General features: G+C 37.3%; 2 protein-coding genes across 2 annotated transcripts; both read right to left on the bottom strand.

Moving 5' to 3' along the window:
- Positions 1 to 19,934: 19,934 nt before the first annotated feature.
- On the bottom strand, positions 19,935 to 22,865 carry LOC134538660 (uncharacterized). The gene is made up of 2 exons (XM_063380084.1): positions 20,462 to 22,865; positions 19,935 to 20,376 (listed from the first exon to the last, which is right to left on the bottom strand). The coding sequence occupies exon 1, from the start codon at positions 22,863 to 22,865 to the stop codon at positions 21,033 to 21,035; it is 1,833 nt and encodes a 610-aa protein (XP_063236154.1). The 3' UTR covers positions 19,935 to 20,376; positions 20,462 to 21,032.
- Positions 22,866 to 30,547: 7,682 nt separating this feature from the next.
- Positions 30,548 to 67,668, bottom strand: LOC134538665 (putative ankyrin repeat protein RF_0381). The gene is made up of 8 exons (XM_063380088.1): positions 67,564 to 67,668; positions 54,462 to 54,549; positions 51,778 to 51,846; positions 50,666 to 50,734; positions 38,874 to 38,912; positions 38,226 to 38,288; positions 36,260 to 36,289; positions 30,548 to 31,571 (listed from the first exon to the last, which is right to left on the bottom strand). Exons 2-8 carry the CDS (start codon positions 54,537 to 54,539, stop codon positions 30,990 to 30,992), a joined length of 930 nt encoding a protein of 309 aa, XP_063236158.1. The 5' UTR covers positions 54,540 to 54,549; positions 67,564 to 67,668; the 3' UTR covers positions 30,548 to 30,989.
- Between the last annotated feature and the right edge of the window lie 4,421 nt (positions 67,669 to 72,089).

The following is a 72,089-nucleotide window of genomic DNA, read 5'->3' as shown; positions in this document are numbered from 1 at the left end:
TCCCCATAGAATCCGCCACGTATCACCAAACCTCGTAAATCTTCCAAGTAGTAACATCTCGGATGGTAATTATGTGTTTTAACAACACGGAATATTTATGTTAACCATTTATAAATACATAGAAAATATTCAATTTTAGCTCTAAGTTATATTACGCCTAGTTTATTTGCATCAAAATAAACCGTTTCCAGGAGTGAGTTATCTTTTACATTAACAGGCACCATGCCAGTTTTTCTGTATTTTCTGTAACATGTAAATCCACATAATATAACTCCCTTTTGCTGCGAACTCCCTTCACATGACTTCCTTTAGAGCATGAATAAATCATTCATCCACCCATCCTTTATCTCGGTGAACATATAGTTTAATTATTTATTTCGAACAAGGCTACAATACCTCTTGGCTACAAAGCTACAAGGTACAAGGTTCCAATCGGCTACGTGTCTACAATACTACCAGGCTACAAGACCACGAGGCTACAAGAATACATCAAACACATAGAAAAAAATCTGGGTATAAAAATACCAACTCAGCAAATTTAAAGCTTACTGTAGAGCCGAAACATCCCTGAAATATGTATTTTATGCTTCCTACAAGACCAAGGGGTTTTGAACCATTAAATATTCAGCCCTGGCTACAGACTTGACAACAAACATTCAATGAAACGGACACACATTTGGGTAAAACATTCAACTCAGTAGGATACTATATCTAGGATACATTAGTTAAAATACTAAAGGAAACGATAGAATCCAGCTCAAGCCGGCTACAATGCCTCCATCCACATTTGGCTCCAAATGATTTCAGTTACAATGTAGCACGTACCCGCCACAATCGCCAGAAATACGTTATTATGACTCTCCATTTTGTTAGTCATTTATTACGAATTTTACATCTTTAAGTTAGAAGTTGTACTACGAGAACCCAACCTCAGCTAGAAATTAGATTACAATAAATAAAACAAACTTTTTTATCCAAAGTATAATTTGGTTTTTCACTTTTATACACATGCAAACAAAACAAGTTGTTATTGTATGTAGCATACATTTCTTATTTAACGAAGTATAGAGCATAATTGTTTGGTATTGGGTAAATTTTCTTCATTTTGCGAGGCAAGTAGAAGTCTTAACCTATCTACCAATATGTTAGAATATTTCCATGTGGCATAATAAATATCTTCGGCTTCTAACATCTTACGTAAATTTTCATTACTGATACTTTTAAGACCTCTAAAGTTCCGTTTTTAATACCAGCCTTAAAGTCATTAAAATTGTAATCGCCCCACCGACCATCATAAGCCTAATCTGAATAATTTAGTTTAATAAGTCGTTTCCATCATTTTGGTCTCAACACTTTATCACAGTATTCGATCTTGTGAGCTTCAAGTTCTTAATCATAGTCTTAGTTCTTGTAAGCTTCAGGTGAATAATCACAGTCTTCGACATTTTCAGCCTTAGGCTGTTCTAAAGTGCTCTCAATTTCATGGAGGCGACTAGAACTTGGTGTAAAATTTTTTTAATTACCCATGAAAATGCTACTTTCTTCGTTAACTTTTAATTCCAAATAATTAACAAGACCTGGGATAGTACTATTAGAATCATCATCTTCACATTTCTCGTGATCATTATAGTCGTATAATATTTCACTTCCTTGCTTTTATAGACACACATTTCTTAACATAAATCAGCCTTGTTTAACCAGACCTCAAGGGGGGAGAGAATCATGTTACAAACGAGTGTTTCTCGGCTGTATTTAGCATATTTAACGAATGAGTAATGGATATTTTTATTCAAGTACCACCTGATTAAAATGCGGAAATTTCTTATTCGGTGTCAGGAATTGACAATACAAACGGATATCTCACAATATATTCCAAGACCAATACAAAAAATAAAACTCAATAAAAGATATATGACTCAAGAAAATCTGGAAGCACATTCCATTAAATTAATTTATTAACTCAGAACCATTCCTCTAAAAGAATACAGACGTGTCTATTACTAATGTGAACACACATTTAAACACTAATACTCATATTTCAAACACAATTCATCATATTTCAAACACATCTCAGCATATTTCAATCAATTATCCACACAATTCACAAAAAATGCATATTTCAAGACCAAGAACAGAAGTTTGAAAGATGTTCTTTTCTCTTCTAGAGCGACTCATGATGTTACAATCATCTGGTTTTCGTCGAAGCTAAAGATGTTTATGCAGGCACGAGGATTCTGTTTCTCTAACAGAGGTATCTGGCGAAGTGGATTGGGAAACTCGTTGTTAGTGAAGTTGAACTTCCCCTCCAAGTCATTGTAGCACTGACTAACATGACCAGATGCTCACCCGCATTTAACTTGACCAGAATTGCACACTATAACATATGTTCTCATCTAAGTATTTACAGATTGACCACCGCATATTTTTCTTTGATGCAGGTAGGTATTTCGATGTAGGAGCTAGCTCGAAGTGGATCAAGCTTGTAAATGTGTAGTTGTAGTCGCCAGACAAAGACCATCCGGACCCCTTTAATAATTAGTACTCTTCCTCTTTACATATCTTAAATATGTATTCAGTAATGACATCCTCCACTTCACGAACTGCAAAGAGTGGAACATTCATGGTTTTGAAGGCCCTCTTGTCTTCACACGTACCCATTGGCTTTTCCCAATTGCACTCAAGCACGATGTTATACTTGAGTGGACCATCCTCTTCAATTTCCTCTAGAAGTTGGCTTATTAGTTTAACCTTGATAGAGTCCAAGTATGTTCGTGTGTCCTTGACAGAACTGGTATTATTTTCTACCACACAAGTCTTCAAGTTACCCCAGATTCCCACTTCTGCAATGATGAAGTCGTGGATGTTGGCCAAAACCCGCCTCTGTCACCAGCAATGTTCGGCTGGTGCTTGGCTTAGGTATGACTACAGGCTTAAGCGCGGCCATTCTCTGCTTCTTAGTTGATAGTGGATCAGGACCCTTGCACACTTTGGTATGTGCTTTCAACTTACCAGCCCTGGCGAACACTTTAGCATAGATCCCACACAAATACATTTTATGGCTAGGTTTGAGACCGCAAGCCGTCTTCTCATGATGTGTGACATGGCTGGAGTTTTCGAAGGTTTTGAAGCAGAAGCTACACCAGGTGACTGAAGTAGTGAGGGCAGCACCAGTACATGTTGTAAGATATTACCGCAATTTATCACTGCGAGCAACCATCTTTCCACACAGATGACACTGCTTGAGGTCATGCTGCTGGTTGTCAGCACACTGACGTTCATAACGGTAGCAGTTATTAGCTGCCGTATAGGTAGCAGGGCAGAAACGTCATTTCTGCATGGTTGATGTCATCACAACAATCGGTAGTCTGTGCTCAATGCACGGAACACACGAAGGAAGCCCGACGTACGGAGAACTATAACAGAAGTCTTAAGAAAACAATGTAGCTACCCATTACATGAAAATGTTTGCATACATAACTTCAAACCTACAAACTACAGCTTCAACAAACCAACCTCAGTTAGCAATACCTTACCCCGAAAAAATCTAAAAATCACTAAAATGTTAAAGTACTGTAACTGACAAGTTACACAGAAGTAGTCAAAAAATATTCAAAGTCCTGGTAACTGGTAACTTTTACAAATTTTTAAGTACAGAGAAGCATTTAGCTGAAAAATATTCAAAGTCCACACAACCCCCTCTCCACACAAATGTTTAAGTACAGTGAAGCATTACCTGAAAATATTCAAAGCCCTATATAGTTACATTTTCAAACAAAATATTAAGTACACAGCAGCATTTAGCTCGAAAATATTCAAAGTCCACACAACTCCCTCTCCACACAAATGTTTAAGTACAGAGAAGCATTAAACTGAAAAAATATTCAAAAGCCCGCACAGCCACCTATTCACACAATAGTTTTAAGTACACAGAAGAAGCTAGCAGAAAACATTTTTCAAAGTTCTGATAGCTAACAAAATTATTTAAAAGATCATATAGATAGCTATCTAAAAAAAGGGAAAAAAATGAATACACAGCCTCAAATCCACTCATTTACACGAAATCCAAAAAATTAACCCACAAACTACAACTAATCATACTACCCCTCAATATAACAAAGAAGCCCCTTGCTTGAAACCAACCAAACATAAAAATTGTTACAATTTTAGCACAAAACGTAGCTCATGTGCAGGTTTTCATAACTCCTGAGTTTCGGTAGGTATGTGATGTGTGCAGGGGTATGGGGTAAAAACATGTAGCAACCATGCAACAAGTATGATTAACCTCTATAGCTTGGACCAAGTACAACCGCTTTTGGCTTTGCCAATTAGAGATGAGGTCGCTAGGTACTTTCACAATCATGACTCATCTCTCAAAAATGTCTGAGAGCCTGAGCTATCCACAACAGTCTCAAGCAATTCACGGCATCGTGGACCAATGAGTCCGTCAGCACACAACCAGTATCTACACACACAGTTAAAATTCTACATGTCAATACTTGACATGGTAAATGTTATAGTTGTGAAAGGAAATAGTTAGAAACATTGAAATCCAATACTTTTTTTGGATTCAGAACGCACGCATACATGTGTGAAACTAAGCATGGGACTTGAGCGAAAACACTAGTTGCTCACGAAACATTTTGTGTAAATAACTTCATACCTACAAACCCACATTAAATCCATAATTCATAGTGATAAATTATCAAACCAACCCACAACACCATCAAATTAATCCGCACATTAGCATATTGCAGCTACCCCCACCACCCTTTGAATTCAATCTAACATAAAAATCACTCAAATACTACCAATGTAAAAATTACAAGTCGAAAAATTATGCATGAGTTTAAGTATGGAGGTGATCTCTTCCATATCAGTATAGGCACCTACACAAAAAGAAACAATTAAATGTATCACCCCGGCCACCAAATCATTTAGACCATCCCAAGACACATATAATATCTCTTATGCTGCCATTATTCTGAAAATCACAAGATTCTTTGTTTTTAACACCAGCTACATAGTCATTATCCTCATCATCTTCTCTGATATCATCGACACAGTCATCATCATGATCAACATACTCATCCAGATTACTGTCATATTTCGTAATCTTAGGCGTCGAAGCTTCTTCTTTGTATTGAAACATTCTTTATAAGTGTCCATCAATTCTCCAAGTTTGAAGGCTCCGGAGAAATGGGCTGAAACATATTCTCACTATTCACAATAATGATACTTCCACCATCTTCGGTCTTCCTTAAACCTTCAACATCCTTAATTTCAAGTTCTTTGTCGAGATCAGAAGAGCTACGAACATTCATCCCAAGAAATAACATTCATCAGTGAGCATAACTTTACAAGTCTTACTATGTCTTTTTAAGCTCTCTTAGAACAAAATACCAGTCACACCGATCAAAACTTAACATTTTATATAGTTGGTTTTTGACATCATTCCTTCTCAGTGTAAAACCCCTGTCACAATAACAACACCAGTGACCTTTTCATGACGTTAATAGCACCGATCCAGAATCCATATTAGTTTCTACGACAAATGTCAGAAGCAACCTGAAAGTTAAACGCAAACACAAAACTTAAATAGAACATTAAAATAAACTATCAGCAAGAGTTAATTCCGAATTTTAAATAATACATGGTTAAGTAGGCCGCTTGTCACCAACATATTTTGCAACATGCCGATTTAAAGTAACTAATTATTTATTTCTAATGAAGTAAACCTTATACAAAGTACATAATATTAGTTAAGTAAACATAAATGTTACCCAAATATGACTACAAATGTAGTAATTCGGCAGCAAATGTAACCAATTTTCTCCATCTGTCTACAAATGTAACCCTGTAGCCTATGTATTCCGATCTTCAACCCACTTCGTTTCAGAGTATGATGGGTGCATTCATACTGTTTATAAAGCTATGTTATTATGTAGCATGCAGGATGTATACTTGGTGTTCGCAAGAGAAGTAAGGATTCGATAGGTCTCAAGGGAAAGAAAATCAAATTTGTGTTGTCCTCGTAACAAGCTACCTTTTGCTTATATGTAACAAAATAGAGAATTTTAATCAAGTATCATCGTTATTTTCATTTGTTTAAACTAACTGAAATTCTCAGCACATAACCAGTCACATGTAGAAATAATCTGACTATGGTGGATTATTACCACAGAATTCGCTGAAAAATGCTATGTGAGAATCAATTTTATTTCTAAATAAGGTCACATTCGCCAGTTCTAAGAGTGAACATTATGGAGGATGTATACTTGGCGTTCGCAAGAGAAGTAAGGATTCGATAGGTATCAAGAGAAAATCATCAAATTCTTGTCAGGTAAAAAAGCATAAGCACACGAAAAAAAATTCTGACACAGTAAAGTTGAAGCAAACTTAGAAATCCATCGAAATTTCACGTGAAAAAATAGGAGTACTCAGATAAAACCATCAGGGAGAAGATGTCGTTTATAAACATCATATATTATCAATTTTTTTAAAAAAGTTCAAATTTAATCTTGCTTAAGCAAAGAGTTCTGGCACAAGTCAGCTTGTGAACCCTTCGCTTAAGCAACATGAGAGTTCTAGCACAAGTCAACTTGTGAACTCTTTGCTTAAGCAATATGAGAGTTCTAGCACAAGTCAACTTGTGAACTCTTTGCTTAAGCAACATGAGAGTTCTGACACAAGTCAGCTTGTGAACTCTTTGCTTAAGCAGGATTAAATTTGAACTTTTTTAAAAAAATTGATAATATATGATGTTTATAAACGACATCTTCTCCCTGATGGTTTTCTCTGAGTGCTCCTATTTTTTCACGTGAAATTTTGATGGATTTCTAAGTTTGCTTCAACTTCATTGTGTCAGAATTTTTTTTTTCGTGTGCTTATGCTTTTTTACCTGACAAGAATTTGATGATTTTCTCTTGATACCTATCGAATCCTTACTTCTCTTGCGAACACCAAGTATACATCCTCCATAATGTTCACTCTTAGAACTGGCGAATGTGACCTTATTTAGAAATAAAATTGATTCTCACATAGCATTTTTCAGCGAATTCTGTGGTAATAATCCACCATAGTCAGATTATTTCTACATGTGACTGGTTATGTGCTGAGAATTTCAGTTAGTTTAAACAAATGAAAATAACGATGACACTTGATTAAAATTCTCTATTTTGTTACATATAAGCAAAATGTAGCTTGTTACGAGGACAACACAAATTTGATTTTCTTTCCCTTGAGACCTATCGAATCCTTACTTCTCTTGCGAACACCAAGTATACATCCTGCATGCTACATAATAACATAGCTTTATAAACAGTATGAATGCACCCATCATACTCTGAAACGAAGTGGGTTGAAGATCGGAATACATAGGCTACAGGGTTACATTTGTAGACAGATGGAGAAAATTGGTTACATTTGCTGCCGAATTACTACATTTGTAGTCATATGTGGGTAACATTTATGTTTATTTAACTAATATTATGTACTTTGTATAAGGTTTACTTCATTAGAAATAAATAATTAGTTACTTTAAATCGGCATGTTGCAAAATATGTTGGTGACAAGTGGCCTACTTAACCATGTATTATTTAAAATTCGGAATTAACTCTTGCTGATAGTTTATTTTAATGTTCTATTTAAGTTTTGTGTTTGCGTTTAACTTTCAGGTTGCTTCTGACATTTGTCGTAGAAACTAATATGGATTCTGGATCGGTGCTATTAACGTCATGAAAAGGTCACTGGTGTTGTTATTGTGACAGGGGTTTTACACTGAGAAGGAATGATGTCAAAAACCAACTATATAAAATGTTAAGTTTTGATCGGTGTGACAGGTATTTTTTTCTAAGAGAGCTTAAAAAGACATTGTAAGACTTGTAAAGTTATGCTCACTGATGAATGTTATTCCTTGGGATGAATGTTCGTAGCTCTTCTGATCTCGACAAAGAACTTGAAATTAAGGATGTTGAAGGTTTAAGGAAGACCGAAGATGGTGGAAGTATCATTATTGTGAATAGTGATAATATGTTTCAGCCCATTTCTCCGGAGCCTTCGAACTTGGAGAAATGATGGACACTTATAAAGAATGTTTCAATACAAAGAAGAAGCTTTGACGCCTAAGATTACGAAATATGACAGTAATCTGGATGAGTATGTTGATCATGATGATGACTGTGTCGATGATATCAGAGAAGATGATGAGGATAATGACTATGTAGCTGGTGTTAAATACAAAGAATCTTGTGATTTTCAGAATAATGGCAGCATAAGAGATATTATATGTGTCTTGGGATGGTCTTAATGATTTGGTGGCCGGGTGATACATTTAATTGTTTCTTTTTGTGTAGGAGCCTATACTGATATGGATGAGATCACCTCCATACTTGAACTCATGCATAATTTTTCGACTTGTAATTTTTACATTGGTGGTATTTGAGTGATTTTTATGTTAGATTGAATTCAAAGGGTGGTGGGGTAGCTGCAATATGCTAATGTGCGGATTAATTTGATGGTGTTGTGGGTTGGTTTGATAATTTATCACTATGAATTATGGATTTAATGTGGATTTGTAGGTATGAAGTTATTTACACAAAATGTTTCGTGAGCAACTAGTGTTTTCGCTCAAGTCCCATGCTTAGTTTCACACATGTATGTGTGTGTTCGGAATCCAAAAAAAGTATTGGATTTCAATGTTTCTAACTATTTCCTTTCACAACTATAACATTTACCATGTCAAGTATTGACATGTAGAATTTTAACTGTGTGTGTAGATAATGGTTGTGTGCTGACGGACTCATGGGTCCACGATGCCGTGAATTGCTTGAGACTGTTGTGGATAGCTCAGGCTCTCAGACATTTTTGAGAGATGAGTCATGATTGTGAAAGTACCTAGCGACCTCATCTCTAATTGGCAAAGCCAAATGTGGTTGTACTTGGTCCAAGCTATAGAGGTTAATCATACTTGTTGCATGGTTGCTACATGTTTTTACCCCATACCCCTGCACACATCACATACCTACCGAAACTCAGGAGTTATGAAAACCTGCACATGAGCTACGTTTTGTGCTAAAATTGTAACAATTTTTATGTTTGGTTGGTTTCAAGCAAGGGGCTTCTTTGTTATATTGAGGGGTAGTATGATAAGTTGTAGTTAGTGGGTTAATTTTTTGGATTTCGTGTAAATGAGTGGATTTGAGGCTGTGTATTCATTTTTTTCCCTTTTTTTAGATAGCTATCTATATGATCTTTTAAATAATTTTGTTAGCTATCAGAACTTTGAAAAATGTTTTCTGCTAGCTTCTTCTGTGTACTTAAAACTATTGTGTGAATAGGTGGCTGTGCGGGCTTTTGAATATTTTTTCAGTTTAATGCTTCTCTGTACTTAAACATTTGTGTGGAGAGGGAGTTGTGTGGACTTTGAATATTTTCGAGCTAAATGCTGCTGTGTACTTAATATTTTGTTTGAAAATGTAACTATATAGGGCTTTGAATATTTTCAGGTAATGCTTCACTGTACTTAAACATTTGTGTGGAGAGGGGGTTGTGTGGACTTTGAATATTTTTCAGCTAAATGCTTCTCTGTACTTAAAAATTTGTAAAAGTTACCAGTTACCAGGACTTTGAATATTTTTTGACTACTTCTGTGTAACTTGTCAGTTACAGTACTTTAACATTTTAGTGATTTTTAGATTTTTTCGGGGTAAGGTATTGCTAACTTAAGGATTGGTTTGTTGAAGCTGTAGTTTGTAGGTTTGAAGTTATGTATGCAAACATTTTCATGTAATGGGTAGCTACATTGTTTTCTTAAGACTTCTGTTATAGTTCTCCGTACGTCGGGCTTCCTTCGTGTGTTCCGTGCATTGAGCACAGACTACCGATTGTTGTGATGACATCAACCATGCAGAAATGACGTTTCTGCCCTGCTACCTATACGGCAGCTAATAACTGCTACCGTTATGAACGTCAGTGTGCTGACAACCAGCAGCATGACCTCAAGCAGTGTCATCTGTGTGGAAAGATGGTTGCTCGCAGTGATAAATTGCGGTAATATCTTACAACATGTACTGGTGCTGCCCTCACTACTTCAGTCACCTGGTGTAGCTTCTGCTTCAAAACCTTCGAAAACTCCAGCCATGTCACACATCATGAGAAGACGGCTTGCGGTCTCAAACCTAGCCATAAAATGTATTTGTGTGGGAACTATGCTAAAGTGTTCGCCAGGGCTGGTAAGTTGAAAGCACATACCAAAGTGTGCAAGGGTCCTGATCCACTATCAACTAAGAAGCAGAGAATGGCCGCGCTTAAGCCTGTAGTCATACCTAAGCCAAGCACCAGCCGAACATTGCTGGTGACAGAGGCGGGTTTTGGCCAACATCCACGACTTCATCATTGCAGAAGTGGGAATCTGGGGTAACTTGAAGACTTGTGTGGTAGAAAATAATACCAGTTCTGTCAAGGACACACGAACATAATTGGACTCTATCAAGGTTAAACTAATAAGCCAACTTCTAGAGGAAATTGAAGAGGATGGTCCACTCAAGTATTACATCGTGCTTGAGTGCAATTGGGAAAAGCCAATGGGTACGTGTGAAGACAAGAGGGCCTTCAAAACCATGAATGTTCCACTCTTTGCAGTTCGTGAAGTGGAGGATGTCATTACTGAATACATATTTAAGATATGTAAGGAGGAAGAATACTAATAATAAAGGGGTCCGGAGTGGTCTTTGTCTGGCGACTACAACTACACATTAACAAGCTTGATCCACTTCGAGCTAGCTCCTGCATCGAAATACCTACCTGCATCAAAGAAAAATATGCGGTGGTCAATCTGTAAATACTTAGTTTAGAACATATGTTATAGTGTGCAATTCTGGTCAAGTTAAATGCGGGTGAGCATCTGGTCATGTTAGTCAGTGCTACAATGACTTGGAGGGGAAGTTCAACTTCACTAACAACAAGTTTCCCAATCCACTTCGCCAGATACCTCTGTTAGAGAAACAGAATCCTCGTGCCTGCATAAACATCTTTAGCTTCGACGAAAACCAGATGATTGTAACATCATGAGTCGCTCTAGAAGAGAAAAGAACATCTTTCAAACTTCTGTTCTTGGTCTTGAAATATGCATTTTTTGTGAATTGTGTGGATAATTGTTTGAAATATGCTGAGATGTGTTTGAAATATGAGTATTAGTGTTTAAATGTGTGTTCACATTAGTAATAGACACGTCTGTATTCTTTTAGAGGAATGGTTCTGAGTTAATAAATTAATTTAATGGAATGTGCTTCCAGATTTTCTTGAGTTATATATCTTTTATTGAGTTTTATTTTTTGTATTGGTCTTGGAATATATTGTGATATATCTGTTTGTATTGTCAATTCCTGACACCGAATAAGAAATTTCCGCATTTTAATCAGGTGGTACTTGAATAAAAATATCCATTACTCATTCGTTAAATATGCTAAATACAGCCGAGAAACACTCGTTTGTAACATGATTCTCTCCCCCCTTGAGGTTTGGTTAAACAAGGCTGATTAATGTTAAGAATTTTGTGTCTATAAAAGCAAGGAAGGGAAATATTATACGACTATAATGATCACGAGAAATGTGAAGATGATGATTCTAATAGTACTATCCCAGGTCTTGTTAATTATTTGGAATTAAAAGTTAACGAAGAAAGTAGCATTTTCATGGGTAATTAAAAAAATTTTACACCAAGTTCTAGTCGCCTCCATGAAATTGAGAGCACTTTAGAACAGCCTAAGGCTGAAAATGTCGAAGACTGTGATTATTCACCTGAAGCTTACAAGAACTAAGACTATGATTAAGAACTTGAAGCTCACAAGATCGAATACTGTGATAAAGTGTTGAGACCAAAATGATGGAAACGACTTATTAAACTAAATTATTCAGATTAGGCTTATGATGGTCGGTGGGGCGATTACAATTTTAATGACTTTAAGGCTGGTATTAAAAACGGAACTTTAGAGGTCTTAAAAGTATCAGTAATGAAAATTTACGTAAGATGTTAGAAGCCGAAGATATTTATTATGCCACATGGAAATATTCTAACATATTGGTAGATAGGTTAAGACTTCTACTTGCCTCGCAAAATGAAGAAAATTTACCCAATACCAAACAATTATGCTCTATACTTCGTGAAATAAGAAATGTATGCTACATACAATAACAACTTGTTTTGTCTGCATGTGTATAAAAGTGAAAAACCAAATTATACTTTGGATAAAAAAGTTTGTTTTATTTATTGTAATCTAATTTCTAGCTGAGGTTGGGTTCTCGTAGTACAACTTCTAACTTAAAGATGTAAAATTCGTAATAAATGACTAACAAAATGGAGAGTCATAATAACGCATTTCTGGTAATTGTGGCGGGTACGTGCTACATTGTAACTGAAATCATTTGGAGCCAAATGTGGATGGAGGCATTGTAGCCGGCTTGAGCTGGATTCTATCGTTTCCTTTAGTATTTTAACTAATGTATCCTAGATATAGTATCCTACTGAGTTGAATGTTTTACCCAAATGTGTGTCCGTTTCATTGAATGTTTGTTGTCAAGTCTGTAGCCAGGGCTGAATATTTAATGGTTCAAAACCCCTTGGTCTTGTAGGAAGCATAAAATACATATTTCAGGGATGTTTCGGCTCTACAGTAAGCTTTAAATTTGCTGAGTTGGTATTTTTATACCCAGATTTTTTTCTATGTGTTTGATGTATTCTTGTAGCCTCGTGGTCTTGTAGCCTGGTAGTATTGTAGACACGTAGCCGATTGGAACCTTGTACCTTGTAGCTTTGTAGCCAAGAGGTATTGTAGCCTTGTTCGAAATAAATAATTAAACTATATGTTCACCGAGATAAAGGATGGGTGGATGAATGATTTATTCATGCTCTAAAGGAAGTCATGTGAAGGGAGTTCGCAGCAAAAGGGAGTTATATTATGTGGATTTACATGTTACAGAAAATACAGAAAAACTGGCATGGTGCCTGTTAATGTAAAAGATAACTCACTCCTGGAAACGGTTTATTTTGATGCAAATAAACTAGGCGTAATATAACTTAGAGCTAAAATTGAATATTTTCTATGTATTTATAAATGGTTAACATAAATATTCCGTGTTGTTAAAACACATAATTACCATCCGAGATGTTACTACTTGGAAGATTTACGAGGTTTGGTGATACGTGGCGGATTCTATGGGGAACAAATTCAGCCTACCAAGTACCCAAGCGATTATTAAGTAGAAAAATTGATGGATTAGAAAGATGATGCCTTGTTTGTGAAGTGGCTAGGATTCGATAAATGTGAAAATCAGTTGGATAAAATCTACTGATGCCATATAAATTATAATGTTTTGAAATGTTGTAAATTTTTATATTAATAAATGCAAGTCTAAAATAAATAAAAAATGTATTTATTTATGTACTGTTTGAAACTTTTCACTAGTTACCAGAGGTCGGGGTGTTCGTCGAAGGTGCTTAAAATGGTATTAGGAGGCTGGGGACGCGTGGCGACAGGCCTAAATGACGCAGCTATTCGGGGTGTGGATGGTTCAGGGTAAGGGGGGAGGGGGTAGGTCTGCTGACGTCAAAGGCCGTGCGTCAGTGACGTGTGTGCTTGGCACGCACGAACAGGACTGCAATAGAAAGGGTAGAGGGGTGGGGACAGTTGAACAATTGCAGCCTTAGGATGTATCATTCGTAGTTATCAACAGAGCTAGTAAGATGTGTCAGGCCACCTATGAGAAGATTGTTGAGGATGAGTTCTATGCGTGCTGTCAGGAGGCTAGCGGCCAGGAAGAAGTTCTTGCGATGGATGAAGACGAAGAGTCCAGGGAAGACATCTCAGATGTACCTGTGAACACCTCCACTCTGACTGTGGAGGATATTGCTGCTGTGAAGGGGGAATATTAGGCGCTTATTCCTCAATTATCGACATTGGAGCTGTGTGGTGCTTGTATAGTTGTGTGGGCAAAGTATTTGATGCTAGCATGGAAAGTACTGCGGAGCAGGGTGTTGTGAAGAGGGTCGGTAACACCTTCTGTTAACAAGGGGGAGAAGATGGTGCGAAGGATTGTGTGTTTTTTTATTAAATAGTGTTAAATATTTTTTTTATATTTTATTTACTACGATTTCTTGCCACGACTTAAAAAAATACTATTTTCATTTGATATGAAGTGCAACTCGTAGTGGCAGTAGGTAATGGCTTTGCTCGTAGCGACAGTAGGTAATAGCTGAGGTGAGTCGCAGCAATGAAATAATAACATATATGTTAGTTAAAACCTGTAAATGATTATGCCTTTAAGAATAAATGGTTGTCACAACAACAAAATGACTGAGGATTTTATGGTCTATAAGGATCATAACAACATTGGTACGGGATAGAAAGTCGGCCTTACATACACTAAGGTGCTTTAGGATGGTGATGACATCATCGGATGAAATCAATATGGCGGAATCCAGGATGGCTGCCTCCAGCAGACGATAATGGTTTAGATTATTGTTTTTATAATAAATTTATTTTAAAGATGGTGGTGTTACGAAAAATTGTGACAGGGATGAGTGGGGTGTTCGATGATGTAATCGTAATGTAGAAGAGTGGGGCGCTCGATGATGTAAACATAATGTATAGGAGTGTGGTGCTAGATATTTGTAGCATTTAATTAAAATTAAATTATTAATTTTTATTTTTTTTTAAATTAAAATCGGATAATAAATAAGGATTTTCAAGATGGCGAACATGACGTCATAATAAGGTGGAATGTTCTAGAAAACAAAATGGTCGTCGGGGTCAAAGGTTAAAGTCAAATCCAAGATGGCGGCCGGAAGTGATGTAACCCAAGATGGCGGCCGGAAGTGACGTAATCCAAGATGGCCGCCGGAAGTGACGTAATACAAGATGGCGGCCGGAAGTGACGTAATCCAAGATGGCCGCCGGAAGTGACGTAATCCAAGATGGCCGCCGGAAGTGATGTAATCCAAGATGGCCGCCGGAAGTGACGTAATCCAAGATGGCCGCCGTGGCTCCCCGGCTCCCCAGCCGTGAGCCGGTGTGCCAGGACCTACTATACTTACCTACTTATGGAGTAGGACGAGGAAGTACTCGCCTTATGTCCACAGGCTTATGGAGGACTGCTTACAAACAATAAACTCTAGAAATAACTATCATGTTCGAACCACCCTAGGATTGGGAGCCAGTTATGCTAACACGAAGACCACCATAGCCACCTGGAATGTAAATATTTAGAAATTGGAGACTGACATCATTTGGGTGGGTTTCAGCGTTAAACTTAAATTCATTTGGCCTACAATACTAATCCCAACAAATAATTAACCTAAAACATCCAAACTACAACTGGGCAAATTACATTCGCAAACTTCATGAGTATACTTCTGTAATATAAACTTTGACAGATTTTTACATTACACCTTTCCATACTTCACCTACACATTACAGAACAAAGCGTATATTTGAATTGGCTTACAGATTTTCTAAGAAGAATTACTGTTGACACACGAATGTATGATGCAGACTCTCACAACGCTCAAAATATGTCATTCATAATGAATTATAGGTCGATTTAAGTTTTCGTTGGAATAAATATGTTGTAATATAACACAGAAAAAAAAAACATTAATACGTTTTAAAAATTGAAATATTTATTTAAGCTATTCATAAGTGGAATAACTCATTTGAATACATATTATTAAAACCTTAAAATGTGTAGTTGAAATTAAACCATTAAAAAATTTAATGAAATGAGTGAAATTTCAACTTTTATTTTTCCATCGTCTTTAGGATTGATGGATTGGTTGACAGTCCGAGTAGCAAAGCCATTTAGTAGTTGTGACCAAATTTTAATTAAATATTATCATTAGTATTCTAAATAGGAGAGGGCAGGAGCCTTCAAGTGTTGTGAAATAGATGAAGTCAGGAAAGTCTGCTTCTAACTACGAGCTAAATTCGAAGTATAAGGGAACATGTTGCTGTAAAAATCAATCTGTGTCAGCAAATGTAATTGCACAATATTTAAGCTTATTTAAATGATTTAAGAATTGTGTTAAAAATTCGAAGGGAACGTGAACTATGAAAACTTGGACCATAGCTGAAGATGTGTGGTAGTTATGAGTATATGAATATTCAAGCTTAAGAGACAAAGCCAGGTTGATCATGACATAAAGAGGAATAAAATGCATCGTCGCAGTAATCTTGCTGCAGTTACTGAAATGTTTGAAAGAATGATTCGTAACGAAGGCACATAATATCTCACTGGACAAATGATGGGAAATCCCTGTGGCAGAAATCAATACGCGAAAAGGTCCAAGGAACAAGCAACGAGATGGACTGAGAGATACTTCTGTATTTGTATTCCTGAAGGACGCCAAAATGCTCTCAACCCGTCTCCAAGATGGAGGATAGATCCCTACGTGTGATGAATCATTTTACATGATCGTGACCGCTGCGAGTCGGGAGAAAATGTCCTCGCCAAGGAAAGGATCTGCTGGGATTCGGAAGCTGGGAAGAAGGCGAGGCTATTCGAGATGATGACAGGAGTTGTGAATGTTGCATGACAGCCCATGCTGCATCACAGCAAGGAGTCAGGAAAACCTTGTTACCAGAACATCCTACTTCGAGAGTTTAGGTATCTCTACGAGTGTGCACTCGTATCCCACAAGTACATAGAAGGATGTTTCTTTCATGAATGCCAAAAGTTAAATAAACATACTTAATTTGCATTTCTATACAAGAAATGATCTGATCATTCTATGTTGCTGATTTGGGGATGATACAAAATAATTTACTTAAAAAAAAGTGAGTTAATCTTTCAGTACTCGCCAGTAACCTCGGTAACGAGATAATTAATGTGTTATAATGTTGCAAATAAACTTATAATACAAAAATCGGACACGAAATTTAACATAAAATTATTTAAAAATAAGGCTAAGCGTGATAAATGTACGAAAAGTATTTATTTTAAGGAAATATGTAAAAATGTTTCCTTCTTTTAAAACTTAACTATATTTCTGTTTAACAACATGTCAATAACCTAACCTAACCTAACCGAATAAAACCAAGCCCAACCCAATCCAGGTTAGGTTAGGATAATTTTTATTTAATTCCTACAATTTTTCTCAAAGTCTGTGCATTTGATGCTCTTCGGGTAGTTTCAGAACAGTTACGATGCTGTTCGTGCGCACGGTGTGGGCATTGTGGGTTAAAATATCAAAATAAAATATGATGCTTTTATGCACTTCGGCTAGTTTCGGAACAAATATGGTGCAGTTCGTCCGCATGGAGCAAGCACGTGCGTAGTTAGTATTGGTTTTATTCTGGTAATTAATTTCCTGTGACAACCTACTCAAACATACCACCACGGTCAGGGGAAAAAAATATAGTTAAAAATTGTGAAATGATAGAGACCACAGAAGTTTTCATGCAAACAATTGACAAGTAAGTAATAAACACATGCAAATTAATGTGAGAGTTGAAAAGAAAAAAAGAGAAAATTTACTTGCAACAAAAATATAATATTAGGAAGGATATGTTACCTTGTAAATCTTGGTAATGCATTTACACAAAATAACATCGTTGGTAACAACACACGAGCTAAAACACTTCAACATACAATAATTAACTTATATATAATAAATTAATCGACTTATACGAAAATAATAAACACCACTCTTTAATACCTGGAAATAAAATAGGGAGGGGGGGGGGGGGATATATACTATCGAATCACGCGATTCCGCCATCTTTTCGATATTTCTGAGACTTCCGCGCAGACGCAGCACCGTGGTTACGCATTTCCGTTCAATTGACTTCCGTTCCATTCACGAAATCATTCCTACCAAATGCCGTATACAGAGAGTTAAAATGTTTACACATAAAACAAATTTCTCCATTTTTAACCTAAACATATTGTTGACATCATATTGTTAAAGTTGACACATTTAAAAGCAAAGGGGCGTGCATAAGATGGCTGCATGACCTTGACAGCCTTGACAAAATTATACTGTATTATAGTTGTGTTAGCCTCCACAATATCATTCATTGGCATATAGAAGCGAAGGGACTACATGAAATAAGGTCCTTAGCCACGAAAAAAAGTATTCGTTTGAAAGTCACCAACCTTATCAGTAACTGAGTCCCAGACCTTATGATTGTATATTTAATTAAATTATAACTTGAAATTTATTGTGTGAAATAAAAATGCCACACTCAAATTTTGCTATATTTAATGTTGGATTCTGATTTATTTAATATTACATCTAGTCTTTCTCTGGTCCTCGTTCAACCATATTTCGGAAATTCCCATTTTGTTAAATCTTAAGCGACACCTGCACTCAATTCAACAGGGAGAGAATCATTTAATAAGGCACTTATCCATGTCTGTTGCTGCTTCCTATACTTTAAGTGTTATTATCATTACAATAATTTTTCACATCTGCGAATTCCACGTAATACATATATGTTAAAATAGGGAGACATGTAAAATCCAGAAACCACACGTATATTTGATGTCTTTTTTGATTAACACGTGTCCAATATTAAGAAATAAAATTATGTCAAAATTATTTGATGATATCTCCCTCTATTTACTTCTAAATATCTAGATTCCATGACATCATTTTTTCAGCAGTTGTTTTGTTTTTCTCGTCTTATGTTTGTGGAAACTCACTACTTTTACATTTATACGTTGTTAGGTTATTTTACCTTAAAATTAAAACTGTGTTATTAATTCGAAGGGAACAAAATTGTATATAAATAAAGCTTTTATTCTATAATTATCACTTATTTGGCTTTGTTTACAATAACTATGAGGATGTTTTCTTGATATGCTTTTCATGCAATTTTTATTATACAATTTACATGATTATAAATAATATAAATATGCTCATCACTGACTCACTGACTGGCTCACTGATTGTCTTACTGACTGACTCTGTAACGCTGCGCTGTATGAATTCTGTTTTCATTCGTTTACAGTAGAGCATTTTCATTGCTCTTTGCTAACCTATTACCCCTAGCATTGCTGCCGAGTCCGTGGCGTAAAGATAATATGCGTGGGAGCATAGAGTCATATTTTGACGAGGCAGATTGTTTCAGAATTTTTCATTGATAAAGTAGCGAGCCGTGGCTTAGTTTACCACGTATTGGCTGCGTATATCTGTTTAATATAATTCAAGTTGTTGGCCTCCACTTGCAAACATGAATCACTGTTGTGTCAATTTTCCAGCGCTAATGCTAGAGTTGAATTATCGCAAATAGATGTTAAGGCACTTTTGAATAATAGTATGCTAATGTTGTTGCGAACTCTAATTGAGCACCTTCATAAGAATCGCACTGCCAATATGGTTTTCATCCTAGTGTATGTTGTATCAACTCCTAAGCAAGGAAGAATATTGAATGACCAGAGACAATTTATTAACAAGCATTGTTATTTTTCAAAAGGAATTCAATTAAGGCACTTTTTTGTAAAATATTTTTTTATCATTTCATATATAAATATATAAGAAATAATTTTCATTTAAACAATATTTAAGAATTTGAAATTTTGCTAATATTTCGTGTATATAAAATTAAAGTGTTTGTTATATTCATCATTTTTCAACGGGCGCGGTATGCGCCTTACAACTAACTAGTCTATCATAATCAGTAGTGTAACAACTTGGCTTTTTGGAAAACGTACACAATTCTGCCGCCCTCTTCACCTCAACCTGACCAAATACCAAGGAGGTACAGAGGCCAGCAGTGAAAGCATGGGGAACGGGCTCAATGGTGCCTTGTTAGGCGTGTAGAAAATCATGAGAACCTTGAGCCGACTGGGTAGGCCATATTACAGGATAAAATAGTTAAATATATATAATAGTCAAAATTAATACAAACAGTGGTTTTAGTTAAATGAATACAGCAATATCGTTTCTCTGTTCCTTATATTTTCTTTTCTTTAAATTCTTTTACTTTAAATAATAACAATAACAAGTTTAATATCAGTTGATGAGTATACAGTCATACTTATAGTAAAAATGAATGTTAAGATAAGGGGCCCCTTTAGATATTTAAGTTAAGCACATTGATTTTGATGTTAAGAATTACATAGGTTAAAAATTACATAGGTTAAGTAAAAATAAAATTAATTATTAGTCCAAAACAATGCCGAAAATGTTAGGTTAAAATTTTATCTTTTGGTATGTGGTGGCTCATGGTTGCTCTTCTGCATGCAGAAAGTAACAAAGAAGATCTTTCCTGATTAGACGAGCTGCATCAGGCACTGAGGAGCACCATGACTCAGGTGACGAAGAAGTTGTGTGTCACGAAGGAATCGCGCCCATGGCCACCCACGCCTTCCGCACACACACTGTACATAAATGTTTTACAAAATAAGATAATTGAACAAAATATCATTTCCACATATTCTTGAAGGAATATGCGATTTTACTCACCACTTGCGGTGTACGGAGAATTAATTAAGACATTGATGTCAAGAGATTAAGAAACGGCCGAAGCTAAGGAACAGTTACATCATGGCCGACATGCTTCAAAAAGAAAGACGTATTATTTTGTGCAACTGAAGAAGACCATAGAGTTGAGACATGAAAGACTGCACATGTAAAACAAATAGAGTTACACTATAGTGCGATTTCCCAAATCAACATTCATTATGGACAGAAGTAAAATTATTTTGTTGTAAAACTAATATAACAATTTTTAACACAGAAACTTGTGCTTTTATAAATATAAATTATGCTGAAATTGTTGGTTACAAGATGATTTACAAATTCAAAAAAAAAAATTTATGGCTCCCAGTTTGCTATACAAAAAAAATAAAAACAATAACTATAAAATAGATAAAGTGAGCATGCGCATTACTACAAATGTGCAATGGCACACACTCCTCCCCTCAAAGGGCAACAGCCGGTGAGTGGCAACAGTTAATAAGTCCCAAAACTAAAATAACATCCCAATTACAACAATACCCACATAAACACTTAGCTATATATATCAAAAAAATTACTATTCCACATTAGACGACGAGGCTAAGGGAAACAACATTGTCCCGGAAGGGATAGGAGGTGAAGGATTTGGGGGGGTGGTCGAGATGGAGCGCAACTTCAAGAACAGGATAACGCTCAAAATGAGGATACAAATTAAGACCAGGGAGGATATGGATATGGCAGCAAGGTTAAAGTGAGAGTAGGACTCAACGTGTTGTTGCTTCGGACGAAAGAGATTAACTACATCGTGAAAAGGAGCACCGTTAGGACGGGACTTTAACATACCATTAATATCCTTAATAAGAGAAGCATTGATGGTTAAATTAGGAAGTGATGCAAAGGACGGCTTGCTGAGGTTAAAATTAAATTTTGGTATGTGAATAGAAGGTAAAGTTAGATTGAAATGTAAAGTAAAAATTACTGACCCGAAAGTTTTGAAAAATGGGCTTACAATGTCACAATGGGAAACATTATTTATATATCCACTACCAATTAAAGAAATAGTTAAAGGTGGAAATGACTCCGCAGTTGATCGACACAGTAAGGTAACATCCAATGAATGATTACTAGCGAATAACCAAAGTGTATTGGTTTTTTGAAGGAAAGGTAAATCCAGTGAAACAAAGCTTTTATCACAAATATCATAAGTGGGTTTACCAAGAAAAAGGTTAAACTCACAATTACTGACATGAGCATCAAAAAACGGAAAGGTCGGGGAACATAAGGTTACACCGTATTTTTTACAACCCGAGAGAGAAGAAGAAAACACAGGAGCAAATATTTTTCTGTCTGGACTAACCAACAAAGTGTCGTGCACGTTGAGTAAAAGATAATGTTTGAACTCAGAAGAGAAAAATGGGAAGGCGAAAATGTTATAAGCCTCAAAACTGCTATTCTGGTTTGCTAGAGGCACGTTAACAATGACATTTAATGAACCATTATAGACGATGGCTTGGACTTTACTCAAACCATAAAATATGTAGAGATTATCATGCGAAATTGTAGCCAACATATGCAAGGGTAGGGCAATATACTGTTGAATTTTAAACAAAAGATCAATAAACACCGTGGGTATTAGAAGAGTGGAACTTAGTTGTCCATGAACACTGTTTTCAATAGCTTGTCTTAGATCGGAAATTTCCAGCCGAGCACTAGATAATGTCTCACTAACCCTAAACAAAAGGGTATTTAGATCAATTCTCCAACTTATTAATGTGATTTTGTCCCAGACTTCATGGATGGAGCTGTTTAATGCTTTGTAAAATTCATTATGGCTATTTAGATAATGTAACGCCAAATTTTTAATGAGAATAGTGTTGTTTATGACTCTGTCTTCTAAATTCTTGACCACAATCATATGATGTAACATACTGTTAGAAATGTCATCTTGATTCTCGTTAACCACTTTCAGTCTTTTCTCTAAGACAGTCAAATCATCACTATCTAGGGTACCGAAAACTGTCTTCAATATAGAACCACCAAAATTAAACCAACCACGTTTTTGCCTTCTAGGGCGATGGGGCAGAAGTGAAGTTAAAGCCATAGTCTCAGTTTTGTATGCAATAAAGTTTTCTTGTAGTTGTTTGACCACAAACGCAAAATTCTGATTCCAAGCTTCGTCATCGTGATGACCACTATTCAGTGAAATAACTTTGTTCAGAAAAACATCCACTTGTTTACTTTCATTTTCAAGTTGAACTAAATTGAAGTCAAGCACAATGGAATAAACATTGTCCGAAAAGATGAGCGAATCTTGTTTTTCGAAGAGAATACCAGAATTCAAATGATTTACCGTAACTCTTCCAAGAGCGAAGGAGTAGGCACAAACAAGGAGGCACAAGACCCCGAACATGGCACACGACCACAAGGAAATACAGGAGACGGGAGATTCACAGCGACACTAAAACAAGAACACAGGAAAACACCTTTGGATAGTGAAATATAAAATAAAACAACATTTTAAGATTTCTAATTATTAATAATACCCAACATTATTCAGATATTACCCACACATCATGTGATCTAAACTAGAGCATACCCCATAAAAACATACCCTAAACAAAGATAAAATAATAGATGTTATTAAAACTTAAATTACTACCATGGTTTTTTTGTTTATGTAATATGCATAAAGAATAGGCCTATTCTGAAAAAAGTTAAATAAATTCTGAATCCTCAAGACTAGGATCAGTGGGTGATCAAGCCACGATCAAACTAAGTCAAGGATCGGACAAAAGTAAACACCTGCAGTGAAGACCAAACGAAAGGACCTGCAGTTCCCAACATTGGACAATTCAAACTGGAGGTGGAGAGTGATACCTTTTTAAGTGTGAAATGTGAGCTCTGGTCACATAAGAACCCGTGTCAGGATCAGCTAGGGCAGCTGTCACTGGGGTTAAAAAGCGTTGGATGTGATAAGGGCCTGACCAGCGAAAAGACGGTTTCGCCATCCTCTTATCCACTGCTTTACTGGTAGGATGTGACTTGCATAAGACGAGGTCACCTCGTCGAAAAGGATTTTTGACTCGATTCTTATCATATTTAATACGACTTCTTTCATGTGAGTGCTTAAGGTTTTTAAGGGCAGCTGCCCAAATTACTTTAATGTTTTTAGAATCCTTAGGTAACAGGTCATCCAAGGACCAAAGATTAGACAAGGGATTGTTCGGAGCATAGGTGAACATCAAATTGAAAGGCGAAGATTTATGTGACTCATGACGTGAATAATTAAAAGCCATCTGAAGCCAACGCAGATTTTTGTCCCAACTAACTTGATCTTTCGCATGGAAGGCAATTAAGGCCGAACGGAGGTTACGATTGAACCTTTCCGCATGCGAAGGTGGAGGATAGTATGGTGACAACGTGATATGACGTATACCATGTGTGAAGCACATAATTTTGAATAATTTGGAAGTAAATTGTGATCCATTATCCGAAACTATTGATGAAGGAACCCCAAAACTTTGGAATATGTAGGTTTGAAGGGCCCGAATCGTGGATGGCGCATCAGCTTTTCTTAAAGGAATCAACCAAACAAATTTGGAAAATGCATCCACACAAACTAATAAGATACTATTTCCATCTTTACTCCTTGGAAAAGGGCCTACGAAATCAACAAATAATTTTTGCATAGGTTTGTCGGATATTTCAGAAGACAAAAAACCTAAATGGGTATTCTGAGCAGGTTTACTAAGTGCACAAAGATGACATTGTTTGACTCTATCAGCCACCTCAACATACATGCCTTTCCAAACAAAATGCCTTTTAATAGCCTCAATAGTTTTATATATACCGAGATGAGCACCAATAGGCGAGAAATGAAAATATTCGAATACCAGGGGTTTCAATATTTTGGGAAGAACAATACGTTTCTGATTGTTTCGAGTTTTGGAAAACAAGATACCTTTGGACAGAAAATATGGTTTTTGTTGGATACCTGAACTCAAATTTTGGACAATTTTCTGCAATTCCTCATCTTCCTCCTGATGAGCCTGAATAGTTTTGAAGGCTAAAGGGAAATCAGTGACCAAAACATTACAAGTGGCTTCCTCCTTACTAGGCTGTGAACAATCAAACATACATGAAAGCGTATCAGCAATTACATTCTGTGTTCCTCTTATATGCTGAACCTTGAATTTTAGAGATGAGATTTTCATGACCCAACGACCGATTTTGCCTAATTGTCGTGGGTGCGCCAAGAGCCATGATAGAGCTTGATTATCCGTTTCCAAAAGGAATTCTGTATGTTCTAAGTAAGGCCTGAACTTATCTATACCAAAAACAACAGCGAGACATTCCAATTCATAAATAGATGCTACCTTCTCTTGATTGGTCAGAGTCCGGGATGCAAAAGCTATCGGATGGCGGGCACCATCAAACTCTTGTGCTAAAACCGCCCCTATTGCTGAACCTGAAGCATCAGTTTGCAAAATGAAAGGTCTCGAAAAATCTGCCATACGGAGTACTGGTGGACTCATTATATCATTCCTTAGTGTTTCAAAAGCTTTTTGTTGTTTTTCTCCCCATTCAAATTTCACATTCTTTTTACGGAGTTGATTCAAAGGAACGGCTTTCTCGGCCAAATTAGGAATAAATTTTCCAAAAAACTGGACCATACCGATAAATCTAGCTATACCTTTAACATCGCGGGGTGGAGGAAACTCTCTAATGGATTTTGTACGTTCTGGATCGATGGAAATACCTTGAGAAGAAATTTTATGACCAAGGAATTAAATCTCTGGGACAGCAATTTTAATCTTTTGTGGGTTAACGGTTAAGCCTGCTTTCTCAAGACGAGAGAAAACTTCTCTCAAGTGTTGAAGATGTTCCTCAAAATTCTCAGAATATATAACAAGATAATCCAAATAATTGTATACAAATTTAAATTTAATGTCATGAAAAATTTGATCCAATAATCGTGTGAGGACTTGAGCTCCAGTAGCAAGCCCAAAAGGAACTCGCGTAAACTGGTATAAATTCCAGGGTACACAAAAACTAGTGATGTGCTTAGATTCTTTTTTGAGAGGGATTTGATGATATGCTGAATTTAAATCAATGGTGGTAAAGTACTTAGCTCTAGCAAACCAATGAAAAGCTGAATGTAGATCGGGCAAAGGAACTGATTCAATCTCAATCTTTTGATTTACACGACGGAAATCGATCACCATTCGTTGCTTACCATTAGATTTAGGAACTAGAAATGCAGGACTCGCATACTGAGAGGTAGACTGCTCAATAACGCCTTTATCCAAAAGTTGCTGTACTTCGTTTCGCAAAAGATTCATCTGAATGGGTGCCAATCTGTAAGGTTGATTTTTAACATAGCTGCTATCTTTTAGCTTAATCTCATATTCCAAGAGGTTGGTAAGACCTAATTCGGAGGTTAGAACTTTAGAAAATGATTCACATAGTTTTCTGATAGCAATACGCTGTTCATCAGACAGATGGCTCAAAGTATCACTTTCAATTTTACTAGAGTTGTGTACATTGATTTCAGCAAGGTTATCAAGGTGCTGGTTACTGTCAGCAAACCGAATTTTGAGTTTAGGTAGGAACTTAAAGAAAATACACTTTTTTTGCACATCAAGTATAAGTCCGGTTTTCATCATAAAGTCTGCTCCGAGAATACAATCCAAACCTATATTTTTACATACCAAGCAAGGGAAAACCCAAGTGAAATTTGCTATTTTTAATTTAATAGTGGCGCAACAATCTATGGTTAAAATATCATTAGAAGCAGAATAGCACTTGAAATCGCCTTTTACAATTGATTTTATGCCCTTAGCTTCCTTTAATTTGGTGAACAACTCATAGGAAATGATAGAACGTGTAGAACCCGAATCAACTAAAGCAGGAGTATCAAAGGAACCAAACGATACCACAATACGAGGTACTGGCACGGAATTTATTCCCACAATATTAGGGGAGTTAACCTTACAAACTTGATCTGGAAAGTGTTTTCGTACTCCAAAATATGTTTGAAAACAAAGAGCTGAGTTAATCTGCTGAAGAACGTGAGCATTATACTGTGAATTAGGCTTCCGATCTTGCTTGCAGGGTAAGTCGCTCACCTTACATCCCTGCTTCTGGCGTTTTTTTGTTGCAGAACCTTGCAGTCTCTGATGACATGGTTATTTCTTTTGCAATAATTACAAAATTGACCTTGTGCTTGATTGTCTGGCTTAGTTTTTGTTTGGTTGTAAACACTACTCTTCCTAAAGTTAGGATTAACCTGTGTGGTATTACATGAACTGTGAAAACCATAGTTTTGAGTCTTAAATGTGGGGTGGGCAAACTGTAGGTTACGGTGATGATCCGCAAACCTAACATTTTGCGAATGGATACACATTCTGTCGAGCTCGGAAAATGTGGAGGGTTTGCTGAGAAAGACTAACCGAGATCTCTCATCAGGGGAAAGCCCCTCTAGGATGGTGTTAACAATCTCTTGTTCAGTTACACCAAGTCGCAAAATGGCAGCGGCCTCCTTAACCTCATTTACATACACAGAAAGTGGTTCATCAGGTTTCTGTAACCGATTGAAATTATTTAATTGCAATTGTGTAAGCAACCTGAAGGGAATAAAAAAACTAAGGATATTCTCATGGTAGGCATCGAAGGAAAGGTTCTGGGCAATTGCCTGCTGAGTCCTTTCGGCTAAAGGCCCAAAAGTGAAAGGATAAATAGTTTCCAAGATCTGCGACTCATGGATGGTGTTACTTTGTCGCAATTTAACAATAATCTTAAGGAAATTTAAAAATTTAGGTATGTGCAACCCATCAGTGGCCGGGAAGTCTTTCAACATTGTTTCGAGAGGATGAGTAAGTTTACCAAACACACTTGGCAGCGCAAAATTTCTAGTGAGAGTAGGATTATGTGTCGAGCTTGCTGATGTACTAAATACAACATGAGGGTTCCGACTCGTGGACTGAGTGGATGTGGTATAGGCTGGGTTAGTTAGGTTAGGAATGGACATAGGGCTACAAACGTTGCCGACAGGATCAAAGTCTACCTTGGACGGACCAGGAACTGACGAAATAAGTGGATTCGGGACAGTGGAAGTGGGCAATGTCACCCTGCTCAACTGTTCACAAATATTTGTCAAGGATGTGATAGGTGTTACATCACGCACTAACGAGAACTGAGATTCAGCGTTACCAACAGTCTCAACTAAATTCTGAATCTCCTCCATCATATTTTCAAGTGAGGCAACTTGTAACTCAGACAGTTTAGATGTGTGAACATCAAGCAAACACTTAATGCGTGTACTCAAGTGATTCAAACGATTTCTGACACGAGGGAGCGTTACGGCAAAATTCTCATCATCTAAGTTTGTAACCAACTCCTGTAAAACTAGTATCTTACTCGTGCAGGTTATATACTCCTCATTAGGGTTCACTGTTATCAAAAGTTCATGATTAACTGGAGTGCTGTTCTGAAGAGCCAAACGCAATGTTTTACGCAAATGTGCCACTGTGGCGTTTTCACATGAAATGCCACGCAATTGACACTCAAAGATCAATTCATCCTTTATGAGGAACTCAGGGATGATTGAAGAGGACATAATGAAAATAACAAATAACAAAACTACCACAATAAAAACAACAGCAAATAACTATTGCCACAACCAAGCCATGCACATCTGAGGGTGGACACATGCAAGACAAACATCTACACACGTGAACACGACCAACAAAACACCAGAACCACCAGCTCTGCTACCAAGCTCTGCCGCCCTCTTCACCTCAACCTGACCAAATACCAAGGAGGTACAGAGGCCAGCAGTGAAAGCATGGGGAACGGGCTCAATGGTGCCTTGTTAGGCGTGTAGAAAATCATGAGAACCTTGAGCCGACTGGGTAGGCCATATTACAGGATAAAATAGTTAAATATATATAATAGTCAAAATTAATACAAACAGTGGTTTTAGTTAAATGAATACAGCAATATCGTTTCTCTGTTCCTTATATTTTCTTTTCTTTAAATTCTTTTACTTTAAATAATAACAATAACAAGTTTAATATCAGTTGATGAGTATACAGTCATACTTATAGTAAAAATGAATGTTAAGATAAGGGGCCCCTTTAGATATTTAAGTTAAGCACATTGATTTTGATGTTAAGAATTACATAGGTTAAAAATTACATAGGTTAAGTAAAAATAAAATTAATTATTAGTCCAAAACAATGCCGAAAATGTTAGGTTAAAATTTTATCTTTTGGTATGTGGTGGCTCATGGTTGCTCTTCTGCATGCAGAAAGTAACAAAGAAGATCTTTCCTGATTAGACGAGCTGCATCAGGCACTGAGGAGCACCATGACTCAGGTGACGAAGAAGTTGTGTGTCACGAAGGAATCGCGCCCATGGCCACCCACGCCTTCCGCACACACACTGTACATAAATGTTTTACAAAATAAGATAATTGAACAAAATATCATTTCCACATATTCTTGAAGGAATATGCGATTTTACTCACCACTTGCGGTGTACGGAGAATTAATTAAGACATTGATGTCAAGAGATTAAGAAACGGCCGAAGCTAAGGAACAGTTACATCATGGCCGACATGCTTCAAAAAGAAAGACGTATTATTTTGTGCAACTGAAGAAGACCATAGAGTTGAGACATGAAAGACTGCACATGTAAAACAAATAGAGTTACACTATAGTGCGATTTCCCAAATCAACATTCATTATGGACAGAAGTAAAATTATTTTGTTGTAAAACTAATATAACAATTTTTAACACAGAAACTTGTGCTTTTATAAATATAAATTATGCTGAAATTGTTGGTTACAAGATGATTTACAAATTCAAGAATAAAAAAATTATGGCTCCCAGTTTGCTATACAAAAAAAAAATAAAAACAATAACTATAAAATAGATAAAGTGAGCATGCACATTACTACAAATGTGCAATTGCACACAATGAACAAATTTACTATCCTATTTCTTATATTGTCTTGTTATCCAATAAAGTGTATCAGCCATTCATTTAAAATAATTTTTATTAAATAGCTCAATAATGGTTCAAATTTGGAGTAAACGCTATCCTATATTTCCAAATGTAGAGAGAACTGTTTCCTGTGGCAGGGATCCAGAGGAAGTTGTAATTTCCCAGATTGGCATGTGCCATTTTACATACTCTTCCTCTGCTGCATTAATTACCGCATTTGCTCTTGTTCATCAGCGTTCCAAGCGAAAGTAATTGCTGCCTACTAATTAGCCTGCCTCCCGCATAGCTGCGCCGTGAACGAGCTGCCAGCGATCGCACAGTGGGACATCCACGCGGGAGTTGGCACAAAGGACGAGATGAAAGGCTGGGCTCTCCTGACATTCTTCACAGAGAGACAGAGAGAGATCAAGGTTCGCTCGCTGCTTCGGAAAGAGACCACACGAGACCACAAACGCCAGGAAACAAAGCGTGCAAACACACATATTGTACACATCAAAGAACAATTTGAATTATTTATTGGATGAATTACTTAGCTTCTACCGTGTCCCAGTGACAGATTTAAGTGGGCATCGCTGGACCACAGGCAATCCCCTCATTGGGCTGGCTCCATTAAAATACTTAACAAATTTCTCTTGTTGAAGACTGTCAAATGTTGACATCAACATTTTTCAAATATTGCCATGAAGGGGATATAGATTTTTTTTAAAACCACTTTAGTAATGAACAAATTTCTCCCTGACCAAAACATCTATATTAGCCTATTTTTTCTAATAATCATGTTATCCATTTTAATTGTTCTGATTATTGAAGTTTTATGATAGAATATTTAGGAATAATACTAGTTAATGCATGAAACATTGTATTTTAATTTTTAATAACATTCAATGCACCTTACGCATACAACTCTTTATTATGTCTGATGTTGTAGTGTCACGAAACAACTACACTGCTACAGCAGCAAGGCAACAGTTTAGCAACTAAATGAAACAATCAAAAAGTATCTATTAATTATTCAATCCAAAGTGAGGGCAGGTTATAAAAACTGGGAATGCATCTGTAGCTATCTACTAAAACCAGTTCTCTGAGATAAGGTGCCTTTATTTCAGTCAAAATACATGTTTGTTTCGGGATTCGTCATGAGGATATTAAACATTTATTTCCGAACAAAACATTTGCAACTCATTCCTTACAGAAATTAACTAAAGACATTGAGAGAATTCAGAGTATGATTGTACCCAGAATTTCAAACGGGACCATTTCTTCGAGCTTTCTTGTTTGGTGGTTGGTGGTTATGAGCGGAGAAAATAGGTTTTATAAGAATTCAGAAAGACCATCTTCACGTACGCTTTATTTCAAGAAGTATAATAAGGTATTTTCAACTTTGTGGAGTGATGTATTTACACATTAAAAACTCAAATCGTGTCGGTACTGAAAGAAGATCGTCCCAAGAGCACCAAGTTGGGAGACTATTAGATGTAACCACCGAGGATGGCTAAGCTGGCTACTGATACTCTCACCAGTGTGCTAAGGAGTCAGGAAGTCACTGACGGCCTTGTGGCCGGCGTCAAGCGCCTCGAAGTACGCCGTGAGGCCCTTGGTGTTGACCGCCTCCTTGTCGGCCTTGTTGGCGACCAGGACTCTGACCGAGTCCAGGCTGCCCCACCTGGCGGCGAAGTGGAGCGACGTCCAGCCGTTGCTGTCCGTGGCGTGGACGTCCGCTCCGTGGGCCAGCAGCCAGGAGACCATGCCGGGCTGGTGGCTGGCTGCGGCCCTCAGCAGCGGCGTCACCCCCCAGTCGGCGCGCGCGTCCACGAGGGCTCCCCGCGACAACAGCAGCTCCGCCGCCTTCACGTCCCCGCTCGAGGCCACCGCGTGCAGCATGGTGGAGTTGTTGGGCCCCCAGGGCAGGTTCGCGTCCAGCCCCAGGTCCAGCAGCTTCTCCAGCAGCTCCAGGTGGCCCTCGAGCACTATCTCCATGAGCGCGTCCTTGCCGTCGGGCCACGTGTTGGCCCGCGCCTGCCGCAGGGCGGGGTCTCCCGGCTTCAGCGTCGACTCCAGTACCTTCTGCAGCTTCGGCCAGTCGCGGTCCATCGCGAACTGCTTCGTCTTTGGACACGGACAAAGCTTGTATGGAGTTACTACTAGAGGAGCGCTTAATAGGAGAAGGCTTAGTGGGAGATAAGGCGCAAGGGGCTTATAAAGGGATGGCTTAATGGAGGTCGTCTTAGTGGAGGAGGGCATAGCAGGAGAGGTCTTTTTGGAGTTGGTTTTTTTTTGGTAGTCAATAGAAACACAGGGATTATTGAAAAAAAGTAGCAGAATAATGGAGGAGGTAAGATTATTGGAATAGAGGATAGTGTTAAGGAGCATAATATGGTAATGCTTTATGTGGCAGAACTTAGCGGAGAGGGCGTTTGGCCTAACTAACCAGAGTATATGTTCATCCTGTGGGTGCTATGCTACAAACAGTTGCAAAGGGACTTCAATGTGAAGCCCAAAGCAGCCCAAAGCAGGGTCTTCGCCTTTGTCATTCAGGAATACGTGTGGTTGGCAAATAAAATTAAGATTAATCTAAATGCACTTTTTTTATGAAAAACAAAACAAAAACATATGTACAAGACCTGAAATGGTAATTTTTTAATAATTTAATATTATCATTTTTACTGTAAATTTCCAAAAAAAATTAATACTTTTGAAAATCCTTCTGCATTTGCATTGCGCATCTTTCAGATGACATCGTGGATCTTCGGTCATCGCTTCTCCTTCGTCTCTTTTCCCCGCCCCCTACCTTACCCAACTCCCCCAATCCGACATACGTTGTTTCCCCTCGATTCCTTCCCTTAACACCCTTCCTCTGAGATTTGTGCAAGCGCGCTTTTGTAATTTACTGCTGTAAAACCCAAAGGCCGTAACTGCCTCGGTTGGCATTTGGGTGTATTCAACCAGGTCCTAACACGCCGGCGAATGTCCAGCGAGGCTTCGGGTGAGCCATGGCAAAGTGATTTGGGTAGTGTTTGTTGTTGGTGTGTAGTGGCCGCACCTTAGCTATTTTCTTCCAAATATAGTTTTCGGCCGCCACTGTCAAAGTTTGGTTCTGTTTAACTGGCGAGTTTGTATGCGCGGTGTTGTCTGGATCGCCGCGATGTTCCTCGAAGCTCATCCTGGAGGCATTCAAGAAACTATGAATATTACGTACGAATGCTATTCCTTATCGCACTCTTCATCCACTTTGAAAATCTTTGTCTAGCTTTTGTGGCTGTCGCAAATCTTTAGTAAACCTTGCAAATCCCCGTCTAATTGCGACACTTCACGTCGAGTGCTCGGGCGCACTGTGTACTATTTTTAATATTTACGCCCTTAAATTGTTAACTTTTACGCTTTGCGCTCTACTTAATCACGTTTAATTGTTTTCCTTGTAATCTCTAAGTTAATGTTCGATATGTATAGTTACAATAAATTGCCCTTTGAAAGTTTTGCCGTTAGTGAGTGTGCTATGTTTTTAAGTCGCTTTTGTATAGCCGCTGTATTTATCTCGCTGCCTTATGGTCTCGCGGGACAATTCACCCTATCATGCTGTATTTTGAGCTCACTCTTGCTTGCTTCAGTCCCACTGGCCTTGTGATATTTTAGAGCGCTAAAATTAACAAGTATTATGTACATTAAATTTATTTACGTCTTTTATGTTGGCTTATAGTGTTGTTTGCCGCCTTGCAATATTGTGATTTTATATACATAGTTTGGAATAAATCTCTATTGTTGTCTATGGAATAATATTTTTTTCAGAATAAAATAGATTTTCAACATTATATCCTACTCCTCAAGCGTCTCGGTACCAGAACCTATTTTTCATTCCACTCTTTAATTTAGTGCGCTATACTCGTTAGACTTGAACTAACTGTATTGGCAGCGAATGCGCATCTTTAATCTTCACATTTATAGATGTTGTAACTTTTTTATTTGAATTAGGTTGTCAGAAAACCTTAACACGTGGTGATAAATTTAAAATTTGTTATTTCGTTATAACATTTATAAAATAATTTATATCATAAAGAAAATTTATGAACTATGAAATATAAATGAATGATACATCTTTATATATATATTTCTTGTGTGCGTGTGTATGTCACTGAACTCCTCCTAGACGGCTGGACCGATTTTGATGAAATTTCTTGTGTGAGTTCACGGGGATTCGAGGATGGTTTAGATTCACAATTGGATATTTTATCTCGATTCTGAGTTAAGAAAAAACTAAAAAATGTAATGTGTGTCATAGATATACAAACCGTTAGTGTCATTCCTCTATGTCTGCCGAGCAATAGCTTTCAAGCCATTACGTTACGTTTTGCTATTGTAAGGAACTAAGTAGAGAGTAAGATAAAAAAAGCTCTTGACAGTTTGTAGTGTCGCCATATTTGTTTCAATTTTCAATACCGTTATTGTATATTACAATTTAAATTGCAGAAAAAAATCATGTTTCATAGACACATAAATAGTGAGTGTGTCATTTCTCTATGTCCACGAGGTCTCGCCGTGTCATTTTCTCCTTGGGGCGAACCCGTCCGCTTAGTTAAATAAACAGGTTTTATCGTTGAATGATTTCATGATATATTTCATGAAAATCTGCTCTCATAAAAAAGTTAGTTTTATAGACATTCAATAGGTGTCTCTCTCTCTGAAGATCAATCTATGAATCGTTACAAATTTATTTGCTTTATTTTTTGAGTTTGATTTGATACAATATGATTTCACTAAAAATCAATTTCTACCCCTTCCTATTTTCATTTCCACATTACGAAGTTTCACTTCTTCCACGCGGAGGGACTCCACGCAATATTTTTGCATGCAATTAAAAACTATTTTTTAATGATGCCAAAGAAGTATAACTTCACATGCGCGTACACGCACCCATTTTTAAAATTTAATTTCTTCTATATATATTTTTCCTCCCTACCTAGGGCACTCATAATTCTTTTAAATTTCACGTGTATGTTTTCAATGTCATTCGAGTTGTACAATTTTTTTTGTCAAATTGGTCATTATTTATACTTTGTTTCATTTTGGAAACATACGTATTTTAGGTATTATGACAAATAAAAAAATTAGTTACACTAACATTCTTAGGTTTTTATTGTGTGGATAGTTTCAAGTTTAATATTATGTAGGTACATAAATGCTTAAACTTATAAATTTCTTTGAAATTTATTCATAGGTAGGTAGGGCCTACTAATATTTTCTATTTGTCAATATCGTTATTTTTTTTTACATTACCTACTTATTTGCAAGGAGTTTGGTTTAGTGTTTATAATTTATCTGCTGAGCGTCAAGAGTCTTAGGGCTGCTGAGACCGAAGACCAGAAATATTTATCAATTATGTAATATATTGTTGAAAAATTTGAATTTAACTATTTCAGGAAAGTTGATTTTTTTATTAATTAGAATAGTTACGTGTAATTGCCATCTTCCTTTATTTCATATTAAACATTATGTTTGGTTGAGTGTGAGATAATTTTATTTATTTATGTTTTAATTTTATTTAATTTCTTATATATATATTCTTACCTACCTACTTCTATTAAATTACAGGCGGATGTTAACATTGTCATTCCAGTTGTATAATTTTTTTGTCAAATTAGCTGTTATTTATACTTTTTGTTTCATTTTGGACTATGTTTTTTTTTTATACTTAATTCAAAGATTTGTGGTGTGTACAGGGAGTGATGTCTCTATTAAATTCTATACTCCTTTGGATAAGCGGAATATTGCCACCACAGTTTTACATATAAAGAAATCCTACAAATGTTTTAAACATTATGACAAATAAATATAGTTTCACAAACATCCTTAGTTTTTTTTTGGTGTGTATAGTTTGAAGTTTAATATTATGTACCTATGTACGTAAATTCTTAAACATAGAGTTATTTATTAATTTATTTAGATAATTATTAATAGGTAGGTAATAAGCTTTCTATTTGTCAATATTGTTATTATGGTAGATAGGAGTACAGTAAATGCCTACATTCTTATATTACTTTATATCTCTTTCGATTTGGAGTGTTTCCGAGCCATTCGGGGTCCTCAACGTCAACTCCCCCCCCCAGGTGGTTAAAGCCCCAAAATTTCGAAAGTTTAAAAAATTTGAAAAATCTATCTCTTTCGATTTTAAGTGTTTTCGAGCCATTCAGGGTCCTCGAACCCCCCGCCCCCCTCTGGGAACAAAGCCCCAAAATTTCGACAATTTCAGGAATTTCAAATATCTATTCTTTCGAGATGGAGTGTTCCAAACCATTCGAGGTCCTGAACATCCACTTTCCGCAAAAGTGAAAGCCCCAAAATTTCGAAATATAAGAATATATATAAATTGGATGTTGGCACGTATGTCGTCGATAAACTCTTACACCGTTTGACCGATCGCCATGAAAGTTGGCACATCGAAGTGTTTTTATCATGGAGAAGGTTTTTATGCTAACAATTTTTTTGTAACTCGCCGCTAGATGGCGCTGTAGCGCATCAACTTCTAAACCTTTCAACCGATCGCCATGGGTAAACAGAAAACCATAGGTCACAGATACACAAACAGTAATTATGTGTCATTTCTTAATGTCCACCACATTGGACATATCGCTATCCATTTTGCTGTAACTCGCGGACAATATATCACCCGGTGTTCAGCCCGGGCAAAGCCGGGTACTGCAGCTAATATATATATATATATTACTTGACGTCTCCTTGATATTAACCCTATAAAACCAAGATATTCGTGAAACTACATAATTTTGTGTATCAAATATACTTACCGATTTCTTAAGCTCGATTTCTTGGGAATTCTGTAAAACAGAACAAAACATAGCTCTTTACTAAAGAAATAAAATTCCTGCGTCTATAGACTTCAACCACTATTTAATTTGTTGGGCAGTGCACTATTGATGCACAGTTTCGTAGAGGAACAAGTACATATCTCCTCACCTCTGCGGTCAGCGCGCAGTCTTTCAGACGAGGCGATACGCCTTCAAGCATGGATGGTCCTACCAGTGCTTTCGCAAGTGGGAAATGTAGCGGACGTTGCCATTGACCAAGGGGCTTACTCTGGGTACTCCTGTTTTCCCTGAGCACACTTTACAATACTTCAGCTACAACCCTTGTTTCACCTCACGTGAAAGGGCGAAGGGCGTATACGGGCCTCGCCTTGAAAGTCACATACATTAAGTGTAAGTTACCCTCACTCTGATGGTGCATTGCCGATTATTATACCCATAAAGTTTGACTTTTTAAGTAATTAAGAAGCAGTACTACTCATGCAAACTACGCAGTTATGTAACATAGCAAGTCAAAAAATAAATATTTAAGTTATTATTCCTCCTGTAGTATGAAATTTTGCTGGTGGTAAGACACTGTACTCGCCTTACAGAGGACCAAATTGCGAAAAATGATTTGACTATCCTAATAAGCATAGATTCCCAATACCACTCCAGTCAAAACCTTCGATGGTTGCCAACTGTTGACCGTGGCAGATTCTTTCTTCCTATATCCATGGGCTGTATTTCAGTGGGTTACCGTGTTTAATGACTCCTGCTGATGAGACATTTAGCTCAAAACAAACGTGCTGAAAGCAGTCAGTAATAAGTAATCACAAAGAAAAATTTCAACATTTAATAAAGTGACCCTGGCAAAAAATATCCTGGGAATACGTCCAAAGAAATACTTAAGTGCCCGGCGTTTCGGCTTTGCCATATTACAACCATTCTCTTCGAACACTTCAGTATTTCTTAAGTCGTAATCCTATTCCAAAAAACAAATAAATACAAATCCAAGAAGTTGGCTAAAACCTTGAGCATGAAAGTCTACGATCAATGACCGAAGTGTTTTGAATCATGGAGCACAATCTAGCAATCGAGACACAAAGACCTGCAGCAAGGCCGTAGCACAGCGTACCTGAATCAGCGCTCTTTACACACCTAGGAAACCCAGTGCACCTAGGCCTCTATCATGTACAAGAGTGTGCACACCTAAGAGCACCTCGACTTGAGGCAAACGATCCTCAAATATGCTAGCGACTATTACACTAGGATTTGTGTACTAGCTGGTACGCTATAGAGTGATATAGGTGAGCAACTTTGAAAACAGGCTCTTATGTCTGTCGTGATCCTCTAGATGTTTACCTAAGGGAGTGAGTAACATTAGAAATAAGCTTTGCTCTTTGCCATGATCTTTAAGAAATTTGTTTCTATTTTCTACCCTCTTACTTGTACTAGTCCAGTGTAAACAAAAAAAAATTCATTATAGCGTTAATATTAATATGCATATGTTTCAGCATATATTAATTTTAGTCAATTGTAGTAAAAACATGAATAAATCAAATCATATTTAGTACAAAATTTGAAATACCACTGAAGAAAATGAGAAGGTACATAAAGTTGTATCCTGTATACTGTCCATTATGTTTCTTGCATACCAGCTAGAATTTTAGTTAGCTCTAAATTACTTGTTCATTTATCTTGCAATCTTTCGAGCTCAAGTAAGAAACCTTGTGCTATGGGCTTGCTATGTGAGCTTCACACTCACATCTCACTCGCTGATACAAAATCATAAACTACTCCTCAACGTGCCCAAATACATTCCACGAGCGCCTAAAACATGCCCCACGCACATTTATAGCGTACTTATGCAGTTTCACGCTCAACATTTTCCGAGAACCTCGGGGATATAGTGCCATAGTGTCTTTTTACGAAACATAATTTGTCCAGTTCATACTTCACAACTTACCTCATTCGAAATCCTCTCCAATTGAGCCGTTAAGTTTTTAATACCATCTACCAGCTCGTTTAACTGAAAAAAAAAAAACAAGATATGACACTAATAAAGACTGAAATTTTGCTAAATTCAAGCATATTTAATTACATTAAAAATTAATTTTTTTTTGATGATTTACCAGGACCAGGATGCTGTTTTGACAGAAAATTTTCAAGATATTAAAAAAAAAAATGTTTTGTAATACATAAAACAATAATAATACATAAAACAATAAAACTAAAGTTTGAAAACAACTGCTTTAATGGTATGTATTTTAATAAAGAAATATGTTTTGACAATCTTAGTACAATGAACGAAGTTTACCTCGGTGTCTGCATCTACTAAATAAAATTTCGTGCTATCGTCAGTCGACAAAGTCGACGTAATATATATATAAAAAAAAAACATAATATAACTTAGTGTTTAAAATAATACTAATGCAAATATCAAATAAAATTAAAACATGGTTTCGCCGTAAAATATTGTGCTAGTCCATTCTTAAAAAATTTTTTTCTTACAAAATAATTTATTTTGAATGATGATTCCCATGACAGCCTCTTAAGAGTTGCTAACTTAACATTACAAAACAGTCTGCAAACCTTAATGGCAGCTTTGACTCACCTTGGCCAGTGCGCTTGCTGTATCATTGACTCCTCCAGCCTGGACAAATAACAGTTTTAGCAACGCTTGAAAATAGCAAGGTAGAGGAGAAAAAATAGAGAGAGGGGAAATATATGTTGAGTTAATGCACACAATCGAAGAGTAGTATAGGTTGGCCGGTCCGAGATCAGGCGCCAGGCGGTGGATTGAAGATTGTCGGTCCACATCTCTGACGTCACGTACATCTCTGTCGTCACGGAGGCCATCTTGGATAAGCGTAACGGGACACAGCGTTACGAGACACAGCGTTACGAGACACAGCTGAACGGGACACAACGTAACTGGACAAGTAGATCACGGCAGCAATCTTGGATCCGCCATCTTTAAATCGAGCGCCCCACTCATTATGATGGAATTTTCGTCTCCGTCGCCATATTGATTTTTTTCTGTTCCACTGGAGGCCGCCATCTTGGATACCGTCGGCTTTGTTTCAGCTGTTTGTTCCTAGATAGCGCCAGCATCGCTCTTGACTTTTTTCTGTTCCACTGGGGGCTGCCATCTTGGATACCGTCGACTTTGTTTCTGTTGTTTGTTCCTAGATAGCGCCAGCGACGCTCATGTTTTTTTCTGTTCCGCCGCAGGCCGCCATCTTGGATACCGTCGACTTTGTTTCTGTCGTTTGTTCCTAGAGAGCGCCAGCGTCGCTCTGTCTCATCACATAAGGTCGATGTTCCATTACCTACCATAGCTATTATGAACCTTATCGACATTTTAAATTTAATTTTTTATGAAAAATATATTGGAAACGCTGTGATTCGAACCATCGCAGCTCTGATCTCTAGGTTGGAAAACATACGCCTTTAACCGCTCGGCCATCGAGACATTTACCAGATTGAAAATTAAATAAGGTATATATAAAAAAAACATGCATATTTGGACTTGTAATTTTTTTAATTTAAAGTAATAATAGCACCACTTGTTCGAGACGGACCCACCATCTTGTCATTTGGCCGCCATCTTGAAAATCCGTAATTTTTATGCTAGAGATGCGGGAAAAAGTTAAAAATTCATTAAATAAATTGACAATAAATATAATGATTGATTATATCGATTCCTGTCCTTGGTTCTAAACCGGTGAGGGCAAAAAATAAAACAAACATCAGATCCTTCCTACACAGAAGCCACCTACAGACCGATCTACCGTCACCAATACGAAGGTATATATCGTCAACTGGTATGACATCATGTCCGCCATCTTGTCTTCATACGCTGGAGACCACCATCTTGTTTTCGTCTGCTAGAGTGTGTCGATACCATGTTAGTATAATTATCTGGTCACCACACCATTGACCTTGACCTTTGACCTTGACCTTGAAATATGTCCTTGACCTTGAAATATGACCTTGATTTTTGACCTTGACCTTGAAATATGACTTTGACATTTGACCTTGACATTGAAATTTTACCCTGACCTTGACCTTTGACCTTGACCTTGAAATATTACCCTGACCTTGAAAATTTACGCTGACCTTGAAATTTGACCCTGACCTTGAAATTTGACCCTGACCTTGAAATTTGACCTTGACCTTGAAATTTGACCTTGACCTTGAAATTTGACCTTAACCTTGAAATTTGACCTTGACCTTCAAATTTGACCTTGACCTTGAAATTTGACCTTGACTTTGAAATTTGACTTTGACCTTGTCGACCATCATGGAACCGACATTTTATGTTCAGTACATGCTACCAGGAGCTACCACATGCTGGAGTACGCCATATTGTGTGTGTACTTGTATTATAGAGTAAATTTCCATCTGGATAATTTTATTCTAACCCGCTACAGTGCAGTAATCATTTATTATGGAGGTGCCCCCCGCCATCTTGAAATTCGGCCGCCATCTTGAAATCATGTAATAATGTAGCTAGAAAAGCGGGAAAAAATCCAAAATTCATTAAATAAATTAGTAATCCATATAATGATTGATTGGATCGACTAAGGCCCTTGGTTCGATCCCTGGCCGATACAAAGAACTTTAATTTAAAAAAATACTAAAAAAGTGTTAAGTTTGAGAAAATAAAAACAACACAAGTTCTTTAAAAAAAAATTATTACATAAATTCAATACACTACTACAAGTACAAAAAAAATACACAGACAAATTACCAAAGCCTTTTGGATTCCTCGATTCAAACAGTCTTCTTATTGTACGGACTAAGCCTTTTACATGACTTTAAAAGTCTATCCGATCCGTTCATCACCACAGCCAGAGACGGACTGAAGTTCATAGCACTTATATATAGTCTCATTAGCCGGTACAACACATGAGTCAAATCAATAACCATGTTCATTATACGTCTCGGAGCATTTTTTATAATGACGATGTAAACTATCGAGACGCGAAATTAGTTTATTGCACTTACTGCACTGAAATTGTATTCTTTGAACATTATTAGAACAACCGCTTCTTTCATGTCTGCGAGCATTTGAGGTGATAGTAAATGATGCACCACAGTATTTGCACTGATGCGAAGTACGCTCTTCATTAATTGAAGTATTCAATGCTGATGAAACTTCAGCTGATGGTGGAACAGCACATATCGAAGTCTCCTCCAGTGTTGTCAAAGACGTTGCCAACGTGATCTGCTCCAACATCGTCGGCGCCGACGTCATGATTACCGTAGTCGATGGTACATCCTCCATCGAGTACGACGTTAAAGTCGGTAAAGATGCCATCGAGGTCTCAAGAACAGGCAATTGCGCGACTTATGCACCAAAAGAAACAAACTAGGTGATCCGTACACCGTCGACGACAGTAACAAACTGAGCGTCCTGCTGTCTAGGACTCGTTTATATACATTAACCGGTTTGAATAATACGCTAGTCAAATCAAGAACAATTTACTAAAATACTAGAAGCAAAACAACATTAAAAAAATAGAAGCACCGTCAACAAAAAAGGAAGCACATTTGGAAGCACCTTCAAAAAAGGAAAAACAATAGGAAGCACCGACTACCAAAAAACATCACATTTGGAAGCACCGTCATCGAAAAGGCAGCACATTTGGAAGCACCGACTACGAAAAGACAGCACATTTGGAAGCACCGACTACGAAAAGGCAGCACATTTGGAAGCACCGACAACGAAAAGGCAGCACATTTGGAAGCACCGACTACGAAAAGGCAGCACATTTGGCAGCACCGACAACGAAAAGGCAGCACATTTGGAAGCACCGACTACGAAAAGGCAGCACATTTGGAAGCACCGACAACGAAAAGGCAGCACATTTGGAATCACCGACTACGAAAAGGCAGCATATTTGGCAGCACCGACAACGAAAAGGCAGCACATTTGGAAGCACCGACAACGTAAAGGCAGCACTTTTGAAGCACCGACAACCAAAAGGAAGCACATTTGGCAGCACCGACAACGAAAAGGCAGCACATTTGGAAGCACCGACTACGAAAAGGCAGCACATTTGGAAGCACCGACAACGAAAAGGCAGCACATTTGGAAGCACCGACTACGAAAAGGCAGCACATTTGGAAGCACCGACAACGAAAAGGCAGCACATTTGGAAGCACCGACAACGAAAAGGCAGCACATTTGGAAGCTCCATCAACAAAAAAAAGGCAAAAAGGAAGCACAAGTTACGAGATCTAAGTCTTAGTTAGAAATCAGAATACAAGAAATAAAAACATTAAATTCTTATAATTTAAATTATTTATTTTATTGCTTTACATTATACAAATGCAAGTAAAACAAGCCATTATTGTATGTAGCCAGCATTCCTCAGTTCCTTGAGTATGAAGGATATTTCTTTGATGCACGAATAGTTTCCTGCACAAAGCGAACCATGTAGAAGTCTTTGCCGGTCAACCAATTTTTTTGGATCTTTCCACGATGTGTAATCATTCTCTTCTACCACCATCTTCCTTGCACCTTTATAAATATTATGATTTCTGGTGTCTTCCGTTTTACCACCAACCTCAGGGTAACTTTCATGTTTGAGACAGTGATCATCACAAGCTTGATCAGATTTATTTAATATATCACGTCGTTTCCACCGTTTCGGTCTCAGGACACCGCCACATTCTTAGATCTTGGCAGCTTTAGGTGCTTCATCATAGTCTATGTCTTTGTCAACAGCCTCAGAGTCACTGTAACAATCACCGTAGAAGTAATCGTCTTCACCCAATTTACCGTAATAATTCGATGTTGATGATGTTGAAGTGTCTTCATCGTCTTCATGCTTCCTTTTTAGGAGTCCATCATTTTTACAAAGTAGGAAAGATCTACTTGAATTCGGCTGGAATATATTCTCACTTTTCACGTTAAGGATTCTTCCATTGTCTTCATTCTTCCGTAAATCATCAACCTCCTTCAATTTAAGTTCTTTGTCAAGATCGGAAGAGCCAAGAAAATAATTGTCGTAATGCAGATCACTCTTCCTTAGGCTAGTAGATTCATCGTTGTCCTCTTGCTTGTACGCAGGCTTGGCGCTACAAGTTCTGCAATGTCTTTTTAGGCTCTCTCTCCGCGTAAACGACTTGCTACATCGAACACAACTTATCATATTGCGCAGTGGATTTTTAACACAGTTATTCTTTCTCAAGATAAACTCTTTACTGCAAAACTTACACCTATGTTCTTTCGATACAGCGTCAGATCCCAAATCAGAATTCATATTAGTTACTGAGACTAATGCCAGATACCAATTGAGTGTTTTAAATTAGATCCAATACTTAAATAGAAATTTTTTCATTTTTCATCAGCGAGAATTAATATATCTCATGCAAAAGTACTTTATGCATGTAGTTCTGCTTTTCAACAACAGATGTCGCCACATGTTGCTTGCAGGTAAATAATATTTAGTTCTTTTATGCGGGATGCGGGATGCTCACTAACGATCGCAAAAGAAGGATGGCTTCGCTAGACTCCAAGGAAAAGGGAGTTCGTCTTGCATGTTGGTGCTCCACAGATGTCTCATGGAATAATATTAATTTGACTGAGTAATGATATGTGTTAATTCCACCTGATAAAAATATTGCAAGTTTTGATTTAGTAACAGAAATTATCGAATTAAATGTAACTCCAAATAAAATGACATGTCTCATTAGACAAAAAAAAAAATCCATGCAGAGAGCGGGATCTCAGAATAGTCAGAAACACTTGAAGAAACCACAGGAATGATCACAAGAACACGGGAAAAACCATCAAAATATTGACAAGAATAATCAGGAGCACACGGAGAAAACCACCATAATGTTGACAAGTATAATCGGAAGCACACGGAGAAAACCGCCACAAGATTTCTTTGTTATCATAAAATTACAGAAAAAAATTAATAAAAAAAAACACAACAAATTCAAAAACTGATTATGCTAGCTTGTGAACTTCTCACTGTTGAGCAAAGATAGAGTTCTAGTCCAAGCCAGAATCAGTTTTTGAATTTGTTGTGTTTTTTTATTAATTTTTTTCTGTAATTTTATGATAACAAAGAAAACATGTGGCGGTTTTCTCCGTATGCTTCCGATTATACTTGTCAATATTATAATGGTTTTTTCCGTGTACTCCTGATTATTCTTGTCAATATTTTGATGGTTTTTCCCGTGTTCTTGTAATCATTCCTGTGGTTTCTTCAAGTGTTTCTGACTATTCTGAGATCCCGCTCTCTGCATGGATTTTTTTTTGTCTAATGAGACATGTCATTTTATTTGGAGTTACATTTAATTCGATAATTTCTGTTACTAAATCAAAACTTGCAATATTTTTATCAGGTGGAATTAACACATATCATTACTCAGTCAAATTAATATTATTCCATGAGACATCTGTGGAGCACCAACATGCAAGACGAACTCCCATTTCCTTGGAGTCTAGCGAAGCCATTCTTCTTTTGCATAAAAGAACTAAATATTATTTACCTGCAAGCAACATGTGGCGACATCTGTTGTTGAAAAGCAGAACTACATGCATAAAGTACTTTTGCATGAGATATATTAATTCTCGCTGATGAAAACTGAAAAAATTTCTATTTAAGTATTGGATCTAATTTAAAACACTCAATTGGTATCTGGCATTAGTCTCAGTAACTAATATGAATTCTGATTTGGGATCTGACGCTTTATCGAAAGAACATAGGTGGAAGTTTTGCAGTAAAGAGTTTATCTTGAGAAAGAATAACTGTGTTAAAAATCCACTGCGCAATATGATAAGTTGTGTTCGATGTAGCAAGTCGTTTACGCGGAGAGAGAGCCTAAAAAGACATGGCAGAACTTGTAGCGCCAAGCCTGCGTACAAGCTAGAGGACAACGATGAATCTACTAGCCTAAGGAAGAGTGATCTGCATTACGACAATAATTTTCTTGGCTCTTCCGATCTTGACAAAGAACTTAAATTGAAGGAGGTTGATGATTTACGGAAGAATGAAGACAATGGAAGAATCCTTAACGTGAAAAGTGAGAATATATTCCAGCCGAATTCAAGTAGATCTTTCCTACTTTGTAAAAATGATGGACTCCTAAAAAGGAAGCATGAAGACGATGAAGACACTTCAACATCATCAACATCGAATTATTACGGTAAATTGGGTGAAGACGATTACTTCTACGGTGATTGTTACAGTGACTCTGAGGCTGTTGACAAAGACATAGACTATGATGAAGCACCTAAAGCTGCCAAGATCTAAGAATGTGGCGGTGTCCTGAGACCGAAACGGTGGAAACGACGTGATATATTAAATAAATCTGATCAAGCTTGTGATGATCACCGTCTCAAACATGAAAGTTACCCTGAGGTTGGTGGTAAAACGGAAGACACCAGAAATCATAATATTTATAAAGGTGCAAGGAAGATGGTGGTAGAAGAGAATGATTACACATCGTTAAAAGATCCAAACATATTGGTTGACTGGCTAAGACTTCTACATGGTTCGCTTTGTGCAGGAAACTATTCGTGCATCAAAGAAATATCCTTCATACTCAAGGAACTGAGGAATGCTGGCTACATACAATAATGGCTTGTTTTACTTGCATTTGTAAAATGTAAAGCAATAAAATAAATAATTTAAATTATAAGAATTTAATGTTTTTATTTCTTGTATTCTGATTTCTAACTAAGACTTAGATCTCGTAACTTGTGCTTCCTTTTTGCCTTTTTTTTGTTGATGGAGCTTCCAAATGTGCTGCCTTTTCGTTGTCGGTGCTTCCAAATGTGCTGCCTTTTCGTAGTCGGTGCTTCCAAATGTGCTGCCTTTTCGTTGTCGGTGCTTCCAAATGTGCTGCCTTTTCGTAGTCGGTGCTTCCAAATGTGCTGCCTTTTCGTTGTCGGTGCTGCCAAATGTGCTGCCTTTTCGTTGTCGGTGCTTCCAAATGTGCTGCCTTTTCGTTGTCGGTGCTTCCAAATGTGCTGCCTTTTCGTTGTCGGTGCTGCCAAATGTGCTGCCTTTTCGTAGTCGGTGATTCCAAATGTGCTGCCTTTTCGTTGTCGGTGCTTCCAAATGTGCTGCCTTTTCGTAGTCGGTGCTTCCAAATGTGCTGCCTTTTCGTTGTCGGTGCTGCCAAATGTGCTGCCTTTTCGTAGTCGGTGCTTCCAAATGTGCTGCCTTTTTGTTGTCGGTGCTTCCAAATGTGCTGCCTTTTCGTAGTCGGTGCTTCCAAATGTGCTGCCTTTTCGTAGTCTGTGCTTCCAAATGTGCTGTCTTTTCGATGACGGTGCTTCCAAATGTGATGTTTTTTGGTAGTCGGTGCTTCCTATTGTTTTTCCTTTTTTGAAGGTGCTTCCAAATGTGCTTCCTTTTTTGTTGATGGTGCTTCTATTTTTTTAATGTTGTTTTGACTCTAGTATTTTAGTAAATTGTTCTTGATTTGACTAGCGTATTATTCAAACCGGTTAATGTATATAAACGAGTCCTAGACAGCAGGACGCTCAGTTTGTTACTGTCGTCGACGGTGTACGGATCACCTAGTTTGTTTCTTTTGGTGCATAAGTCGCGCAAATGCCTGTTCTTGAGACTTTGATGGCATCTTTACCGACTTTAACGTCGTACTCGATGGAGGATGTACCATCGACTACGGGAATCATGACGTCGTCGCCGACGATGTTGGAGCAGATCCTGTTGGCAATGTCTCTGACAACACTGGAGGAGACTTCGATATGTGCTGTTCCACCATCAGCTGAAGTTTCATCAGCATTGAATACTTCAATTAATGAAGAGCGTACTTCGCATCAGTGCAAATACTGTGGTGCATCATTTACTATCACCTCAAATGCTCGCAGACATGAAAGAAGCGGTTGTTCTAATAATGTTCAAAGAATACCATTTCAGTGCAGTAAGTGCAATAAACTAATTTCGCGTCTCGATAGTTTACATCGTCATTATAAAAAATGCTCCGAGACGTATAATGAACATGGTTATTGATTTGACTCATGTGTTGTACCGGCTAATGAGACTATATATAAGTGCTATAAACTTCAGTCCGTCTCTGGCTGTGGTGATGAACGGATCGGATAGACATTTAAAGTCATGTAAAAGGCTTAGTCCGTACAATAAGAAGACTGTTTGAATCGAGGAATCCAAAAGGCTTTGGTAATTTGTCTGTGTATTTTTTTTGTACTTGTAGTAGTGTATTGAATTTATGTAATAAATTTTTTTTAAAAGAACTTGTGGTGTTTTTATTTTCTCAAACTTAACACTTTTTTAGTATTTTTTTTAAATTAAAGTTGTTTTGTATCGGCCAGGGATCGAACCAAGGACTTAGTCGATCCAATCAATCATTATATGGATTACTAATTTATTTAATGAATTTTGTATTTTTTCCCGCTTTTCTAGCTACATTATTACATGATTTCAAGATGGCGGCCGAATTTCAAGATGGCGGGGGGGCACCTCCATAATAAATGATTACTGCACTGTAGCGGGTTAGAATAAAATTATCCAGATGGAAATTTACTCTATAATACAAGTACACACACAATATGGCGTACTCCAGCATGTGGTAGCTCCTGGTAGCATGTACTGAACATAAAATGTCGGTTCCATGATGGTCGACAAGGTCAAAGTCAAATTTCAAAGTCAAGGTCAAATTTCAAGGTCAAGGTCAATTTTGAAGGTCAAGTTCAAATTTCAAGGTCAAGGTCAAATTTCAAGAACAAAGTCAAATTTCAAGGTCAGGGTCAAATTTCAAGGTCAGTGTCAAATTTCAAGGTCAAGGTCAAATTTCAAGGTCAGGGTCATATTTCAAGGTCAAGGTCAAAGGTCAAGGTCAGAGTAAAATTGCAATGTCAAGGTCAAATGTCAAAGTCATATTTCAAGGTCAAGGTCAAAGATCAAGGTCATATTTCAAGGTCAAGGTCAAAGGTCAAGGTCAATGGTGTGGTGACCAGATAATTATACTAACATGGTATCGACACACTCTAGCAGACGAAAACAAGATGGTTGTCTCCAGCGTATGAAGACAAGATGGCGGACATGATGTCATACCAGTTGACGATATATACCTGGGTATTGGTGACGGTAGATCGATCTGTTGGTGGCTTCTGTGTAGGAAGGATCTGATGTTTGTTTTATTTTTTGCCCTCACCGGTTTAGAACCAAGGACGGGAATCGATATAATCAATCATTATATTTATTGTCAATTTATTTAATGAATTTTGAACTTTTTCCCGCATCTCTAGCATAAAAATTACGGATTTTTAAGATGGCGGCCAAATGACAGGATGGTGGGTCCGTCTCGAACAGGTGGTGCTATTATTACTTTAAATCAAAAAAATTACAAGTCCAAATATGCATGTTATTTTTATATATACCTTATTTAATTTTCAATCTGGTAAATGTCTCGATGGCCGAGCGGTTAAAGGCGTATGTTTTCCAACCTAGAGATCAGAGCTGCGATGGTTCGAATCACAGCGTTTCCAATATATTTTTCATAAAAAATTAAATTTATAATGTCGATAAGGTTCATAATAGCTATGGTAGGTAATGGAACATCGACCTTATGTGATGGGACAGAGCGACGCTGGCGCTCTCTAGGAACAAACAACAGAAACAAAGTCGACGGTATCCAAGATGGCGGCTCCCAGTGGAACAGAAAAAAGTCAAGAGCGATGCTGGCGCTATCTAGGAACAAACAGCTGAAACAAAGCCGACGGTATCCAAGATGGCGGCCTCCAGTGGAACAGAAAAAAATCAATATGGCGACGGAGACGAAAATTCCATCATAATGAGTGGGGCGCTCGATTTAAAGATGGCGGATCCAAGATGGCTGCCGTGATCTACTTGTCCAGTTACGCTGTGTCCCGTTACGATGTGTCCCGTAACGCTGTGTCCCGTTACGCTTATCCAAGATGGCCGCCGTGACGACAGATATGGACGTGACGTCAGAGATGTGGACCGACAATCTTCAATCCACCGCCTGGCGCCTGATCTCGGACCGGCCAACCTATACTACTTCGAAGTTCAATAAAAACATAATTTACTAAAGTGTATGGACAAATTAACCCAATCAATCAGAACAAAGAAGGTCATTACCTAAATAATAACCTTGATTACAGTACTTGGTTTACGAGTAAACGAAGTTCGGTTATGCCACAACTAAATTTTGTTGCAAAACCCTGCAAAGCGAAACAATATTATATGAGATTATATGATATTGAAATACAGTCTATCAAAATCTAACAACATAAGTAGAAGGTACATCAATACTACGAAATATTTTGGTAGGCCAGTATCTTTGTCCTCTGCAGTTAGTAGCTTACGCAGAATTTGATTTGGCCTGAAGGAGGGGGGATATAACCTATTTCCTAATTTTTTCTTTTAAATTCTTTACTTTTGATGGTTATTTTTTGACGTGACAACGTCTAATAAAACGATGAACGCCAGTTGCACGCTCGAAAAAGTGTCCCGTTACGCTAATTGTCCCGTTACGCTGTGTCCCGTTACGCTGTGTTACGTTACGCTGTCGGCGAGTGCATTAATAATAGGTTATGTTACAATTGACTAAAAAATTATGGTTATTAATATAATTGATGATAGATATTTGATTACAGTTTATTTCTATGAAAACTTGTTGATAATTATATTTAAACTTTATAGCTAAATGCCAGTTTTTAAAATTAATTACAAGTCATCTACATGTGAACTGTTTCGTCGACTGTTTATAAAGTGAAGTGAAAAGTTAATGTGGTTTTCATTGCTTATTACAACAACAATTTCGGCAATATATGTTAATTATTCTTCCATTTTAAAAATCTGATTACTAGTATAATTTCAAGTATTTATTCTTTTATTATTAAAATAAAAATGATTAAATTTTATTAATAAAAGTATGCAATCATTTCATCAATGGTTTGTTATGACGTCACGTTAAACTATCGTCCGTAAACCGACTTTACAGACAACCAATTTTTTAGGATTTGGGGAAGGGGTATGTATCCCCTCATCATCCGTTTGCGGGCACCTCTGTCTGCAGTGGTCGCTATAGTTGTCTAAGGTCAGAGTGCTCGGTACAACATAATAGTCTGTTTGTATTATGTGTTTTATATGAGAGGGGATAAAGTGATTTATGTCCTTCCTGCATGGCAAAAAATAGTTGCAACCTACTTTAATTTTTTTAAAGAGCTTATTTTAAGAACTCAAAACATATTTCTCAAAAGTGCTGTATTGTCTAAAGATCTAAATTAATATCATAAAAGTTTTAAATTGCAAAAAAAAAACACGCTTAAATAGCATGGAATTGTTGCAAACATCAACCTTTATGCACAGTAGACTTCGAAGTTGACCATAATAAAGTTTAAAGTGATTCCGCATGTCTTACCTTACTGTCCCCGCACTTAGACTGACAGACACTCAGACTGTTGTCTGTCGGAGGAAGTGTCAATCTCACCTGGAAACAGAATGACATGACAGATGTCTCGATGACTCACGCCAATAAATAAAAGTTATGTGAACGCGAATGTGTGCAAGCTTTATCCCATTACAAATGCAGTTAAGTGTTAATATGAACCTAAAACAGAGAAACTAAACGAACTTTAATGGAATAAAATCTGATAGCAAACAAACAATGATATAAAAAGGTTTTAATGAACTTTAATAGAATAAAATCTTACAGCCAACAAACAATGATCTGAAAAAGTTTTTTAAAACATAAGGTACAAAATATAAAAGTACAACTTTTTAAAGTTCATAATTGCTTTAATTTTCCATGCCAGCAATAACAACACGAAATGATTTTGGGTGGATGCTACACTCAGTTCTCACTCCGCATGTATCCCGTCTTTTGCTGCGTATGTTATGAAATTACTTACATCTTGTCACTAAAGGTAGAAGCAAAGAATACAACATAAGTGTCCACTATTCCCCAGTCCAGTATTCCCTACACTTACGGCCACTTCGTTAGCTCGAAGAATAGCAAGGTTAGGGTCCCCGTCCACCCATGCGATGTGAAAACTTTTCAAGATATCTGAGTGGCATATACTTAATAAATTAATTTAATAATATGCTAAGGGTGGATGGTTAGTTTTGTTTCCGTATTTCGTTTTCAAACTATATTATTAGAGGAGTTAAAATGGCTGAAATGAATCATTTTTAGGCATGAAACACCCGGTACAGATTATAGAAAGCACTGAAGGGACTTGCATTACACATTAATCTTCATTTCTCCACCATATAATGTCACAGTTGGCCTGTGCACGACGAGAAGACTGCGCGCCAATTCAAAGCCCTGGGCATAGAGGCGATACTGCGTTAGTAGCACCAGCGAGCGTCGCACTTGTCATCCCGCCTCACTAACACAGATACACCCTTGGCTAGGCTTCAACCACACTCAGCCTTGTGCATGTTATAGCGCTTGGACCTCAGAAGCTAGCTTGCTGGTGTGAGTTTATCCTGCTTATGTTTTGTTATTGAGTAGTTTGGCCGATGTCTTACTTTATACGCGATGGCTCTCAAAGATTTTTTTAAATCCGTGGCTTTCAGGTCAATGCTGCATCGTCCGGTCTGAAACAAACAAACACTTTATCTTCTAGGAATACTTATTATACCTACAGCATGTCCATAAAATAATGTACCAGATACAAAATGTTAAAAGTATCAACTGTGAGCGTTGTAGATTTTGATTCAGGGCCACAATTAAAGAGTAACTAAAACAGTTTAAGATTAGCGCATGCGTGAGTACTGCTTTGTTGTTTTCTCGCTTGCAGCGCTGCCTACACAAATGTCGAGTGAATCTGTAATTTCAGTTCAACGTACGTTTCATTTGTAAGAGAGTGGTTGAACGTCGAAGCTCCTGACCGTTGGATTGGTCGTAATGGTTGAGACAACAGAGTTCTTTTTCACTGGCCTCCACGTTCACCTGACATAACGCCATGTTTTTTTTTTTTTTTACGTTTGGGGCTTTATTAAAAATCGTGTCTACGATCCGCCGCTACCTAATGGTTTACTAGAGTTGAGACACAGAATGGAAGAGGCTATTGCTTCCATTACTCCGGACGTGTTAACCAACGTGTTGGATGAATTGAACTTTAAGTTGTATATGTGCCGCATAACTAAAGGTGCACATATTGAACATTTTTAAGAAAAACTATGTTAGTTAACCTCAATTTGATGTATGATTTGTTGTAAATAGTCTAAATTAAACTGTTATAATACACCATTGAAACTGGAACATTCTTTAATGGACGCCCTGTACTAGGGTATACATTTTAGTATTCAAATTATAATTACACATTAATTAAAATAAATTCTTAGCCAGTTAAAGAAAAAACGAGTAAAATACTTAAAAGTACACACAATATAAAACATTTAAAATCTGTGTTTTTTTTAAATTTAAAATATTGTCGCTAATAATGTTTTTAACCATACTTAAAAGGAGCAAACAAATATTAATTAGGTCCTTAATTTCACTTTAAAAGTACGAATATAAAAAGCTAAAAATACCTGCCTACAAATTATCAATAACATAACATGTAATTAAAGGTTTGGGTATTGACAGCATATTTTTTTTTCCAAATAAGCACAATGCACGCCCAAGTAATGTTATGATTTAATGTCAGTGTTGCGCAAATATATGCCTAATATTTCCGAACCTGTAAAAGTGTTCACTCGGTTCCATGAATTACTAATAGCCGCATTGTTGTGTTGTAACGCTTTGGCAATGAACGCCTTCGTAACAATCAATTACACCTCACTGAGATAATAAGAGATAGCTATTAAAAATGATCATGCCGTACTTCACCATTTTATGGGTATTTTTCTAAAGTAAGCGGACTGTTTTTATTAGGACCTTGATAAAGAACTCGTATTCGACCAGTGGTTGCGACACACAAGTTTGAATGAATTAAACTATACATTTTTCTTACCACAAAAATATGTAAATATAAATCTAAATTTGTAATTATTTGCTAGTCAATAAATCTATTTTAAAAAGCTATAATGAAGGATGTAACTCACAACATATTGTTAGCAAATAATTTTGAGCACATACGAATAATCTTGATTAGAGGTTATCTCGTGAGGTCGTATTTAATAAAGTAAACTTTGTGTTTACGTGCAGTAAGAAAATATTTTGTTAGAAAAACTTATGTTCTGTTAAAAATAAAAAAAAATAAAACATTTTTGAAGTGAAAACTTCTTTAGCCGCGTTGAGCGATTTCTGGTAGGGGCAAAACTTATGGGTTCGCGTCACCGACATGCCAGAGTGGCGACGCGCGGCGGCCTGTACATGTGTACTTTACTGTATCATGTGCGTGTTGGATTCTTTTTGGATGGGAAAAATCTTGTGAGTTCGCGACACCGACATGTTGTAGTAGCAGTAAGTGAAGTTAAATGGACCGCGTTGTAGATCGATTTTCTTTTGTTTATTTATTTACTTATTGAATGTTGATTATTTGTGGATTTAATTTCGTTTTTTTTTTTCAATGATAAAACTTCATTTCTTCTAATTTTAAAATTATTATTGGTAGAGGCAGAACTTATGGGTTCGCTTAACCGACATGCTAGTGATATAATACCAAAATAATTTTCTTACGTACATTTTACGTAGAAATGATGTCATATTACACATTTAAAAACAAAGTTTTAAGTTTTCACTTCTGTCGACAGCCCTCATGACAGCCTTTCCCTTTTTTGTAATTTTAGGTATTTTTCCTAACCAGGGGAATCTCAACTATCAAGGTCCTCATTTATCACCAGAGTTTTTTATATACTTAAAGCTACGATAAAACAATGCCTATCTTGACGCTGTAGGTGTGAGAAAATGTTTCTTCCGAGTTTACTTACTCTCAAAAATTTTTCACATTATTTTCTTATCAGCGTTGCCACAGTAAAAAAATTAAATTTTATAATTTACTAACAGATACTAATGTTTCTATGGTTTATTTCATTTACGTACAATGCATATTATAAAATTTTTAGGTTATATATATATATTTATTTTTGTATTATTTTACATTAACTATGCATTTTTATCTATAATTTTTACACGTAAACTTACTATATACTTTTTTTAGCTATAAGGTAACGAATTATTTTGGCGTCAAACATAAAGATTGTAAAAGTAAAAAAATAATTTATTGTTTTAATGGGATAAGTAATACAATACAAACGAAACTTACCGAAGAGCAGGAATATCCCCAGCACAAGGGAATCGAACATACGACCAGCACGTGAAGAGACAGCGTGGTTGGTAGCATGTTGACCAGCCTGGAGGGACAGAACAACAGAGGGACACATCAACCTACATCTACAGCCCCTTGCAGGAGCCATGTTGAAGGTCATCGAAGAGAACAGTAGCTGTTCGCCTGTCTCTCTCTTCCCTGCACAATGTACTACAATCGCAGGGCAATGTGTATTTCATGTCAGCAGTTTTCCACGAAGGGTTTTACTGACAGTACCTAAGGCAAGACGAGATGAATATACTTAGTACTACACTAACGCTTTTATAAAGAAAATATTAGGATATTGAACTGAAACATGTGAAAAATTAAACATACTGAATTTAAAAGTATGAACATACTGTTCCAACTCACGAATAAATAAAAGTATTTCACCAGTGGTGCAAAACTATTCAACTTGAAGCTTTAATATGCATACATACAGATATACATATATATTTTAAACTTATTACTGGTGATAAAATAATTGTCGGTGTGATCGTCGTAGTTTTAGTTACTAAGTACAAGTTTTAAGAGCAATCTTATAAGTATAAATTAAATTAAAATATTTATTTCTATTTACTTTTAAGTATTTATTATTTACAATTAAAAAGTAGTCTAAAGACACTTAAAAATAATGTTTATATGTCAAAGGATTTTGATGTTGTGAACTCAGTTTGTTTACTCAACTATTTTTAATACTACTGTATGTATGAGTAAACAGATTACTTAAATTTACGTTGTTATAAATATTTTTATTATGCGATTTTTTGTTGATTTGTATGATTAGTTTACTGTCTTATTCAACTCTGAACTACCTAATTTAAATGTAAAATATAATAAAACTCGTTTTGCTCAAGTTAATATATATAGTTTTACTGTGAATTCAACAACAATTCTTCCTGAAACATTTTATATGTAATATATATTTTTAATATTTTGGTAAAATGCATGGTCAGAGTTTTATGAAATAGACTATTTCGTACGATTTAAGAAGGTATCCAGGTATCATGAAACTAATTGTAAGCCCACTGTTCACAACATACGTTCACATGAATTGGACAAGGATCAGTTTTAAGAGAAACCAATACCAAATCAGGTTCAAAAATATTTAGGAATAAGAAATCATTTTGTGAAAGTGAAGACTACCTATGTCTGTCAGTGAAAACAAAGTCATCTGGCAGAAACCCAGACACTGATACCCACAAACGCAAGTCTAGCGCCTTTTGGAAAGAGAAAAAATCACTCTAAGAATTTTATCCTTAGTTTTATTAGTTAATGCCTGATATAGAGTCGGTTATGAAATAATCGTTTTGGCACAGATCATAACAAAATTAATGAGGATAATGTTTATTTTAACGTGAGTTCAAATAATTAAGAGTGGTAAAGATCAGGGAAATGTTTGTCGAAAAGTTTCATCTAAGCCTGAGCCACCAAATTTATTGAGATAACGACAAACACATTTGATTAAAAAAGATTTTCACGAACTAAGGCCACTGCTGGTTTTTAACTTAATGTCGTAGAGACACAGCAAGAACGATCAAGAAAGATGAACACACACATTAGGTACACGTGATTCCGCTCCGATGTGGACGGCTCGACGGCGCAGACTCGGGACGGGCGGTGGCGACTGCGGCCTCGACGCGACCGACTCGCGGATCTCGCGACCCGCCGGCGAGCTCGTGACGTCACGAGGCGCGGGCCCGCTATCTCTGACCCGGCGGGGTCACGTCACCGCGAGGTCAGCTCGCGACTGTGCGGACTGCCGGCGCGGCCGTCAGACTGCGCCCATCAGCAGTCATGTCGAGTTTGGTAGAATACTTGTTCGACCCAAACAATGAGCGTGATTTTTTTTTTTTTTTTTTTGCGATGCGCGCGCACCATGCAACGAAATTTTCACAGGAAGATGGTGGACCCACGTGAATGAACATAAACCCACGTATAGTCACTTTCATAAAGTATTAGGGGACATACCAAACGTATTGGTGTGCCAAATGAAACTTTATGATAGTGAAACTACTCTGGAATATATTTGGTAAACTGAAGTAAGTAGTCATAGCAAAGAGCAATTTCAAGTTTAAAAAAAGGATAATAGTATCACAACAATTACAATATTTATCCTCCCTCCATCTTCTGTCAGGTTTTGTAGCTCAGGGGTTATATTACGTGGTTATCAAGCTGAAGTATCGTTGTTGGAGACTTGATAGTAGGATTTTTCCAATTTTTTTCAAAATCACAATTTACTGCATTATACAAATTGTGCTTTAAGAAAATATATATGAATAAATTTTGTTTATTGTATTGCCTTAAATTATTTTATACACATGTTTATATTACTGTTAAATACTGAGTACATATTTAATTTTTTTACAGTAAATTAAAAAAAAAAAATTAGTGTCTTCAATCAAAAAGAAGTATAACTTCTAGCGCGCGTACGTAAGTACACACACCTTTTTTGTTTCGTTAAACTTTGTTGTCATACATTATATGTTATAAAACTAAATTTATAAGGCCATGCAACGTTCCTAAGTAACGTCCGTTCACTTACAAAATAAGTAGTCTTAAAGCCACAAAATTTTACGTTTAAAAAAAAAAAGAAGTTAAAAATCATCAACTGAGAAAGGCATCAGAGCAGTAAACTCACGTTTTATACAGCTACCCACGCCCGACAATTACTGTTATCCAAAGAGTCGATTATTAACTGTGAAGTCAATGCAAAGTTAACCGAGGAATAATTTTTGAAAGAATTTTTGCCTGAATGATGGATTGCTGGACTCATCATCATCATCATCACTGACAACCACCGCTATAGATAACTTTAAGATGAATTTTCCTGAAATTATTCCCTGTTGCTGAAAAAAATAGTCGATTGACAGTGCGGGCCAACTTCAGAACTCCGGCAGTGAAGACTTGGACAGGTCTTATTAAGTGCTTTCACTGTCACTGACCTCGACGTATCTAAACAACCACAGATATCCTTTTTAATCTCATTCTGAGGATACCCCATATTCATTGCAGCTCCCGGTACCGGAAACAATTAAATGTTTGAAAATCACTCGTTTCTATTGGACTTAATCCTAGCTTTATGAGACAGTTCCTATATGTTTCTTACATTGGAGCAACCATATTGTATATTGATATTCTATTTCAAATAAGATTAAAAAAAAATTAAGAAGTACTTTTTACACTGTTATCTGCATGGAAGGAGAAATTAGCAAAAAAACATTGCTTCCCACAGGAGCCGTGAAATTTTTGAACGGATATTGTTTAGAAGAAGATATTTTTTGTTTGTTTCATGGAATGAATACCTAATTAAATTTTTAAATTTTAATGAGATGAACAATTGAATAGATTATTAAGAGTAATAAGTTTATAAAACACAATATGAAGAAAAATAAATTGAAGGTTTTTTGGAATCTTTCATAAAATAAAATAGGAGATTCATATAAATTGTATAATAAACCAAATTTTACTAACTAGAAAGCGATTTTTAATTAAATTAACTCATATCGCAATTATCTATTGATTTCATGTAACAGACTACAGTTTCCATAGTAGACATAACCAATATTGAATTATTTTTTGTCCATGCAAGACAAGAATCTATTCGACGAAATTGGTGCTGCCCCGTACAGTTGACGAAAACATTTAATCTGAAAAACTATGCTTGTAAGTAAAAAGCTGCAAAATAAACATGCCTCATGGAATCGTCGTGTTGGCGATGGCTACTGATAGAAACTCGACTGCCAAAAACTTTTTCTCTCACCGGAAACTCTACCGCGAACCGAAACCTCTAAAAACTGCACTCGGGCGTATTCATAGCTTAAAAACTTGCCGACCATCAGCATTTCTCTCACAGCACAGACAGCTGGATTTAGCGAACGTTTTATGCCGGTAGTTATTTCTGAAAACACTATTGTCTCCTCCTCTCGACAGAATGTTCTTTGTTAAAACGTATTTGTTTCCAGGAGACGAATAACAGGTGTTCCGCTAGAGGCGAAAGTATGGTGGTGAAAGTGAGCTCTTAAGAATTCTTAATGGAATCTATCATCGCCACCAACAAAAGGAAAGAATTTATAGCAAACAACAGGCAAAAAAAATTATGTTCTGTTTACGCTCATGTGTTCCGCAATAGAGAAGTTGCAAATTTACTGGCCAAGTCAAGCACGGAAATATTGATTTACCGATCGAAGTGATAAGGTAAAGAATCACTGTAAACACGAACTCATTGTTTTCAACTTTAACACCATAATGCTCTCTCGAAACTCAACCATCTAAAAGCATTGGAAGCTAGTTCCACCGAGAGAATGAGAGAGACACTGGTGTGTAATGGTACATACGTTATTTTGTTAGCCCACGTGAGATACAACAAGGGGTTTGAACCAAGCGAACACAAAAACTGTGTTGAGAGAGAAACGCATTTATTATCAGATATTTGCAACTGAATTGATTTACAAAAAAAAAAAAAATTGTTAAAAACAGCACACGTTCTCTTGCTTCGATGAACAGCCTCGTACATACCATGAGCGCTCCTTTACGATGCCAAACTTCCAACAAAAGAGTGCGCAATTCGTTTAAACTGTTTTTAAACTAACTTATTCTTATTTGGACTCATCATATTTATACGCTAATGGGTTCATAATTGTAATACGGTGTGTGATTTAGTTAATCAATTAATAATACGTGGCAAATAATTACCCTGTCAAATTAAAGCGTGAAAAGCATTATACCAGCAAAAAATATATTTGTAGTTACACAGCTAAAATAATACTCATGTAACATTATTTAACATTAGGCCTACTAATTTACACAAGTAATAAAAAAATACGTACTTAAAATAACACCATTTTCTTGCGAAAATGGCCAGTGGTGCGGTGCACAATAACCTGAAACCCCGTTGTGCTGCCTGCCCTCTGCCCAAGTCGGCTGGCGTCAGGCGCAGGCGGGTTCCAACCGGCGCGACCCGCCTACCCCTGCAGCATGGCAGGGTTACACATGTGCCGCACGCCGCCACGTGGAGCCCGCGGCCCGCAAAGTTCTCTGCACCGTCCGCAACTGTTTAGCGTCAGACATCGTTTCAAAACAGTGATCACATAGACACTAAGCGAGCACAGGCTCAGACTAGACTGTGCTCCTTGTATCCAGTTATGAGTAGACGATGTGGCAGCAGAGTCAAAACCGGCCTACTGCTCTACAAAACCCTCATACGACCAATAATCACGTATGCAGCCCCGGTATGGGCCACTGCAGCAAAGACACACCTAATAAAATTACAGCGAATTCAGAATAGATGCATTCGAATCGCCACAGACGCCCCAGTGTACTGCCCTGTCGAAGCATTGCATCGTGAAACCAGATCGGAAACTTTGCAAGACTTTTACATTCGCACAACTCAGACTTTTTACGATAAATGCGTAAATAGTCTGAATCCACATATTACTTCTCTAGGAAACTATGATCCGGATGTAGATCAGAAGTATAAACGACCAAAATCACTCCTGGTGCACCGGCCGCCGTAGTGGCCTGCGATTGGCTGGAGGCTCCGGCCAATCACAGCGCAGCGCGGCCGAGGCCAGACCCCAACACTGCGGTTGCGGACTGGCGAGAAAATTCTGCCTATGCTGTAGCACGCACAGAGACACTCGTATTTCTGGCAGCTCGTCCAATTTAATTTTAAGAATATTACTATTTTCAGAATATTATTATTAAGTTATAGCATTAAGGGTTAATAAACAGGCGACCTGAAGCTCTGCCCTCTCCAGAGTGTGTCCCGACTCATCGACTTGCGGGCAACACAATTTAAATTAATTATTCGTAGCTTACTAGCGTAGATGTTGCGGCTAGGGTCTTGCAATGACGGATCAGATAGTTTCCCTAACTGCCGACTGCCCTTGCTGGCGACTGGCGATATGGGCTGTATCTGTTCCGGAGCATGACCCAGTGCCAATACTCGCGATAATTAATGCAATCAACAACATCGTGCGTACACTAGAATTACAATACATCCTTCCTTTAGTTTAGGCACGCGAGCTGACTGGCAGCTTGGTGGGAACGACAACATGTTGTTGCCCCTAAAGACCAGTACCAACCAAACCAAATGCGGACAAAATGTCCTAGCTCCCGCCCATTTGCATAGTAGCCTTTCTACTCTGTCCAACTCTTCTTCCAGAACCATCCTTCTGTTTCCTGTAACCAACCTGCTTGTAATTAATGCATGAAATTTTGCATCCCGCATGTCAGTGCCCAGGGTTTTCCCTGTGTCTATGCAGGTTTTACCTGGGCCCAACTTATCTAGTTTTAACTTAGAATAGTCAGTGAGGGGAGTTAGTCATGGCTAAAACGTTGCCATGGCTGGCCAATCCCCTCCTAGCACATGATGCATGCTTCCTCTCCTGCATGGTTCATAACCTGCATGCTTAGAGCGTATAGGCTTCGGCCTGAGACGCACTTAGAGTCTTCCCTACCCAGACCCCTCCCAAATACACTTAGTAATTAGTTAGGTTAGGAAAAAAAAAAGAAAGAAACAGTGATGAATTGATTGCATACTTTTATGAATAAAATTGAATCATTTTTATTTTAATAATAAAATAATAAATTCTTGAAATTATACTAGTAATCAGATTTTTAAAATGCATGAATAATTAACCTTTATTGTCGAAATTGTTGTTGAAATAAGCAATGAAAACCACATTAACTTTTCACTTCACTTTATAAACAGTCGACGAAACAGTTCACGTGTAGATGACTTGTAATTAATTTTAAAAACTGGTGTTTAGCTATAAAGTTTAAATATAATTATGAACAAGTTTTCATATAAATAAACTGTAATCAAATATCTATCATCAATTATATGAATCACCATAATATTTAGTCAATTGTGACATAACCTATTATTACTGCACTCGCCGACAGCGTAACGGAACACAGCGTAACGGAACAATGAGCGTAACGGGACACAGCTTAACGGAACAATGAGCGTAAAGGAACACAGCGTAACGGAACCATGTGCATAACGGGACACTTTTTCGTGCGTGCAGCCGGCGTTCATCGATTTATTAGACGTTCTCACGTCAAAAACTCTTGAAAAACTACATTGCATGTTAATTGTCTCTAGTCATTCAATAATCTTCCTTGCTTGAATTCGATTCAATATACACCAGGATGGCAACCATAATTGACTCAACAGTGGTTGGCAGATTATTGAGGTCTACAACTTGAATTATATTAAACAGATATACGCGGCCAAAACGTGGTAAACTAAGGAACGGCTCACTATTTTATCACTAAAAAAATGCTGAAACTATCGATCTCGTCAGAATATGAAGCTATGCTGCCTCCCCCCTCCCAAAATCATATTATCTTTACGCCACGGACTCGGCAGCAATACTAGAAGGAAGAGGTTAGTAAAGTGCAATAAAAATTTTTCACTGTAAGCGCATGAAAACAGAATTCATACAGCGTTACAGAATCATTAATTGAGTCAGTGATGAGCGTAGGTAAAGTTAGATTTCTTGGCTATTGGATTGAGGCCACGTCTGCATAACTGATGAAGGGCCAGGCGTTTGAGAATGCCTTGCTGCAGCATCTTGATAACCCAGACACCACGAAGTACTCAAATTAATTCTTTAAGTGAAACTTTTTTGGGCGTGATATGAGTAAAATTTCAATGCCTAATTTTAATGTAACGTTTTCGTGAAACATTGTTGTGAAAAGTTTCTAACGCAAAAAAGTAGGTTCTGGCCAAACAGATATTAAGAGAGCACTATGCTATGTATGTTGCTGAGCTCGTTTTCGTTCTACTCTTTGTGCGATGAATCGTCCCCCCCCCCCCCCAAAAAAAAATTGAACCAAGAAAATTAAACTAACGAAAGAACAAGACAAAGAGTGTCCACATGCGATTGTTTCAGGAAATAGGTCTAGGTATCATATGCATTCAGCTGTGAATGCCTTGAATTTTATATTTTCTACCAACGCGCTCACGTACCTCCTTGTTAAACAAGCAGCGCAGAGAGCGCCGTTGAGACAGTCCCTGCATTTCCCGCATAGAGAGCGCTTACTATTGTGTATTTCATATTGCTTTCAGAGATGGGGCGTGTTTCAAATTGCAGAATTGTTTGAAGAAACAGTAACAACCACAGTTTTCCTTTATGATGTGTTTCAGCAATGAGTAATATTTTTTGTTAATTAATCATTATTGATTGATCAATAATCACTGCTATCCTGAACATTTGTTTTGAAGTGAGTAATAATTTTTGTTAGTTCATGTATATTAATTTATTTTAATTTTAATAACATTACTAATAATACAAAAACGCGTTAGGACTCTTATATTTAAAAAAGAAATGAAAGCTAAAAAACCCCGCCCTGTGTTATTTTTAGAAAATTGTCTGTTTTCTCTCTTCCTATTTCTTTGCCTTTTTAACCGTTACGAGTCGAGGCATGAATTGCCAAAGAATTTTCACTTTTATCAAGAGTACTGAGCTAAACGCGCTTTTTTTTTTTTTTTTTTTAAATGCCAAGTTATCAACAGGCCTTGAAGATGGCTGCAGCTAGTCTCGCCGGAACGTCGGACACACCATCAATTATACAGGCGTGGGCCTCGATCCAGAATACAAGAAGTTGTTGGTGACTCTGGGTACGAACGCCTGAGTTCTAGACTGAATATTTAACCTCGATAGGACAGTTTGGTTGCAAAAAAAAAACGGCGTTGAGCGGAAGGTATCTTGCGACGTGTTGAACGCGGGAGCGAGCGCGGGAGATGTCATAAAATATTTTCGCAGTTTGCTCGGCAGCCGAGGGAAGCAGCTTTTCCTCTCTCCGCCATAGGAAAGAATATCTCCGGCGCGAAGTTGGCGGTTCTGGAGCAGGCAAACCCCCCCCCCCCCCCCTCCCCCCTCATGCACCAACGCTCCAACAAGCGGGAGAGTCGCGGTAAGTTGGGCCAACTCGAAGTACGCGGCAGCTAATAGCGTGGTGGTTTGGGTTGTTGGGGGGGGGGGGGGGGGGGGGTGTTGAGGATGTAATATACAGCGTGTCTGGAAACATCTCGGTTTGCAGAACTCCTGGGTTCATCTTGCGGCTGACACAGGATGTTCCCTGATGTGTGGGGATACCTGGCACGTGGGCGTTGGGGAACAAAACAACTCCACAATTATTGCTTGTAAATAGATCACTCTGAAATTTTAGGTTCGTATAGAACTTTTATAAAATATTATCATATTTTTCTTACGAAGTACAGACGTCAACATCCTTAACCGTAAACAAATAAACCAACCAAAATTTTAAGCCGCATTTTAATACTAATTAAATATTGTGTTTTAATAAAATAAATGCTGATATATGTTGTATTAATTTTTAAGCTGTGATAACATAACATGCTATTACTTTTGTGAATGAGAACTGACATTTACTTTTGGCCTTATAATTTCCCGCTATTGTGGGCGTGAAAGATCTTTCACAAAATATCGTCTTGACCAAACTATGTTTCCATCAAGACCACTGTCAAATATTTGCCTCCAACTATATTTGACAACCGAGATTATAGGGTGATATTAAATGGAAAATTGCCTCTAATTTTCTCCATGAAAATAATATTTTTTTAAATCATGTTACACTCGCAAAGTTTATTTTTTGGTCTGATTCATCTAAAAATTTTCCATTTTTATATCATTTTAGAAATAAAGTAATGCATTACAGTATTTGATGGAATTATTGAACTTATTATTCTATTTGTGCTGTTTTAAACTTTTAAAACACCTATAAATTATCTCACAATCATAATGGTTACTAAATGAAATAAATACTAAGGGATTTATTTTTAACGTAAGCAGACACATAAATACCTTTTAACACATGAAATTATTTCGCATGCGACATTCATATTAACTCTATTTATTTCATCTATATAACATCTTTAAGCGCCCATGAGTTCTCCGCAACTTTAAAGATTCGTTGAGATGGAAACGGACGTAATTTCCTTTTATTTTTTGGTAGGCACGATTTTGATTGGCTGATAGCATCCAAAATCCAACATATTTTATAACCCGTCCTATATGCAAAATGTTTTATGGAAGCTTTAGTTATCCAGTTTTTCATACAAACATGGCTGCTTTATTGACGTTTTAAGTGGAATCGTAACTTACTTGACAATATATTGGAAGGTGTTGGAAGCGAAACTTTGACATTGTGACAAAGCCTTTATTTGTTGTGCTCGTGTGACTCATACTTTTGAACACTGATCCGGTAGCCAATCCGTACGGAACCCTGCATAATCTGGGGGGTCCCGTCGACCTAAAACTCTGCGTATAACTGCGTCACGAGAAAAACTATGTGTACATGCTTTCAGTTTGTTAGTTGTGCACCAGCTTCCGACGCTTATGCAGCCAGAACTGCTCTTTTTGCTGTCTCGTGTTGCCGGGAAAGCATGCATTTTCCATGCGTGTTAAGGACTGCGAGCAGAGGCTAGAGCTGCATTTCGTAAGCAAATACAGTTGCCAGCTATACTTAAGGGGCTTGTCCCTCCCTGAGTTTATTATTGTGATGCACAATACAAGTTCGGCTACACCTTCATGCATACTTAACAAGTATCTTGCTCACTAAGAGCTCACCTGCGTGAGCTTCTACCTCTGCCTTTGGCGCTACATTTCACATACACTTTTATGTTTTGCAAGTGGGAAATATACCAGAACAAAGTAATAAATTTCACAGACCAAAATTTCTCATACCTTCCACACAGAGCAAAATAAGCAAAGAACTGACGAGGGATATGTTCTGCAATAGTTTTGCAAGGTCACCGTAACCAAACGTCCGTACTAGAAACGGAATTAAGTGCATACAGGGATATTATCAACCATAGTTTGAAACAGTTTCATGTGCTGCAAGAACTTTTATAATATGGTACTTCAAACTTAACTTATTGGAGTCACTGTAAATATATACAATCCCTTTGCTTTCACAACAGTTTTCTGTGCTACAGACTTACGTACACGCTAATGCATTTCATTTTTTTTTTTAGTAAATGGAAACTGATCTCTGAAATTTTGCAAGTAATTGAATCGAAAATTCGAATTTTAATGGATGGTTTTAGTTTTTATTATAATTTTAAAGAAAAATATGTCGTTTATTATAAATATTATTCTTAATAAAATTTTTCTCAATGCATTTAGACCCACTCTAGGTTCTTGTCATTCGAGGAAGTTGGGCCGCTCTTCTGCTCAGAGACTCTGGCTCTTGCAGAGAACCAATAAGGACTCTCCGTATTGTTTGCATACAAACCACTTAGAAGTGAGTGATTTAGAACCAACTCCAGCTCGCAGGCTGTCAACGATGTAACAAAGAAGGAAGATAAAAAATGACTGCTCTTGTAAAAAAAAACAACAATCGAAAACCCTGAACCCAACCTTTACCCTAACCTTGGTTTCACTTTCCCCATCCCGCTTAAATTTTGCCTGGAATTTAATTACCAAGATGGAATTGCTTCGTAGCTGCATTGTCAGAGGGAGTCGTGTTTGCGGCAACATTTTATCTTGCAACCTCTTTTTTATACTCTCATGTTTATGTTTAGAGTCATAAGAATTCCACCAGTAACTCTCTTTCTCGTTACGATTCTCGATTGAAGACCTTCGTGGAGGAAGTGGTTGATTGCCAACCGACTTCGTTACAAGGGGTCATGTTTTAGAACCCCGGGGCGGACATGCGTGTGTGTAGCGGTTTTAATTTTTGCTACAGGCTGGTAGTTAATGATAGGCGTGTTGCTAACGCCCCCATTTTTATATTTTATTAGTTTAATTTTTGGCCTATTGGTATTTATTTTTGTAATATGTTTCCATTTCGAATGTATTGAGTTAATCTTGGTTTTAGTCGCTACTTTTATTCACGTTTGTTTTATGTTATTTTTTACTTTATTTGTTCACGTTTGTTTTTTGGTTTATTGAGCTGTTCAATTTCTTACAACACTAGGCATTTGTGTTTTGCATACTATACAAATCTCAGTAAGGCTGTAATTTTCACTTTGATGATACATTGCGCTGTAAACAAGTCAGTATGTGCGTTAATTTTGGTACCCGTTCTATTGAGAAAATTGAATAGTGTTTCGCGTCGCGGCCACCACGCGGCGCTGGCGTCGCGGGAGAAACAGCTGTGAGCGGCATGTGTGCTGTGGGAAGGAACCCTACGAAGCACAAACACTTTACGACACACCCAAAAATTTACCTTCGTGTAACTTGGTTATTTTATGCCTCGTTTTTCTTTCTCTCTGTTCACCTAAAAGTAAATCGTTGACGAGTTGAACATTAAATTTTATTTATAGAGTATGTGCTGTATTTGGTAGAAATTTTTATGTTGACGGCTTAATACATTGGTCATTCTAAAGGAACGCCACTTTTCTGATAGTTAAAAATATAAATTCCAAAATGTTAGTAGTTAACAATTTCGACAAGTAGTTACGTTACGTATAAATATGACTAATTTGTGATATTGTGAGAATGGTAGGTTAGTTTAGATTAGCATCATTAAAAATACTTTCAAAATTGGGGACGTTTTGCTAGCGTAGGTTAGTTACATTAAAAATACTGTGGATAGGAATCATCAATTTAAAATGTAGATATCTTAACATAGTAAATTGCCTTTTTTGCTTCATTGTTTTTGTAAGGACAGGAAAAATTCACGAATTCATTTCACGATATTCTAGAATCAAAACTAACGTACCTTCATATACCTATTCTGTAATTGGCTCACAGTTTATCTGAAGGACTTTGATCCAGTGAAAAACCTTCGACAAAAATGTATTTGACCGCAAGCACCCCAGTTGACAAAGGGCTCACGAGTCAATAGCCAATGAGCAGATGGAATTTGCCTGATCATGTAGGGTGTTATGATTCAACTTTAAGATGGATCTTAATTCTTGACTATTCCAAGACAGGGTGATAGGGGGCTCAACACTAACAATGAAAGACAATTCAATATAGAGACTTGATTTACTGTCACGTACTATTATAGAGTTAGCGGTCTCCAAATCAGATAATGATCGGGGAGCCTCGCTACCACACCTCGGCAGGTTCCTTACCCACGCTGTGCTGGGTCGCGCTCGCGGCAGGTTCTCGACGACGGACTGCGGCGGCCGAGGAACACGGCGCTCAGTGGTTCCGGCGTCACGACTTCAGCCGTCCAGTCGCCGGTGACCAGAAGAAGCCCCTTCTCGACGGTAGCTGTCGTTTTTATCCTTCTGTCCGCGTCCGTGTTGATGTTCCGTGTTGTCCCCTTTTCTCTCACAGCGGCGGTCGGCCTTCGGCGACCCGCGTCGCTGTTTCGCTGGCGGTGTTGAAACTGCTGACACCTCGTGTTTGACTCAGGGCGAGCCTCGAAGCCGCTTGCCAGAGTGCTCAGAGCGAGTCATAACAAGGGGTTCGTGGAGTCTATCCTAGAGGTCATTGAAAATGCGAATTTTGTCAGTCTCTAATGTAGCTAACCTATCCAACTATTCGCAGCATTTCACAAGATTATTATTGTAGCTAACCTAATATAAACTGCCATCCACACTATTTTAAAGTATTTTTTTTTAATGAAGTCTGACAATTATATAATTTTTCCTTCACTGAAGTCACTGAAAGATGACCTCAACATATTTCCCAAGAGGGCGGAGAACTTCAGGAAACTTCAGAACTGTCCGGGCACCCAAGTGTGCATGCCGAGATGTCTTCGAGCTTTCCTGGCTTCCCGCGGCGCGCCGCGACACGTCCATGTGGGAACCTCGACGAAGGCGGTGCAGCGAACATCGCCTCTAAGGGCTTGGCCACACTGGATGTGACGAGACGAGACGAGAAGACACGAACGAGAAGAGACGAGATGGTTTTTTTGGGATTAGAACAATGCTTTATTTTTTATATATGTGGCCATACAGAGTGAGACGCGACGCGACACCTAGCGACAAATGTTAGCGCGACCGTCTCTCAGTTTGCTAAGGAGACGGTTTCGTCGCTTGCCTCAAACACGGACGCAGAAAAGTTGATAAGTGCAGTTTATTCGAAAAATGCTAATGGGATATGAGCTCAAATTGTTTACGTGAACGTAAATAGAGGGATAAAGATAAATAGAGAGATTAACCAAAACCTACCCATTTTCGCCCCCTTGAATGCTGAATTTCTATAAATAAAAAAATACTGTTCTCAACTCTACATGCTCGTTGTTCTTTAATATTTCACTTCAAATTTTAATAGATTCGTATGTATTAAATTATTATTCAACATCTTCAGCTCAGTGTCTCTATAATACAGCGACAGTTCGGTGTGGCCAGGCTGTTGGAGACAGTCTCGTCTCGTCACGTCTCGTCTTGTGGCGTCGCGTTGCTTCTTGTCGCATTCAGTGTGGCCGTGCCATAAGTGGCTCGTGGACTCCCGGCCTGCAGATTCCGGGACTTCAGCGGCAAGATCGCAGTACTGTAGTCCAATTCATAGTTGAAAATCAGGTGCAAAGCCGGGATTTTACTATATTTCAATGATTTTTTTCCCCCGCTTTTATCGGAGCCGTTCATTATTTATTTTAATCCTTCGCACTGCAAATCGAATGATACAATAGTCAACGTAGCAAACGGCGGATTCGGAAATACGTGTTGTTCGCGTCCATAAATGTAGTTGAAAACACTATTTGCTTATTTTTATTAAGCTCGGTATTATTTTAAAGAATTCTATGTTATATTTCGTGTTCGAGTTTGATATTAAAGTGCATTTGCAACATGAGAACATATGAATATGCTCTTTACTGAGTTTAGATGTTACAGTACCTGGATGACCGAGCTTAGCTAGGTATTTTTTTTTTTTTTTTGGTAAATTGTGTTTTTTTTTAGAAATTATATTTAAATACGAATTACATACTAAATAATTTTTTTTTTCAGCGGCCACACGTTGTGACGCACGCTCTCGTGAAACATCTTAAATCATAAGACCTTTCTGCTCGTTTAATGTTAGTCAAGTTTTGCAAGCATCTTACTTTTAGCAGCACGTGTAGGACGAGCGGAAACCTAATTATTTTCATGAAGGTTTTCTTGAAATGAGTCTTCACTTTCTAAAAATGAATCCTAGCTAGATCGATTTATCGCCCCCGAAACCCCCTGCATACTAAATTTCATGAAAATCGTTGGAGCCGTTTCCGAGATTCAGATTATATATATATATATATATATATATATATATATATATATATATATATATATATATATATATATATATATACAAGAATTGCTCGTTTACTCTGGCGAGTACTGAAAAACTCTCTCAGAATGTTTTATATTTAATATTTAATTTAGTTCTTCTGAATTTAAATTGGAATTAGAGCAATATTATAATATGGTGTAATCTCATGTGTAGTTTAATTGATTTTTGAATTCATGTATAGAAAATTTAAATTTATTTTATGATGAAATTGGCGTTCTAGATGCAAAATCACGCTATGATATCATTTAATCATTTCTTTAAGTTGAAAAACTTTTATGCTTTTGCTGACCTTGAGGAAACTGTCCTTTAGATAAAGGGTCTTGAAATTCATCTATAACACTATCTGGTAACCAATTAGTCAGGGCAATTTCACTACTTCTTATTTGTTTGCAATTTGTTCTGAAGAATGGTTAACGTTGTTCGCTTGGCCCGAAGGGAGGTCACGCACGCTGTCTCCTAGTTTGGAATATCCACGTGCACATTCGAATCCAAGGGATAACTGGGAAATGAAATGTTGTTTCGTAAAGTAATTTTTGACGTATCTATATAAATAATAGTGAAAATGTTTGTTCGTTAAAAATCGTAAAACTTCTGAAGTTCTACACCGATTGCTTTGAAATTCTGAAACAACGATGCTTTCAAATACGCGCGTGTTTTTATAGACCTTTGTGTATGTATGTCACACCTGTTACAGGTAAATGAACAGATAAACATATATGTAGATAGGTAAAAACATGGGTTTTTATTATTTTTCATTGCTTAGCTCAGGACCAATCGTTAGAACTGTCATTTTAGATCTAGATACGGATTGCTTCTCACAGGTACAATTATACGTGCGTGTTATAGAGTCTGAAAACTAGACAATCTCTATACCTGCACAGATAATAGAACAACAGAAACTATGGTATACCCATAACCATTTTTAATTAAATATATTAGAAATATGTGCTTATCTTTTCTTTCTTTTCCATTAAACTAGACTGAGCCACAGCAACGCGTGGCCGCAAACAGCTAGAAAGTAATACAGATAACTTTTGTTTTAATTGCAATTTTTTTAATGTTAAGCTATAAACCCTTTAAAAAAATGATATGCATTACTACCTTAGACTTCTGTGGGCAAGATCCGTGTTTATTTCTGCACAAGAATATCGCCTACACATCTACATGAGTTAAAGAGACCACTGTTTTTTCTTATGTGCTAACAACGCAGTATACTTACTCTCAAAATTAAAAAGTAGTAGTCGATAATGTTTTTATTTTAAAAATGGCGTGGCTTTCGTTTTTAGTTCGTTCATTGTTTATCGTCACTGTCGATTTTAATTTCAGTAGAGCGTTTCCTGGTTTAAAGTGGGTTGCATAACACAATTTTACATTTGGTATTCCCGTTATAGCTATATTGACGTTCGATGATCTGGCCGAATAGCTCATTCGGCATTACTTTGGGCACTGACATTTCGCATTAGACCTTTCATGTACAAGTATAAAAACAAGTTTTCCATAGTTCTGTAAATTATTTATTGTTTATATAAATTTTAATTTGGTTTCATGTAAATTATAACTGGTTTTGCTTTACTCTATGAATACTGATTGAAAATATTATTCTGAACTTACACCAATCAATAGTTTACATTGTAGCCTATGTCATAGAGAAAAACACGAGACAAAGTGTAATCTATCAATATATTTTTTTTTAAATTAAATCCTCCCTTTTGAAATAATCAATGAAAGAAAAATCAACAAGAACTTAAATAAAGTATAAAATCCATCAAGTGGTCTCAGAAGAAATGAAAATGAGAAGGAAACTTCCTTCGCTTGTGAACCTTGACGCCAGGGTTAAGACTAAAATGGCCGGCGTGATGATGAAGGGCCTGTTTCCGCCTGCTCGAAAATAAAATCGCTCCTATGACGTCACCAGCCGTGACCTTGTTGCGAGGGGAGGGACAAGTATTGATATTCGCTTAGGGGAGTTTGAGAATGTTCGTTAGCGGCCGTTTTTACTTGTAGAAGGGGAGTGGGGAAGGCTGTTGCGTGAAGCTCTCTTCAAAGCAACAGCAGACAGACGGATACCCGATACGCACCCCATCGGCTATCGGACGACGTAATGAGCCACGCGCTCACCGCTGAAGCGTCGGGGCGACTTTTAATAACTCCTCGGTCCGCGCCGAGCTCTCAGTAGCTGCAGCGCGCGTGCGGCGACGGTCAGTTTAATTAAAAGTTATTTGTTGAAGATCATGTTTTTGATTTTCACTTTCTTTCCTCTTCCCACTCTTCAGCCTTTGGCGACTGAGGGCTTGCGAAATTGCATTTCGAAAACGAAGACGAGTAAGCTCTCTAATAACCCGATTAATATAGATTTTAAACGTCACAGATTTTCGAAGTTGTG

The sequence above is a fragment of the Bacillus rossius genome, chromosome 1 (assembly GCF_032445375.1).
Source record: "Bacillus rossius redtenbacheri isolate Brsri chromosome 1, Brsri_v3, whole genome shotgun sequence".
Lineage (NCBI taxonomy): Eukaryota > Metazoa > Arthropoda > Insecta > Phasmatodea > Bacillidae > Bacillus > Bacillus rossius.
This window is presented reverse-complemented; position numbering and strand designations above follow the sequence as displayed.

Bases quoted from the DNA above. Each gene is read 5' to 3' on its own strand.
- LOC134538660 (XM_063380084.1), bottom strand. From the start codon at position 22,865: ATGTTCGGGGTCTTGTGCCTCCTTGTTTGTGCCTACTCCTTCGCTCTT.
- LOC134538665 (XM_063380088.1), bottom strand. From the start codon at position 54,539: ATGCTACCAACCACGCTGTCTCTTCACGTGCTGGTCGTATGTTCGATT. The intron at 51,847-54,461 runs GTAAGTTTCGTT...TGTTTGTTTCAG, and splicing joins GGGGATATTCCTGCTCTTCG to ACCGGACGATGCAGCATTGA. The intron at 36,290-38,225 runs GTAAGTTGTGAA...TCTGTTTTACAG, and splicing joins TGGAGAGGATTTCGAATGAG to AATTCCCAAGAAATCGAGCT.